At 33.4% G+C, this 72,089-nt stretch overlaps 1 protein-coding gene across 2 annotated transcripts; it reads left to right on the forward strand.

Moving 5' to 3' along the window:
• The first annotated feature begins 18,224 nt into the window (after positions 1 to 18,224).
• On the forward strand, positions 18,225 to 54,578 carry SNX16 (sorting nexin 16). Of its 2 annotated transcripts, none has more exons than XM_051969979.1 (8): positions 18,225 to 20,573; positions 21,826 to 22,291; positions 27,504 to 27,590; positions 29,972 to 30,120; positions 37,919 to 37,988; positions 45,601 to 45,737; positions 47,021 to 47,137; positions 53,091 to 54,578. In XM_051969979.1, exons 2-8 carry the CDS (start codon positions 21,917 to 21,919, stop codon positions 53,191 to 53,193), a joined length of 1,038 nt encoding a protein of 345 aa, XP_051825939.1. In that variant the 5' UTR covers positions 18,225 to 20,573; positions 21,826 to 21,916; the 3' UTR covers positions 53,194 to 54,578. The 2 variants fall into 2 exon arrangements, with proteins under 2 accessions (XP_051825939.1, XP_051825938.1); XM_051969978.1 differs by having other exon boundaries at positions 18,225 to 20,248.
• Positions 54,579 to 72,089: the final 17,511 nt, after the last annotated feature.

The following is a 72,089-nucleotide window of genomic DNA, read 5'->3' on the forward strand; positions in this document are numbered from 1 at the left end:
TAAATTTATATTACCTCTGTTTTAAGTCATTTTTTTAAAAATCAAAATATTGATATTGAAATACCTACAATTAAAATAACTACATTTTCATATATCAATAGATTTTTTACCAAAGTTGGTATTTACTTTAACCCTAAATACGGATTGCAATCTGCATGCTTTCACATACTGGTGAAGTAGATTAGTGGGGCATTAAAAAAAATGGCACTAAATAGTAAAAACTATGTAATAGACAACTGTGCAATGACAGCCAGTTCCTATGAGCAAATAACTCCTGCCCTACCTGGTGCCAATCCACTTAGGACTCTTGTATCGAGAAGTATATGATGCCATGGAATAGAAGTTTTAGCTTTCCACTCAGAGCATGGGCAGATTTTATGTTTCTTGTCCACTTACTGTGTAGTAAAGGGTGTGCACTCATGTGCAAGTATGCATGTGTCTCAATGTACCAAATATACTGCTTCCTAATGGTGACTTGTGGCAAGAACTACTAAGTTTTCAAGTAGGGGAAAATATAGCCCTATCAACTTAAGACAACATGAAGCATCGAGTGTATGACATGGCTGTTTTTCTATTCCTGTTTTTCATTTTGTCCTACTCTAAGGTGACTGAATATTGGAAATGGAACAAACAAGGCAATAAACCTGAGAATTTTAGTCCAAGGAATAGAGCCCAGCCAAGTCCAGTGGGAAATGAACTTCAACCTTTGAAATCCAGCCTAGCAATGATTACCTGGGAGCTGACTTTATTAGTCATTAATGCCACATTTGAAAATGAATGTGATGTACTGGTCAACCTGCCATCTGGGGGAGGGAGTGGGAGGGAAAGGGGAGAAAAACTGTAACAAAAGGTTTTGCAATTGTCAATGCTGAAAAATTATCCATGCATATATCTTGTAAATAAAAAGCTATAATAATAAAAAAAAAAAAAAGAAAATGAATGTGAAAAAAAAAGTGACAGTATAACAACCAGAGTTTGTGTTTTCCAAAGGGACTGAGATGATATAGGAGATAATGTATCCTGGTTTAATTTTTTTTTTAATTTTAGTTCTTGCCATGTCTTTTCAGTAAATGTCTCTTTGTAAAAGCTAATTAATGTTAATTCTTATTAGAAATGAGATATTAACACTGGCAAATTTTGAGGTAATAATCACTGACAAGTAATATTGGAGAGAACCTAAGGCATTAGAGGTTCAAAATAGCATTAAAATCATATGACCTCTAAGTTACCCTAGAACCCCAAGAAGAGATATATAGATAGCCAAGTTCTAGATCAGACAGTAAATACAGATTGTTGTTCAGTCATTTCAGTTGTGTGCAAATTTTCATAGTACCATTTGGAGTTTTCTTTACAAAGATATTGGAGTAGTTTTTCACTGCCTTCTCCAGGTCATTTTACAGATGAAGAAACTGAAGAAAATAGCGTTAACTGTTTACTAGCACACTGCAAGTAAGTGTGTAAGGCCAGATTTAAATTCAAAGTCTTCCTCATTCTAGGGCTCTATCCACTGCACCTCATAGCTACTAAGTATGCAACTTTTTCACAACTACAAAATTCTTCATATTTTTGATAACACACTATTAGGACTATGTTACTGACATAGGAATGTCTATAAAGAATATGAATATAAAGGAAATTTGATGAACACACACAAAAAATGGAGAAAACATTAAATGTTAAGCAAAGAAATCCAAAGAAAAATATAAAACCATTTCAAGTATTTAAATTATAATGGTAATAGCAATAACACTCAGGGAAAATATATAAAGGGATAAAAATATGTTCAGACAGGAACATGGAAACAAAAGTTATTACATTACTTACTTGTTAAAAATATACAACAAAAAATTCTAAAGAAACTATAATGAAAATTTATGGTTTCATTTAGTTAGGTTTTTTTTCATTTCTTACTTGTGTATTTGAATATTTTTGTTAGTTGATAGTTTCCAAGTTTATAATAAAATATAAATTTTTTAAAAGTAAGCAGGATTTAAATAGGTAGGCAGGATTTAAGAAGGGGAATGGAAAATATAGGATGAGAAATTAAATTAGTAAAAAATTATTGAGATAGAAAATATTGTGTCTAAGGAAGAGAATTATAGTTAAGGTTAGACATGATTTTTAAGAGTAGGGCAAGATAAGGTTTTATCAGTGGCAGAAGTATTATGGTCCCTAAAGATAGGGTACTTAAAATCAAAATCATTATACTGGAGTCTATTTGAAAAGTATTTCTTTTGAATTCAAATTCATTAGTTTATCTATTTCTTTTAATACTTGCTTACAAATGCTAAGCCAAAATGACAGATTTGAATCAAATAGACCACCAAGCTTCTCAAAACAAATCTAGAAAACTCACCAGATCAAATCTAGATGGGGAAATCTAAGACAAAAATCACAAATTTTTGTCCAGCCCAGGTCAGTCATGGAAGATGAGAAGTCTTTTAACACCACAAGGTGGGGCCAGCACAATAGAGCAGTCCAGTACCCAGGAAATGAATATTCATTGCCCAGAATAAGAAAAGGTCCCAAAAGCAGTCATCCCAAGATACATAAAAGGCAATTCAATAGGGATAAGGACCAACTTGAAGCTTTAATAATCACTATCCTCTTCCAGGTCACAGATTGAGAGTATATTGAGGTAATTTGCACTCAGGGATGGTCTGACTAGGTAAAAAAGTCCTGAATAGGTTCAGAAGGAAGCAGAAGTTGAGGATTCTAAGACTAAAGAAAAATAATCAGGACAAAAATTATACTAAATATCAGTCTGCAGTTCTATTACTCTGAACTAGTAGAGCTACCCAGATCAGTCATAAGGGCTACCTCCAGCAAAAATTTTTAAAACATTTTTAAAATGTTATTTTATATTTTTCTCCAATTACATGTAAAAACTTTTGTTAACATTTGTTTGGGTTTTGTTTTTTTAAAGTTTTGAGTTCCAAATACTATCTTTTTTCCCCTCCTGCCTCACTGCAACAGTAAGCAATCTGAGATAGGTTATATGTGTGTAATAGGCATAATCATGTAAAACATTTCCATCTTAAGTGATTTTGTACAAAAGCTCAAATTTTAAAAGCCTGAAAAAATAGTATACTTCAGTTTATATTCAGACAATATCAGTTGTTGCTCTGGAGCTGAATAGCATTTTTCATCATTGGTTCTTTGGGATTGTCTTGGATTATTGTATTTCTGAGAATAGTCAAGTCATTCATAGTTGATTATCATACAATATTGCTGTTACTGTGTACAATGTTCTAGTTCTGTTCACTTTATATTAGTTCATGTCTTCCCAAAAATGCTGCTAATAGTTTGTCATAGAGTTACAGTCATATATACTAACTTGTTCAGCCATTCCCCAATCCCAACTAATGAGCATTCCTTAAATTTCTAATTGTTGGCAACCACAGAAAGATTTGCTATATTTTTGTATGGAGAGGTTATTTCCCCCTTTATTAAGATGTTGAATTGCAGATTTGACTGTGATATTGCTGGATCAAAGGACACAAAGTTTTATCGCCCTTTGATCAATCATAGTTCCAAATTGCTCTCCAGAATAGTGAGATCTGATCACAACTCTACACAGTCCCACATCCTCCTTCTGGTATTTGTCATTCCCCTTTACTGTATTTAACTTGAATTTCTCTTATCAGTAGTGATTTAGAGCATTTTTTCATATGACAATAGCTTTGATTTTTTGAGGAGTCTGGATACTGCCTTTTCACATTCTTTGATCATTTATTAATTGAGGAATTTTTATGGTCTTATAAATTTGACAGTTCTCTACATAGTTGAAAAATGAAACTTTTATCAAAGATATAAAAAAAATTATTTCCCATTATCCTGCTTTCTAATTTTTGTTGTATTGGTTTTGTGCAAATATTTTATGTAACTGAAATTATCCATTTTATATTTCATAATGCTCTCTACATCTTGCTTGGTACTAAAATCTTGCCTTATTCATAGAACTGACAGGCAAACTATTTCATTTATGTTTGTACCCATTTTGACTTTACCTTGGTACTTGGTGTGAGGTGTTGGTCTATACCCAATTTTTGCCATGCCATTTTCTAATTTTCCCAACAGTTTTTGCCAGATAATGAGTTTTCATCTCAAAAATTTTGATCTTTAAATTCATCAAACCCTAGATTACTGCAGTCATTTGCTACAATGTATTATATATCTATGTAAAGAGTCAGTTTCAAGAAAAGTGATCCCCAGTAGTAAAAATAAGATTTGGACCATGGAAGAGAGTACAGGCATACCTTATCTTATTGCATTTTGCTTTATTGCACTTTGAATATTTAGTTTTTTTGTTTTTTTTTTTTTACATATTAAAGGTTTATGATACCCATGGGTCAAGCAAGCCCAATGACATCATTTTTCCAATAGTGTTGTTCACATCATGTCACATTTTGTAACACATTCACACAATATTTCAAACTTTTTCATTATTATTTTATCTGTTAAGATGATCTGTGATTAGTAATCTTTGACGTCACTGTTGTAATTGTTTTGGGGCATCATGAACTGTGCTCATATAAGACATCAAATCTAATAAATCTGTTTGCTCCGCCTACCAACTGTTCCTCCTTTCTTCTTCTCTTCAGATCTCCCTATTTTCTTTCAGATCTTTCCTATATTGAAGAACATTACATAAGCAGACTTGATAAAGCAACAGCAGGATTTAAGATGAATTAATTTCAATTTTGAAAGAAGTTCTACTGTGAGTAAAATACAATCAAACAGTATCGCAAGCTAGAGAAATCTTTTGTAAAGAAAAGAGACAATCAGTAAATTTTATTGTTGTCTTATTTTAAGAAATTGCACACCACAATTGAAGGAGTCCTACCAAACTCCTTTTATGACACAGACATGGTACTGATACCTAAACCAGGTAGGCTGAAAACAGAGAAAGAAAATTATAGACCAATCTCCCTAATGAATATTGATGCTAAAATTTTAAATAAAATATTAGCAAAAAGATTACAGAAAATCATCCCCAGGATAATACACTATGCCAAGTAGGATTTATACCAGGAATGCAGGGCTGGTTCAATATTAGGAAAACTATTTGCATAATTGACTATATCAATAACCAACCAAACAAAAACCATATGATCATCTCAATAGATGCAGAAAAAGCATTTGATAAAACCCAACATCTATTCCTAATAAAAATACTTGAGAGCATAGGAATAAATGGACTTTTCCTTAAAATAGTCAGGAGCATATATTTAAAACCATCAGTAAGCATTATATGCAATGGGGAAAAACTGGAACTTTTCCCAGTAAGATCTGGAGTGAAGCAAGGTTGCCCACTATCACCATTATTATTCAATATCATATTAGAAACACTAGCCTCTGCAATAAGAGTCGAGAAAGAGATTAAAGGAATTAGAGTAGGCAAAGAGGAAACCAAACTATCACTCTTTGCAGATGATATGATGGCATACCCAGAGATTCTACTAAAAAGCTATTAGAAATAATTCATAACTTTAGCAAAGCAGCAGGATACAAAATAAATCCCCATAAATCCTCAGCATTTTTACACATCACCAACAAAATCCAACAGCAAGAGATACAAAGAGAAATTTCATTCAAAATAACTGTTGACAGCATAAAATATTTGGGAATCTATCTACCAAAGGAAAGTCAGGAATTATATGAGCAAAATTACAAGAAAGTTTCCACACAAATAAAGTCAGACTTAAATATTTGGAAAAATATTAAGTGCTCTTGGATAGGCTGAGTGAATATAATAAAGATGACAATACTCCCTAAACTAATCTATTTATTTAGTGCTATACCAATCAGACTTCCAAGAAAATATTTTAATGATCTAGAAAAAATAACAACAAAATTCATATGGAACAATAAAAAGTCGAAAATCTCAAGGGAATTAATGAAAAAAAAAAATCAAATGAAGGTGGCCTAACTGTACCTGATATAAAATTATATTATAAAGCAGCAGTCACCAAAACCATTTGGTATTGGCTAAGAAATAGATTAGTTGATCAGTGAAATAGGTTAGGTTCACAAGACAGAATAGTCAACTATAGCAATCTAGTGTTTGACAAACTCAAAGATCCTAACTTTTGGGATAAGAATTCATTATTTGATAAAAAAAAAAAAAACTGCTGGGATAACTGGAAATTAGTATGGCAGAAATAAGGCATGGACCCACACTTAACACCGTATACCAAGATAAGATCAAAATGGGTCCATGATCAAGGCATAAAGAATGAGATTATAAATAAATTAGAGGAACATAGGATAGTTTATCTCTCAGACTTGTGGAAGAGAAAGAAATTTGTGACCAAAGATGAACTAGAGACCATTACTGATCACAAAATAGAAATTTTTGATTATATCAAATTAAAAAGCCTTTGTACAAACAAAACTAATGCAAACAAGATTAGAAGGGAAACAACAAACTGGGAAAACATCTTCATAGTTAAAGGTTCTGCTAAAGGCCTCATTTCCAAAATATATAGAGAATTGACTCAAATTTATAAGAAATCAAGCCATTCTCCAATTGATAAATGGTCAAAGGATAGGGACAATTTTCAGATGATGAAATTGAAACTATTACCACTCATATGAAAGAGTGTTCCAAATCACTATTGAACAGAGAAATGCAAATTAAGACAACTCTGAGATACCACTACACACCTGTCAGATTGGCTAAGATGACAGGAAAAAATAATGATGAATGTTGGAGGGGATGTGGGAAAACTGGGACACTGATGCATTGTTGGTGGAGTTGTGAACGAATCCAACCATTCTGGAGAGCAATCTGGAATTATGCCCAAAAAGTGATCAAACTGCATACCCTTTGATCCAGCAGTGTTACTTCTGGGCTTATATCCCAAAGAAATACTAAAGAAGGAAAAGGAACCTGTATGTGCCAAAATGTTTGTGGCAGCCCTGTTTATAGTGGCTAGAAACTGGAGATTGAATGGATGCCCATCAATTGGAGAATGGCTGGGTAAATTGTGGTATATGAATGTTATGGAATATTATTGTTCTGTAAGAAATGACCACAGGATGAATACAGAGAGGCTTGGAGAGACTTACATGAACTGATGCTAAGTGAAATGAGCAGAACCAGGAGATCATTATACACTTCAACAATGATACTGTATGAGGATGTATTCTGATGGAAGTGGATTTCTTTGACAAAGAGACCTAACTAAGTTTCAATTGATAAATGATGGACAGAAGCAGCTACACCCAAAGAAAGAACATTGGGAAATGAATGTAAACTATTTGCATTTTTTTGTTTTTCTTTCCGGGTTATTTTTACCTTCTGAATCCAATTCTCCCTGTGCAACAAGAGAACTGTTCAGTTCTGCAAACATATATTGTATCTAAGATATACTGCAACATATTTAACATATATAGGACTGCTTGCCATCTAGGGGAGGAGGTGGAGGGAGGGAGGGTAAAAATCGGAACAGAAGTGAGTGCAAGGGATAATGTTGTAAAAAAATTTACCCTGGCATGGGTTCTGTCAATAAAAAGTTATTATAAAAGAAAAGAAAAGAAAAGAAATTGCACACCAGAGCCAGCCTTCAGCAATCATCCCCCTGATCATTCAAATTAATATGACTAGCTTTATTGCAATATTTACTTTATTGTGGTAATATAGGACCAAACTCACAATATCTCCAAAGTATACCTATAAATACCAGGAGCCTAGCTAGCCAACCCAGCTAGCAAAGATGCTGCACAAAAATGAGGAAATGAAGACTTTAAAAAGATTTCTAAAGTCTGAAGTACCAGAAGCTATATTTTTGCCATATACATATCCTTCATGTGTGACTTTCTACTATTGTACTATACATTTGAATCCACACACATATATTGTATTTGTGGAAAGGTATCCTCCAGTTTATGGAATAAATGTTTTATAACTACTTATTACTATATCATCTTTGTTATCTTTGCTAAGTTTTTTGTTGTCTTTGCTAGCTTTGTTATCTTTGTTCTGTGTCTACTGACTAATGGGAAGAAGACCAGTGGTTGATTCTAAGCTATAATTAAAAAACATCCACAAGATTAACCCTAGAATCTGAAGATTATAGCCCCCCTCTGGGGACCCAGCCTTCCAGTTCTAGTGCTAATTTGAATGAGTAGCCCAGAGAGGAACTGGAATTTAAGACCTTCCACAATCAGATCTTAATCTGCTTTTTCAGCTTTATTTTGTTCTATTATATGTATTCCATATTTCAGTCAAACTAGACTACTAACATTATTCTAGTCTCATTTTGCCCTTTCCACTGTCATATATTTTTTCATATAAGTCTTCTATACCTGAAGTGCTTATTGAAATCCTTCTCATCCTTCAACACATTTTTTAGATGTCATCTCTTCCCTATAACCAATCCTTATCTCCTGACCTGAAAGTGAAATTTTCCTCTTTAGATTTTCCTAAAAAACATTTCTCCTATGCACTCTATCACAGCCAACTATATGTTATACTTATTTGAGTTTGTCATATCCCTTTTAATACATGATAAACTCTTTGCAGATATGCTTTGTTTTAGCTGGACATGAGATGAGAAAGAACCAGTTTCAAATCCTGCCTTTGACAATAGCTGTGTGACCATGGAAAAGCAATTAATCTCTCTGACCCCCACAATATCTATACAATCCATCTCACCAGTGTTGTGAAGTTCAAATGAGATAGCACATACAGAATTATTTGAAAACTTTAAATTATTATGTGTCAGCTATTATCTTTATCTTCCATTACTGATACATTGAGACTTAGAAGCAATCTCAGAGATCATGTAGTCACCCTCCCCCTTTTTTTATAAACCAAGATATTATATAGAAGAAATGGGATTTGAACCTAAATCCTTGATTCCAAATCTAGCACTCTTTTATATCTCAAACATCTGGCAGAGAAGTTAGTATTTAATAAATGTTTCCTGAACTACATGAAATTGAATCTACATAATACAACAATCTTATCAATAAGTCTTCAGCAATTCAAGAGGGATCATGTAATTGTCTCCCACTATAGGCATCAAATTAAAAAAAAAAAAAAACCTCCACACAATTCCATTGTTTTCATGAAAGTATCTTACCAAGAACCAATTTTTTTGTAATTAATTGAATTTTTCATGATTATACGAAGTTTTGTCCAACTGCTCTTGCAGAATATTTTTAAGTTTCTGGAGCAAGAATATTTGTTTCACAATTGCTTTATACTTCATGCTGATGAATTAAGACTTAAACAGTGTATAAATTAGCTTAGATTTCTAATCTAAAGGTTTACAACTGTGAAAGTGTTTTACATTATATGCAGTTACCACCAATTTTATCATAAAATCTTACTAGAATTATCTTTGTGATAAATTTCTTCATTGAAACACTGCAAAATGTTACCAATTTCTTGCTATAGGAAACAATTCTCACTTTTACATTGGCTACAAAATGCTGTGGATCGATTACTATGTTGCTTTCACAAGGGATACTCCTTTTACAAAGCCTTGTAAAAAATATCTCTTCTTGCCCTTTATATTTAATTTTGACACTAAAGTTAAATACCTAGCAGTATTTATAACTCAGACTAGGTAAGATATTCCTTTAAAAAATTATGATTGTCTAATAACTTTAAACTTATCCAATCATATCTATCTCAGAAAACTGAAGAATGATAAAATTCCCAAATTCTTACATAAATATCCAATGATATTTTTAACACTTTTCTTAAACTCCATGTTCATCATACCACTCCCTGAGAAATCATCAATGATTTCCAAGTTCTACCACATCAATCAATAGAATTAATAATAATAAAAGTTAACATTCATATAGCACTTTAAGGTTTGCAAAATGCTTAACAAATATTAGCTAATCTTATCTTCATAATAACCCTGGAGAGTTAAGTGCTACATTATGTCCATTTTACAGGTGAGGAAACTGAAGCTGATAAGAGATTAAGTGACTTGCTAAGGATCACACACAGTAAGTGTCTGAAGATGAATTTGAACTCACCATTTAGCCACCTACTACTAAGAGCCTACTATGTGCCAGACAGGCTCTGTACAGTAGATAAAACATCTCTGCTTTCACAAGTATACATTCTATATCATGGCAGGTAGAGAAAATATATACATCAATTCAGCTATTCTGCTTAGTTTTCAAAATCTTGTGTAAAGTGAGCCCCCTTTACCAAACCAACTTTGTCATTACTTTTCACCTTTGTCTTTCCACTTTAGTCAGGTTGGTCACATACTGGCCCACAATCTTTCTATATTTATATTCCTATTTCATTATTCTCCTTCCTTGTCTGGCATGCCCTACAAATACTTTAACCTAGATCAATTCTTAACTCTTTCGTAAAAGCTTTCATTCAACATATTTAGTGTCTGCTTTGAGCATCTAGGTAGCTTAGTAAATAAAAGCACTGGGCCTAGAATCAGGAAGACCCAAATTCAAATCCAGGTTCTGATACTGTGTTACCCTGGGTAAATTACTTAATCTCTATTTGTCTCAGTCTCCTCATCTGTAAAATGGGGATAATAATAGTACCTATCTCTCACACTTATAATAAGGTGCAAATGAGATAACTATAGAACCCTAGCGCAGAGTAAGTACCATATATAACAATTATTACTGTTGCACTATGCTAACAGTACTACAAATATGTATATAAAACTTGGTGTTGCCTAAATGGATTATTGCATAGAACTGTCATGTCAGATTGACTGGAGTGATGACCAATGGACTGATGAAAACTTAAAGGAAAATATCATAAAGTCCTATGTTTGTCCTTGCTCTGCTAGATATTTTTAGCCATGACTTAAGTGGCATCCTTATGAAATATATGGACAAAATAAAGTGAAAGGTAATCAATACAGAAACTAGATCCAAAAGGATCTCAACAGACTAGAACAGTGAACTAAAGCTAACCAGATGTAATATAATAGGAATATAATAGAGATAAATAATAGAGATGAAATATAATAAAGAAGTAATAGATAAAAGAGAGAGTTTTACACTTTCATTCAAAAAAAAATAAATCATACAAAAAGAAGGAAAGAAACATGGCAGGGGACAGACAATTCAGTATATTACAGAATCAAAGAATCTCCACAGTGAAAAGGATGTCAGAAATCTAGGGCTTCTTGGAATTTTTTCTACTCATGACCCATTTTAGCTCAAGAAATTTTTACTTAACCCTGGATATATAAAATAAGTCTATAAATAAAACATTTACTGCTAATAAATCATACATTTATTTTAAAATAATTCTTTACCATTTATTAAAAATGAAAGCAAATTTCATACTGAGAGGGATTTTTACATAAAGAATTAAATCTTGGCAAATATTTGATATCATTTACTGTTGCCAAAATTTTCACAATCCCCACATTCAATTTACACAACTCAATAGTAGGCTGTGAACCACAGCTTTGATCTAGTTCAACTATTCCTAAAAATGTACCATCCTCTAAAACATGCTCAATGATCTTCCATCATTATTAATATGAAGATTTTTAGTGAAGTTTCTCTTACTATAGATAATTCTAATTTTTAGGGGATTGTGGTTTTGTTTTTGTTTTTGTTTTTAGATCTGAAATCTGCTTCTATATAACTTTTACCCAGCACCCCTAGGTTTGTGCTGTAGAATCAAACAGAAAAAGTCTGATTCTGTTAAATAATTTGCCTTCCATGTGATAGTCCTTCAAATAATTGAAGACAGCTATATTTAAAACTTCTCTATGCAATTTATAATTCAGTTTTTTTAACACTCCTTTTTTATATAACATGGATGCTGCATACTATATGCTGAGACACATGACTAATTGACATCCATCAGACAGAATACAACAGTACAGTCACTTTCTGGACACTATGCCTCAAAGCATTCTAAGATAGTTTTTTTTTTTTTTTTGACATTTTGGTTTTTTGTTTTGGGGAAGGGCTATTTTTTGGTATATTATATAATTGATCAGAATAAGGTTACAATCTATCAAAAAACACCCAGATCTTGATAAGATCAGCTATTGTTTAGCCGCACCTCTTCCACCTTATGATTTGACTTTTGAAATACAAATACATGACATATATCCTTAATGCATCTCAGTAGATTTGGTCCAACACTTTGGCTTTTCATATTACTTCTTTTGAACATTTTTTTTTTTCACACAAACCTATCTGAAATCTTTCTTATGTGTAAGACATTCCATCTCCTACTTCTGGACCTTAGTGAAGGGAACTTTCTGAGTCTATCTCCTCTGCCTCTTCTTATAATTCCTAACTTTCTTCAAAAACCAACAAAGACACTATATTGCCTCCTCAATTAGACTTTTTCTTTTCCCTAGTGTTCCTTATTACTTTGTATACACTTTGTCAATCAGGATTCAAACAATGACCAAGTGGGGCTTGGCCTGGGACCTATTGGGAACAATCAATGAGAATCAGAGTGGTTTTGGTTCTTAAGGCATGGTTCTTAAGAAATCTAGTCATTATACCCCAAGATATCATTTGTGCTTTGGACAGAAACCCTGAGGGTCTTCCCCTCCCAGATTTAGTTAGTTTGGGGTTTATTTTTTTGACTAGATGAAAGAAGAATTGCCTCAATTGCTACCTAGCCTTAATCACTGAATAAGTGAGGCTTCAGTCAAACTGAGACTTGTTCAAGGCCTTGGCTTTAAAAGGCCAAGGTCTCCCATTGCATCCAGGGGCATCTCCAGTCGTCCTGAGCTATAACTTGCCATTAGACCTAGATGACTCTAGAGGGGAAAGTGAGGCAAGTGACCTTGTACAACCTTCCCTCACTTAAATCTAATTCATTTGCATATCATGGCATCACTTTTCTGTTGTCATGATTTTCTTTGAGAAAGAAGTACAAACAGCATACTTAGTACTTGCTAAGATTATTTGTACTATCCCAGAATAATGAAATACCTTCAAGGCAGGGATTATCTTATTTTTCTATCTCTTATATTAACATTGCAGAATAATTAGAGATCTACATGGATAGAGATTTACTCCCCAGAAATTATACCATTATAATCATATAAGAACAAAACAAAACAAAACAAAAAGCCCAGTATATAGTACAGTTCTTTATACATAGTAGGCACTTAATGTTTATTGAATTGAATTTATTTGTATTTGGATCATGTCTCTTGTCAGTGTTTTCACTATACATACCAATTTTGAGTTATCCACAAATCTTATATGCTATATTTTTTCCAGATTATTGTTTTTAAAATATTAAATAGAACAAGACCAAAGATATATCACTGGGATACTTCCCTAGAGATTCCTTACTGACAAAAATCTGCTTTCTCATCTTCCCACATTACCTCCTTAAATGAGAAATTAAAAAAAAATACCTCTATTACAAGCATATAAGGTAAAGGAAAACATTTCAGCACTGGCAATTACAGAAATAATAGTAAATTTTCTTTGGGTCTGAGTATGTGACCAGTTCCAAACCTATTTTAATTGTCACCTAGTCCACTCTTTTCATCATTACTATAAAAAATACTTATATTTTTCCTAATATCTCAATAAAAATTATTGCATTCCCTTTAATTTGCCAGTCTAATAACCTTATTTAAAAATTGATATTCTGGTACAATCTATTTTTCACAGAGTCATGCTGGGTCTTTGTGATCACGATTGCCTTTTCCACATATTCACAAATTGTCCCTTAAAGAATTATTTTCTACAATGAAATTGAAATCAATCTTCTTCATTAAAGACAGCTAGATGGTACAGGGAATAGAGTGCTGAGTCTAGCGTCAATAAAACTATAAGTTGAAATCTGACTTCAGACATTACCTGTGTGACCCTAGTCTGCTTCAGTTTCCTCAACTGTAAAATGGGGATAATAGCATTTATTTCATAGGATCATTGTGAGGATCAGATAACACTTGTAAAACATTTAACAGAGTGCCTGTCAAATAGTAGGTGTTTAATAAATGCTTGTTCCTCTCTTCTAAATGGCCTATGTTATATCTCTTCAATTTTTTGAAATTGAGTTACATGTTTTTCAAATCTTTCTGTATCTTCCTAATTCATCATATTTCAAGGATAACTAAAAATAGTTCAAGAATCCTATATGACACTTCCTTTTGAATCTAAGGATGTTTTTACTTGACATCAAAGTACTACTTAAAGTGCTCTCTTATTGTGATCTTACTTAAATATCAACTTCTTTTTAGGCACTTGAATTGAGCAATCTGATTTCTCTCTCTGGTGATTTATCATTTTCCCCTTATTTATCATTTTAACTTATATCTTTGATTCTATCCTTTCCCCATAATATGTTGTTGTGATTGGTTCTTCATGATACCATGGACCATTGTATTCCAGGCCCTTTTAACAGTCCACTATCTACCAAAATCTGTCCAACCACATGTTCATTGCATACATGACACTAACCATTTCATTCCCTTCTTTTACCTTCAACCTTTGCCAACATTTTCAAGATCTTTCCCAATAAGTCCTGTCTTCTCATTATATTATCAAAGTAAACCAGCTTTTATATTTATCTTTCCAAGGAACAGTCTGAATTTTTTTAAAATATTAAGCTCAATGTCCAAGGGACTCTCAAAAGTCTTCTCTAGCTGCAGTGCTCAGCTTTTCTTATAGTCCAACTCTCACATACTACATTGCTACTGCAAAAACCATCACTTTGACCATCTAGACTTTTGTTGGCAAGATGATGTCTCTGCTTTTTAGTATTCTGCATACATTTCCTTCTAAGGAGAAAGCACCTTTTAATTTCATGGCTATAGTCTCAGTCTGTAGTGACCTTTGAGAAATATAAAATCTAGCACTGCTTCCATTTCTTCTCCCTCTACTTTCAAAGAAGTAATGAGACCAGTTGCATCATCTTGGTTTTTTTTTTTTTATTATTCTTTAGCTTCAAGCCAGCTTTTTCATTCTCCTATTTCATCCTCATCAAAAAGATTCTTAATTTTTCTTTACTTTCTACTATCAGAATATGTATCAGCATATCTGAGATTATTGCTTTTGATTCAGCCAGCCTTGCATTGTACATGATATACTCTGCATATAGTTTTTATACAAGGTGACAATATATAGGGCTTGTCACATTCCTTTCCAAATCTTAAATCCATCAGTTGTTCCATGTTTAGTTCTATTGTCTCTTGACCCACATACAGGTTTCTCAGGAGACAAGGTGATCTATGCCTCTCTCTTTGAGAAGCTGCCACCTTTTGTTGAGATGCACAAAGTCAAAGACTTTAGTGTAGTCAATGAAGCAAATGTTTGTGGATTTTTTTTTCCCCCTGGAACTTTCCTGCTTTCTCTATAATACAACCAAATGTCAGCAATTTGGTCTCTTGTTCCTCTGCCTCTTTGAAAATTAGGCTGCATTTTGGGCAAGGGATAATGTTGTAAAAAATTACCCTGGCATGAGTTCTATCAATAAAAAGTTATTTAAAAAAATAAAAATAAAAATTTTCAGCACAGTAAAAAAGAAAAAAAAGAAAGAAAATTAGGCTGCACTTTGGGGAATTCTTAGTTTACACACCGCTTAAATTTAGCTTGCAAAATCTTAAGCAAAACCTTGCTGGTGTGCGAAATAAGTACAATTATTTGGTATTTTGAATATTCTTTGGCTTTGCCCATTATTTTTGGACAGATCTTTTCTAATCCAATAGCCAATATTAAGTTTTCCAAATTTGCTAGCACATTGAGTGCAATATTTTAACATCAGCTTTTAGAATTTCAAAAAGCTCAACTGGAATTCTGTCACCTCTGTTGGCTTTATTTCCATAACATAGGCTTTTTTTTTTTTCAAGTTTGGAAACGCATATTCATAACATAGGCTTTTTAAAAAATCTTTTGTCTTTTGTTTTCTTGCTAGTTTTATGTCATGTAGAGCTTTAAGACTTTTGATACCATTGTTAAAGGATTGTCATTTTTGTATTTATCTATAATTTGCTCGTCTATCTTCTGTAGATGCCTTTTGAGAAATTAAATTGATTTATAAGTTCCATGCATACTCACATCATTCTCTTTTTAACAGATAACCCCTTTCCTTATCAGAATTAGTATCCTAGCATTGGTGTGAGAGATAGCGTTGACATAGGCTATCAATTTCCTTTTTCTGACTTCTAACTCTATGAACATCTATATTCTTTCCCTTTTCTGAATCATTCCTTATCTCAATAACTTAGGCAAACACATCTCTCCCAAAAGAACCTGGTTTTTCACACAGAAAAAGAACAAAGGAAAGTGACTGAGTTGCAACCTTTCGGCTGTCTTACTTAGCTCACAACTCCTGTACCCAAAAAAACACATTCCTATTCATTAGCTAAAATATTCAGATCCATTTTTTCCTTGCGTTGGGAATGAAATATTGATATTTTCCTTTTCTTTAGCCTGAGTTTTCAACATGTATTTTCTCTTTCTCCTTTGCCCCAATATTGCTTATCCCAACACCCAGTCTCTCACCAGCCCTCTCTCTTTTGGAGGTCCTTCCCCTATTATATTATGATTTGAGTAATGAAACAATTAAATCTGCAATGCAATGGTTATTCACATTTATCTTTTAAAACAAAAGTTCAACAGAAGCAAAACTTTAAAAATGGGAAGTAAACATCTACCTTTAGAAGAAACATTGGGAAGGAAGAAGGACAGAAAAGTGAGAAATCACTAGGCTTATTCTCAGTGATCTATATAAAGTTTCTAGAAATATGTAGCTATTCCATTTGGTTCCAAAATAGCCAAATTATCTAGTTCATATCTTAGTGTCTAAGCATTCATTCTTCAGGGCTCCCAGTATCAGTAGTCATGTCTCTACTCCCAAATAGGTACCTTTAACTTTAATATTATTTGGCAGACTTCTTTATTTCACACTTGATGTCTAGGGCAAAGAATCTCCTTTTGGGGATAAATAACTATTAGCCAAGTTCTGAGAACTGAAATTCTTCTCAGTTGGGTAGAAAAGCTACTAAAGTCTTTTTCTTATCTTTTGGTTTTGGCTAATCCTGAATCTGAGGACACAGCCTTTAAAAAAAAAAAAAAAAAAGCTGTAATTTAAGCTTCTGGTTTTACACTCAAAGAGGTCCAGAAACTCACTCATTCTCTTACAGAGAAGTTCCCGCTTAGCTAAGGACACCAACTGAAACCAAAGGGTAAAAAACAAAATGAATTTTGTGCCCAGCAAAACCATACCTGGAAGCAGTGGCCAATAATCACTGGACCAACAAAGCATACTCCAACAGCAATCTTGAAAGTCCACTGAGTAATTAACATATGACTGTAATATGCAGAGAATACACTCCACAAAGGAGCAAGGAGAGAAGAATCAGGAGCAGAATGACATCAGAAGATAACCCTATTCCATTGTTAAAATTCAAGTCCGTGGTGTAACCTAGCCACATGTTTACAGATGCATCCCTCCACATATATGACCCTTCACCTGTGTTTCTCAGGCAGGGCCACTCTCTTTACTATTGATATTTGTGGGAGAGTCATGCCCCAAGTTTATGGTAGGGATATGTTTTTATCACTCTTGTGCTATTTCAGTGAATCAGGAAAAAAGCATTACATGCTTTTGTGGCTGGCTCTATGCCACATACTAGAGATATACAAAAGCAAATGCAATCTCTGCCTCATGGAGCTTACATTCTAATTGGAATATACAACTTTTGTGGATGGCTCTGTTAGGACACTGTCCAGAAGTTATTGGGATAGTAAATGTGAAGCTGTAAAGGAGGGGATTAACACACCCCTTCCAGAAGTAATGGCAGAGTTTTATTTGATTTTGATTTTTTATATCTTGGTCCTGGAAAAAGGAAAAAGCTGGAGCGGGGGAGAGAAATGAGAGATAATATTAAGTGACAAAGCATCTATCAAAAAGATGATCAGGAAGAAAAACATGGAGCTTGCCTGAAATAACCAGTCAGTTAAGACACCCATATATTAGGCAGCAGACACTCAAGCTAGAAGTTCTGGGGCAGAACTCTAAGGCATGGTCTCTGTTTTGATGTAGGCATGATGCAGAAAAATGCTTCAATTTTGTCCTCTAGATGACAAGTAAATTAAACATTGTTGGGAACTTATAAACTAAGGTTTTGAGTAGATAAGACTCACAGAGGGTCTTGATAATAAGATCCATGTACAATTTAGGGTTAGTCCTACATGCTATCTGGGATCCACATCCAAGTTGGAGAGAGTTACACCAAATACTTTATTAGGCCAATGTAAAAAGTGAGAGACCTCCCCCCCACCCTACCCCATTCCATCCCTGGCCCCCACTGCATTTAAGATTTTTGCCTCAGCAGTAAACTGTTCCTTCTTGATGAGGATCAGATTCAGAACAGAAATTCCCCTAATTGACTTTGCTACATTTTTAAAGATGAAATGATTCATGCAAGTTAAATGCTTTTTGGCAGAGTGCTTATTGTTATCAAAAGTTTTCCTATCTTTCTGCATCAGACCCATAAACTGTTTTTTGAATTTGTTTCCCGTTTCTGTTCAGGTGATCAGTAATATACTTCAATGTTACTTATGCTTCTCCTTCTGATGATTTTCACCTGTTCATCACCATACTTCCACTCTCACTCAATCCCTTTTCGACTTCCAGTTATAACTTTTTATCTTTTTTACAGTGGAACTTTGCCCTCTCTACTCTGTCCAATCTTTTCTTTTGACCCCTCCAGAACTATCCAGTTCTTTCATGTATCTCATTGCACCAAGTCTCAGCAAGATCCATGCAATCAAAATTTGTCTTCAAATGCAAGTTCACTTTGTCTCTTGGTCCTTATTTGGTGAAGGTGTGGATTTTATAAATGCCTTCTTTCTTGGATTTCTGTCTCCTGTGAATTTGTGAGCATTTCTAACTGTTCTTTCTACACTACTAACTCTGTGCCATCCAGCTTTGTTTGTGGTTAAAGGTAGGTGATTTTCTCCATACACCTTTCTCAAAATCCTTGCTGAAAGGATTTTCAGGACTACAGTAAAATACATTCTTATCGGCATTTTTAACATCACCCTTTTAGGAGCTTGTCATTCCTGTCAATTGGGTCTTGATCCAGAAATGCACCTTCTTCAGACACACCTTCTTAATAGGTACCTCCCATTTAAAGTCTGCAAAGCACTTTATACACACTAATCCCATTTGATACTCACAACAGCCGGATGAGTAGGTACTACAGATATTACTCCCATTTTATAGATGAGGAAATAGGCTTAGGGACATTTAGTGGATTACCTATAGTCAGATGGCTAGTCAATATTGGTCATGGGATTCTTAGCTTGAAGTGTTCTAAATGTACAGATTTCAACAAAATGCAAACAGAAAAACAAAAAATAACTAATATATTGAAATGACTATAACTATCCTTTTTTCTTTCCACTTCTGCCATGGACTTAAAAGTGAATGAACATAGGGCATCACCATCTAGATGTCTCGTATTTAGCCCGTTTAAAATAAGAGTCCAAAATAGAGAATTAAATTTCTCCAAAATCTGCTCCCTTTGACTTATTTTTATTAAGAGCACTATCATAGTTGCCCACGTGAAAAACCTTGGTATTGTCTTGAACACTTCTGACTCAGCTCTGATATCCCCATCAATCATTTAAGGCTCATTGATTCTCCCTCCACAATATTTCTCATGGCCTCTTCCCCGCTCACATCTTGATTTCCACTAGAAGTTTCTTGCCTATGAGCTTCATATTGCTTCCAAACTAGCTGAATGCCATCCGCCAGGGTAGACTTGTGAGTGGGAAGGGTAGCCCTGGCTAACATCCTCGGTCCTAAGTCGTTTATATCATATACACCCACCCACTCCCAGCCAAAAAGAAAGTCATTAAAGCAGACTAGGTCGGACAGAAATACGACTCCCGCGATGTTACATGGCATCTTGGGAACTGTAGTCTTCCGGTCGCCTACAACGGCGATTTGGGACTTGCAGTCTTCGCCTCCTTGAGACTCTAGGTCATAAAAACAAACGTTGAGTCGAGAGACGTTAGGCTCCTCCCACGACAGACCCAGCTCCAGCTGTTTTCCTCTCAGGCCACGACCCGCCCCTCGAACGTAGCGTCACTACAGCGAGTGGCGGCTCCAGCTCCTGGGGGCTCCCTCTGCTGTCCTATCCCCGCCAGCCCGGGGCTGCGGCTGCTGGAAAGAGGGAGAAAGCGGCGCGGGGGCCGGGCTGAGGGTCACGTGAAGCCGCTCGGGCAGAGAGCCGCTCGGAACTCGTTTAACGGTAGTGGAGAAGAAACAGCGCGGCCCTCTGAGGTACGGAGCGGGGAAGGAAGAGAAAAGCGGGAGCGCCGCACCTGTTCTCCCCCCTTCAGCCGTTGGCCACGGGCTAGGCCGTTACTGCAATAGCCCATCGCTCTTGGCACCACGTGGGAGAGAGGGGAAGCCGTGTGTGAGGCCGGGGCGGCCCGAGCTCGCGCCACTGTTCGGAATCCTGCCCCGGACTAGCCGTGCTCGCGACTTGCGTGGTCTCGGAAGGGCGGGTTCTTTTGCCTCACTCTGCCGCCTCCCAAGTGTGGACCCATTGCCCCCGCCTGCCTCCATCCGGGTGTGCCCTCAGCCCGGGTTCACCTGCCCCGAGGTGCGACCAGAGAAGATCCCCGGGTTTACTGTTTATTCCGACGTTTGCTGACCTGGCATTTGTCCCTCCCCCGCATACACACACCCCTGGTCATGTCCACTCCCTGACCCCGCCTGCCTCAGTTTTCTTAGGTGGGCAGGTGGTGTTACGATCTCCTGCTATGGCTCGTTTGATTTGAGTTTTTATTTTCTTAGTTGCCTAGTATGTGATTCAGCAGCTCCTGTGGGCGGGTTTTAGAAGATTGAGAAGGTAGCCTAGGAGCTGGAGAGAGGAAGAAAATGGAGGGGGAGGGGGGGCCGTAATTCTAGTCTTGATTGTGGTAGGGTTGGAGATCAGATATCTAATAACTTGACGTATTTAAAGTGTTTTGCAATCTTTTTAAAAGCCTATGTAAATGCCAATTATTGTTACGTCCCTCTTCTTTCCTCCCTGCCCCCCGCCCCTCGCTCCGGACTGTAAGCTACTTGGAAATAGGACCTGTATTTTTGCCTTTTTTTTTTTTTTAAATTTCCCGAACCCTTCGGACTACACCTGGTTCACTGTAGGCACTTAATAAATGCTAGCAAGTTCTGCTGGTTTGGGGTTGTTACCTTGAATAGTTTCAGACTGCAAGCATCTATATAGTTTTAAGATGTATTACCTAATCTATGGTATTCTATTATTCATATGATTACTTAATTACTTTATTATTCCACAAATTGAAAGGTAAACATTTGGGCTTCTCATTTTCCCCATTTGAGAGTCTGCTGGTACCTGTGAAAACAGCACTAAAAAAAGTAAAAATAATATTGATAGTATTCATGAACGTGTATTGAGTCCCAGCAGTTTGGTACAAAGCTATCAATAGGGAAAATAAAAACTTGATGGAAAGAATTTATAATATTTAGTATAAAGAAATTTACATATTGTTTCTGTTTCTTAAGTTAAATAAGGTAAAAATGTCAGTAGCCTAAAATGAACAGTGAAGTCTCAAAAGGACAATATACACCCATAGGGGAGTGGAAAAGGGAGAAATTATTTGTATTTGCTTTGCCTTTTGAAATAATTTTGGCCTTACGTATATGAGTAAGATCTTACATTTATATAATATTATGAACCTAGTCTTACATAGAAGCAGAACGTAATTTTAGAAGATATAATCCCCTAGCAGATCGACTGTAATAATCAATGTGTTGTTTTTATGAAAGTAACAGACCTTTACAAATTATTGTTTACCTGTTAATTTTTCCATATATATTTCTGTCATTTCTAGACATTGAATTCTTGAGAAGAAAACAATGGCACCTATATTACTTTAACTGGTTACAAAAATTGTTAGATTTGCTTCAGTGTTTCTGAAGAGGATGGCAACTCCTTATGTCCCTGTGCCTATTCCAGTAGCAAATTCTTCTTCAAATTTTACCACAAACAGAAGCCAAAGAAGTTCTTCTTTTGGGAGTATTTCAACAAGTTCAAATTCTTCTAAAGGCCAACCAGAAGACTCTAATGTGAATAGTTACAAAAAGACAACAATGCCAGATCAAATGGACAGCAATTCATCCATCTGTAGCAGCCCCCTTATTAGGACTAAATTTACAGGTATAGAATCTTCCATTGAATATTCTACTAGGCCAGTGGAAAATGAAGAACAAAGTTCAGAATCTGTGAATTGGGAAGAAAGACCCTCTACACCTACTATACTGGGTTATGAGGTGATGGAAGAAAGGGCTAAATTTACTGTAAGTATTGAGAATACTTGAGAAAAAAGAGGGGGAAGTGAATTGGAACATAAAAATCCCCAAAATATTTTCATTTGGCTACCTATTTTATTTTCCCAATATTATAAAGTTTATTTATAGGTATAGATTCAAAAGGACAATTATCCCAGTACTTTAAATGAATTATTACAAAGTCGTGTTATAATCAGCTGTCTACTTTTAGAAATTAATTTTCACCAAATATAGTATGTATTCTTCTAGATGGGTATATGAACTAGATTTGTTGATTTTCTGTTTGTCCTTGGTTTCATTGAATGTCTTAGATGCATAATTTTACTAATATGAGTACTTTGTCTATTTGGTACAAATCACATCCTCTCCTTGATTTCCCATAATGCACTTTTCCATAAATCTTTTACAAAGTAATCACCCAACATACTAGAAGTTTTCTTCTGGTTTTTGTAATATTTCATGATTACCAAGGCTGCTATCAAGCTATTATCCTTCACTTTTACTATGGAATCAACCCAATTATTTTTTGGTCTTATGTGTGAGGATAATTTTGATGCCCCTATTCAATTTGATCAATATCTACTAATTCATTGTCGTTTAATGAGCATCAGTCATCATACTAGTGAATGAAGTAGAATTGGATTAAATTTGAATAGGTTCTGATAGTTCATAAGGGATTGTTAAATGCCATTTTTTTCCTCATTCAAGTTCATGGATCCCTTGAACTTAATACCAGGTTAAGAATTCCTAGTATCGAGGTCAAAAATCTTTTAATTCTTACCTCAAATATAATCATAAGCTAATTCAGAAACATTAATGTTCTTAATCTTTAAAAAGTATTATTCTGACTACTTCTCTTAACACTTGACTGCCATCACCATAGAGCTTAAAGAGAGCTTCTTGGATCGAATCTACTACCAAGTGATTTCTGATTAGGACTTTGGTTTGATTTATATTTGTAAAAAAAAATGAAATCCTTCCATATGCTGTTTGTAAAAGTGAAATGAAAGGATGAGATAAGGAAAAAATGGCTAATGCATCTAGATTTGACAGTGAAAAGAGTGCTGGCTTTGAAATCTGGAGAACATGAGTTCAAAACAGAGGTTGGACACTTATTAACTAAGTGACCCTGGGAAAGTCATTTGATCTAGTTTGCCTCAGTTCCTTACCTGTAAAATGAGCTGGAGAAGGAAATGGCAGATCCAGTATCTTTGCCAAAAAAAACCTCTCAAATGAGGTCATAAAGAGTGGGACACAACTAAACACAAACACACTTCAGAAAACACTGGACTTTCTAGTTCCATCTCTTTAACTGTATTTGATATGGCCAAATAGTTTATAGTTATTTTCCATTTGTGCAATGAAATATTACCCTACCTTTTTAAGGTGTTGTGAAATCAAGTAAGAGCACCATTGAAAGGGAATGAGGTAAAGAAAAAGACTGCAAAAGTATCTTAGGCATTACAGAAGAAATTTTCAACTTTTGTACTGTTGAGTTGTATCACCAAAAGTTAATTTAAACCAACTGGCCGAGATTTCTTTTTGGTGAGAAAGACTTGCATCATTAGCAGTCTACACTGGCCTGTCCCATATGATTGTTGTGAGGACAAATGAAATAATTAAGATGACAACAGTTTGAGAAAATTAAATATGATTAAAAATTATATGATCAAATCAATTTATGAATTTCCTCTGATGAAAATCACAACTCATCTATGTCTATGCTCTACTTCTGTCACTTTTAAATCTGCATTTCTCTGGGCATTTTGCCCAGAGCACTGGAGACTTTCCTCTGTTTTATGTCAACTGATTCATCATGTAGAAAAGTGTCCCATTTTCATTTGTGTAACATTCGTGTTCATGGTCTAAAGTGTTTTGTTACCATCTCTCTCACGTTCAGCCATAGGATAAAGTAGCTCTCTTTATCCTATGGCTGAACGTGAGAGAGATGATAATAAAACACTTAGAAGGCTACTTAGAACTAGGGTCTTCTCTACACTATCAGGTATTTTCTAATTAGGACTTTTGTTAGATTTATATTTATATAAAAATGAAATCATTATATAGGTAAAAATGAAATGAAAGAATTAGATAAGGAAATAGAAATGGTTAGTAAAATAATGTCTCAATATTATTTTTACACATGTAAAGACTCTGACTAGGAAAATACGAAGTTCAAAGCTTCATTGTTTAACTCTTTTTTCTCCTGTTTCTAGCATTTGGTTCTCTCCCATACCTCTTTTTCTAATTTTGGCAGTAGAAATTGGACGTCTGTCCTAGATCTCACCTTGCTGGTGGTATCATGTTATTTTTTTAACCTGATGTCTATGGACTTTTTTTTTTAATGTTTTGCTAGCTATTTCAGAATAATTTTTTAAAGTTATGTGTGTTTTATCTTATTCACTTCAAAACATTCTAAAAAGGGGTTCAAAGGCTTTAACCTATCAAAGGTATCCACAACACAATAAAAGATTAAGAATTCTTGCTCTAACCCATTGTGTTAAAAATGCTGCATGTAACTTTTGTTGACCTTTTCCTCAAACTTATGCTTGTAGTCCTTGACAAAAACGCAGAATTCATGAAAAGCATTTTAAAGAGAATATATATCAACCAAACATTTTCACTACCCATTCATTAGAGCCTGATACTGCAATAAAGCTCTCCAGTTAGATATGAGCTAAGTATTTGAAAAGAACACTGTCAAGGAAGAGAGTAAAGCAGTAGGGGGAAAACCAAAACTAAAAATTTGTTGACACAATATTACAAAGAATTAATATTAAATTGTGGTAAATGATTTAAAAGCTTGAAGCAGCTTTGAGAAGCATAAATAATATTTACTTGGTAAGGAATAAAAGTTCAACTCTTGGCTCTTTTGCTGCTCAAAAACATTTGAGTGCTTGAAATCTGAAGATCTCATAGTGCTACATTAGAAGATGCAAAAGAAATGAAAATTATAAATCTCTACAGGCAAACTCTTGCCTTCTGTTTGAGAGTGCTTTCAATTTTAATTCTTTGATGAATATATTTTGAATATCCCTAATATATTGCTCTGCTGTGGAAGTAACCCTAGGAGTTGAAAAGTTTTAATATCTGGTTACTGCCCCTAACAAGCTCATAATTTAGTTGACCGGATAGTAACACAGATTAAGAAAGGCACTGTGGAATAATAGTAAGAGCCACTGACTCACAGTCTAGAGAAACCTGCTAGATTTGTTGGTAGATTTTTGATTCATCACAACTATTCCAGAAACAATTTAAAATTACACAAAATAACAAAACTAATCTATACAAATGGTGTCAAATGCAAAATGTATCTGCACATAAGGAACCCTGCAGGGCACATTGATTTATTTAAAATATTGTGTATCTTTTATTGTATTTTTGTTTGTTTTATTAAATGTTTCTCAGTTATATTTTAATCTTATTTGGACAGTACTTAGGGGTGTTGCTAGCCCTTTGGTTCAGGGATTCCACTGCTAAAATATGCTACAAAGAGACAGTTTAAAAAAAAAAAAAAAAGACTTCATATTGAACATATATATGGAGAGAGAGAGAGAGAGAGAGAGAGAGAACGCAGCATTTTTGGTGGAAGTAATGAAAATAAAGTAGATCCCCATTGATTAGAGAATGGCTAAGCAAAATATAGAAACAGAAGCAAAAAGACCTATATGAACTGATGCAAAATGAAGCAGAACCAAGATAATATATAGAAACCAATATGCTTTCCATTTACGTTGATAGAAATAATGTAAACAGAGACTGCCACAGTAAACAAAACAAATGTTGCAAAATTATAAGGAACTAGTATTACCTCAAAGGAAATATAAGAAAACACTTCCTTCCATTCCGCTGCAGAGGCAGGTGGTCCACAAGTGTTAAACATTGCTTATGATGTCAAATTTTTTTGAGGTATTGATAAGTTTTGCTCTCTCTTTTTTTTTTTTATCTAATTCATTTTTTTAAAATACATAGGGGAGAAGAAGATACGGGGGATAGCTTACGTGAAAAGGATACAAGGGGAAACCTAGGTGATCCATAAAAACTAAAACTATCAATAAAAATGTATTTTTTTAAAATTTATCTTTCAAAAGAAAGGAACTTCATAATGGAAGGGAAGAGACAGAATTAACTTTTTGTATCTGTAAGATGACTGGATTACTAGTGCAAAATAAAGGATTCTGTATTTGACAACAGATTTAGGGAACAGAATTTTTTTCTATATTCATGTAATAGAAAAGCTGTGCTTTTTTGTTTAAAAAAAGATTTATCTTAAATACTAATTCTTCACATTCTGCTTGTAAATTTGATTTTTACTTTACTTGATGAAATATGTTGCCTTCCATTAGTCAGGTTTTAATACTTAACATAAATTGCTATTTTGAACATTCAAAATAATAATTTAATAAATATACTTTGTTTCCCAGGTTTATTTCTTTAATAGTATTTTTCCCCAAAATATATATTTATAGATAGTTTTCAACATACATTTTTGTAAAACTTTATGTTCCAAATTTTTCTCCTTCCCTCTCTTACCCACACCTCTCTCCCCAAGACAGCAAGCAATCTAATACAGTTAAACATGCAGTTCTTTTAAACATATTTCCACATTTGTTGTGTTGTACAAGAAAAATCAGATCAAAAGAGGAAAAAAACATGAGAAAGAACACAACAAAAGGGTGAAAATACTGTGCTTTTATCCACATTTAGTCTCCATAGTTCTCTCTCTGGATCAGATGGTATTTCCCATTTCAAGGTTTATTTTAAATATTAAAATGTATTTTTGAAAACTTTGGTGTTCAGAAAATTGAAAGAATATTTCAGAGCTGCTCCAACTATCATTAGTTTTTTTAATCATTAATTTTAAATGTTATTGATCTAAAATAATATTCACATAGCTAGAGAGTTCACTATTAATAGTTTTGAGCTAAATTGATCTTAAGTTTTCCTTTTTATTTTTGTCTCTTTATTAACTTATAGGAAATATTGAAACAGTTAATTGATGGCAGTTAATATTATGATATATAGAAGCTAGATGGTTTCAGAACCAGGACTAATACACAGTTTTCTCCTCACATTGCATACCAAAATTTTCTATTAATTTTGAAAACAAACTAAACCTTAGCTTTAATATTTTATACTTTGAAATATATCTTTTCTAGTATGCTTCTTTTAATCTTTCTACTTAAAATTTTCATATTTTTTCATGTGCTTTTATGTACAGGTATATAAAGTTCTAATTAGAAGAAGTCCTGAGGAAAGCTGGGTAGTTTTCAGAAGATATACAGATTTCTCTAGACTGAATGACAAAGTAAGTAATTTGAATTGCTGTCTCCTGAAACTAACTTTTAAGTTGTTAATTGTATTGTCATTTCTTTAGTTTATTTTTATATTTCTTTTTAATGCTAATAAGCAAATTCTAGTTAGTCCTTTGCTCTGGAAAACAAATTTTGGCTGCAATCATATTATGCAAAAGCTCCTTTTTGTCTTTGATAAATAATGATACTACATATTTTATATATTTTGTTCCCACTGATTGTTGGTTTATTACTTCACTTTCACCAAAATTTTATGGCACTAGAGGCATACTAGAATTGTCCAAAATGATACAATTTTAAGAACAACTGGCTTTTTTTTTCACCCACTCTTATATTCAAACAATGGACAAGTATAGATTACTTAATGCTGAGCACTAATGGAGACTGTACTCCTGAAAAAAAATTTCCTCACAATTGAAATCTTATAGGAGCCTTAATAGCTGAGAGCAGCCTTTATTTCCTGATTTCATATATACTACCATATGTAGTCGGAACCATTTTTTCCCAATCCAATTTTTCACTTACTCCCTAAAACACTTAAAGTTACTTGGAAGTTAGCTTTTAAGGACGAAGAAAAATATTTATCAGAATTTCTGGATCATTTAAAAAATTGACAATTAGATTTTAGCTGCAAGAAAAAATTTTATTACTGACTTTATTTCATATGACTACTTCTATATTCTTCAAAATATAAGAGAAAAGATGTTTTGAATACCAGATTATTTTAGAATACCAGAAGCACTTGGACTAAGTCTTTTGTTAACATTCCTCTCTGAATGTATTTTAACAATGGTATTAAAATAAATCAGGTGTGTCCTAAAGGAAATATTTAGTGTTTTTGAAATAACATCTGTTCTTTGTGAAATTTCATTATGTTTCTGAGTTTCAATAGCATTTAAAAAGACTGTTGAGTTATGAAGATTGAGGAGTGACAAAGTAATTTTTTCATAACTAGAATTAATAATATGGAATTGAAATTTTAATCCTGAGCTTTCTTACATAGTTGTAATAATTTTATTTAATCATAACTTGATTTTTTTTAAAAAGGCCCATTTGAAAGCCATTTGCTCTTTTCATATATATTGCCCATTTCCTTTCCATGGCTTACCCATTATTAAATGTTTACCCTTTTATCTCTATCCAAATAATTTAATCTTCATTGTTAGAATACTTTTAATCCTGAGCAAATTCAGGTTTCCAAAGAATTTTAAAGCCATTTGAATAAAGATTTTATAACTTAAAGCAGCAAAAACCACTTTTTTCCTACCAACTAGATAATGATTCAGCTGCCCATCTTTTTTCTTATATAGCATCATTTTGACTGCTAGTGATTTTAAAGAGCTCCATATAACTCCTAAAGAGATAGGGGATTTCTATTTTGGTTCAATTGGCCACACGTCAAAAAAAAGTCCTGCTTTTCCTCTAATTTGTATACCTAGCACTGTGCTAGCCTCTTTAAAAGATAATGAACTTATGTCAGACTTGACTCTTACCTCCAGGAAACAATGTTGCATAAACAATATGTTAACATGATAAGAAACCTCAAATAAGATGAAAAAAACAAAACTGTGTGGGGTAGAGTAATTCAGACTTAAGTAGGAATTGGAGATCAGAATAGAGAAGTTTAGAGGAGAGGAAGTTAGAAATTCTATATTTGAAGTATCTACATATTTAAATTTTTTAACACTGAGATAATAAAACTAATCCTAATTTCCTTTTGTTACTTTGTGACTATAGTTTTCTAATTCATTGTAGGAACTTATATGAATGGGTGCATTCCTCACACATTTGCTCAGCATATGTGATTAAATAAAAATCTATTTAGTAAGAAAATTTGCATATGTGCTATGTGTCAGAATTTGACACATAGCACATATTTGACAGAAAATATGATAAAGCACAAACTGTCTAATATACAAAATCTAGCCTTTTCATAGATTTAGAACTGGAAGGGACCATCCTCTCATTGTCCAGATAAAGAAATCAAGGTATGGGGAGCGTTAGTGATTTTTCCAATTTTGTACAAAATTGGGATGAGATTTGAATTCCCATATTCTCTGATTTGAGAACCAGTACTCCTTTTCATTATATCATGCTGCTTATAAAATTTTCTTAACATTATATATTCAGATCTTTATGTCCTGTCACTTTTCTTCATTTTGGTTCCAAGAATTTTTGCTATGAAGTCCTTACTAATATAAACTATTAATATTAAATACATTGTGACTATCACGAGTAACAAAAGACTTTGTATTTTTAATTTTATAATTGAGTGTATTCAGTGATCTGTCAAGGATTAGTCCATATTTATTGAAACTTTAAGGTCATATTAAATTTTAGCTTTTTTGGGGGCTGACTTTTATTCTTTTTTCAGTTAAAAGAAATGTTTCCAGGCTTTCGACTAGCTCTTCCACCAAAACGCTGGTTCAAGGATAATTACAATGCCGATTTCTTAGAAGATAGGCAATTGGGACTTCAAGCATTCCTACAGAATTTAGTTGCTCACAAAGACATTGCTAACTGGTAAGTAACTTCTTAAAAAGACAAAGTTTATTAAAAGCATTCTAATATCCAGAAATACCTGAAAGGCTAAATCAAGGAATTTTCTTTTTTTAATTAATTGTTTTTGTTGTTGTTGTTGTTTTTAATTAAATCTTTTTATTTATAAAACATATGCATGGGTAATTTTTCCAACATTGACCCTCACAGAACCTTTTGTTCCAAATTTTTCTCTCCTTCTCTCACCCCCTTTCCTAGCTGGCAGGTAATCCAATATATGTTAAATATGTTAAAATATATGTTAAATTCAATATATGTATACATATTTATACAATTATCATGCTGCACACGAAAAATCAGATCAAGAAGGAAGAAAAAGAAAAACTGAGAAAGAAAACAAAATGCAAGCAAATAACAGAGAGAGTAAGCATGCTATGTTGTGTTCCACACTCTGTTCCCATTCTTTCTCTGGGTATAGATGGCTCTCTTTATCACTGGACAAGTGGAACTGGTTTGAATTATCTCATTGTTGAAGAGAACCACATCCATCAGAATTAATCATTGTATAGTTTTTGCCATTTATAATGATCTCCTGGTTCTGCTCATTTCACTTAGCATCAATTCATGTAAGTCTCTCCAGGCCTCTCTGAAATCATCCTGCTTATTGTTTCTTATAGAACAATAATATTCCATAACATTCATGTACCATAATTTATTCAGCCATTCTGCAGTTGATGGGTACCACTCAGTTTCTTGCCACTAAAAAGAGGGCTGCCACAAACATTTTTGCATGTGTGGATCCCTTTCTCTCCTTTAAGATCTCTTTAGGATATATTCTCAGTAGAAACACTACTGGATCAAAGGGATGCACAGTTTGATAACTTTTTGAGCATAGTTCCAAATTGCTCTCAGGAATGTCTGGATGTATTCACAATCCCAGCAACAATGTATCAGTGTCCCTGTTTTCCCACATCCCCTCCAACATTCTGCATTATCTTTCCCTGTTATTCTAACCAATCTGACAGGTATGTAGTGGTATCTCATAGTTGTTAGTGGGCAACTTTGTTTCACCCCCTGATCTTATTGGGAATGTTTCCAGTTTATCCTCATTATACATGATGCTTGTTGATGGGTTTAAATAGATGCTACTGACTTTTAAGGAAAAATCCATTTATTCCTATACTCTCTAGTATTTTTAATAGGAATGGGTATTGGGTTTTATCAAATGCTTTTTCTGCATCTATTGAGATAATCATATGGTTTTTGTTAATTTGGTTATTGATATAGTCAATTATGCTAATAGTTCTCCTAATATTGAACCAGCCCTGCATTCCTGGTATAAATTCTATTTAGTCGTAATGTATTATCCTGGCAATGATTTTCTATAATCTTTTTGCTAATTTTTATTTAAGATTTTAACATCAATATTCATTAAGGAGATTGGTCTATAATTTTCTTTCTCTGTTTTCAACCTACCTGGTTTAGGTATCAGTACCATGTCTGTGTCATAAAAGGAATTTGGTAGGAGTCTTTCATTCCCTATTTTTTCAAATAGTTTATATAACATTGAAGTTAATTGTTCTGTAAATGTTTGGTAGAATTCACATGTAAATCCATCTGGTCCTGGGGATTTTTTCCTAGGGAGTTGATTAATAGCTTAGTCTATTTCATTTTCTAAAATAGGACTACTTAAGTAATTTATTTCCTCTTCTGGTAATCTGGGCAATCTGTATTTTTGTAGATATTCCTCCATTTCACTTAGATTATCAAATTTATTGGCACAAAATTGGGCAAACTAACTGCTGATAATTGCTCTAGTTTCCTCTTCATTGGTGGATAGTTCTCCCTTTTCATTTTTGAGACTAACAATTTGATTTTCCTCTTTCCTTTTTTTAATCAAATTTAGTAAATGTTTATCTATTTTGTTGTCTTTTTTTTCATAAAATCAATTCTTAGTTTTATTTATTAATTCAATAGTTTTTTTAGTTTCAATTTTATTGATCTTTCTTTTTATTTTTAGAATTTCAAGTTTGGTATTGGATTGGGGATTTTTAATTTGTTCTTTTTCTAACTTTTTTAGTTGCAAGCCCAATTTATTGATCTTCTCTTTCTCTGTTTTATGCAAGTAAGCATCTAGAAATATAAAATTTCCCCTTATTACCACTTTGGCTGCATCCCACAAATTTTGGTATGTTATCTCATTATTGTCATTCTCTTGGATGAAATTATTGATTGTGTCTATATTTGCTGTTTCACTCATTCATTCTTTAGAATAAGATTATTTAGTTTCCAATTACTTTTTGGTCTATTTACCCCTAGCTTTGTGTTGAATGTAGTTTTTATTGCATCATGATCTGAAAAGAATGCATTTACTATTTCTGCCTTTCTGCCTTTAATTTTGAGGTCTTTATGTCCTAATATATGGTCAATTTTTGTATAGGTTCCATGAACAGCTGAGGAAAAAAGTGTACTCAATTTTCTCCAAAAATCTATCATGTCTATTTTTTCTAATATTCTATTTAATTCTTTCCTTCTTTCTTATTTATTTTGTGGTTTGATTTATCTAGTTCTGAGAGAGCAAGGTTGAGATCTCACACTATTATAGTTTTGCTGTCTATTTCTTCTTGCAATTCTCTTAACTTCTGCTTTAGGAATTTAAATGCTATACCACTTGGTGCATATATATTTAATATTGATATTGCTTCATTATCTATGGTACCCTTTAGCAAGATATAATTTCCTTCTTTATCTCTTTTAATTAGACCAGTTTTTTTTTTTTTTTTTTTTTTTGCTTGATCTGAAATCAGGATGGTTATCCTTGCTTTTTTTTATTGCACCTGAAGCATAATAGATTCTACTCCACCCTTTTACTTTTACTCCATATTTTAATGGCTTTTAATCCAGTCTGCTATCTGCTTAGGCTTTATGGGAGAGTTCACCTCATTCACAGTAGGGAGGAAGACCATTTGAGGCATAGAAACAGATGGAGGGCTAGTATAATATTACAGAAGAGTTTTATAGAGAAATTCTTTACATCAGTAAAATCACTAGTGAGAAATCTACCCTCTCAAAAAATCCAGTTCTGGGAGTTTAGGCTAGATTAACGTTTGAATATCAAAAAGAAACTTCAAGGAAAGAAATGAACAGAATCTGGTTATTATAGGAATTAAAGGAAATGAGGTGTTTTAAACCTGAATAATCAGAATAGTGGTAGTAAGTATCCTAAAAGAAGAGGAGGAAAATATTGATGGTAGTCATAAATTGTTGCTTTTGACAATAGTTGTCACTTGAAACTAAGCAACTGAGCTTAGGTAAATGTTACAAAGTTAATTTTTTTTTTTTTTGCTAACAACAAACCTTATTTGCCCCCATCAATTAAGAGCTCAAGTTACACCACAGATGGATCCCAATCTTTTGAGTAGAGGAAACACTACTGTTGTTAGGGAACAGGAATTTTTTCCCTAATAGTTCTCTAGACGAGAACCAGAAAGTACTTGAATTAGCAAATAATATCATCAATTCCTTATTTCCCCTTTGGTGCACTATTATTGATACAAGTAGATTGTGAATCTCCTTTCATTGAGACAAAGTCCTGAAAATCTGAAGTTCATTGAATGTCTTTTTTTTCCTTAAATATTATGAATAATTTTTCTGGATTTGATATTTTTAGCTACAGGCCTAGTTCTTTTGATTGCTGGTATATATTATTCCAAGACCTGCAGTGTTTTATTGTGTGTAGCAGCTCATTAATCTTGTACAATTCTAGTTGCAGTTCCAGGATGTTTAATTTTTTTTGTTGTTGTTTTTCTCTTTGTTTCTTGCAAATTTTTCTCTTTGCTCTGGGGGTTTCAAAATTTAGCAGTAATATATCTATTTGTTAACAGTCAATAACTTTAGTAATCTAGTGTTTGACAAACCCAAAGACCCCAGCTTTTGGGATAAGAACTCACTTTTGACAAAAATTGCTGGGAAAATTGGAAACTAGTATGGCAGAAACTAGGCATTGACTGACACTTAACACCATATACCAAGATAAGGTCAAAATGGGTTCATGACCTAGACAGAAAGAATGAGATTATAAATAAATTAGAGGAATATAGGATAGTTTACCTCTTAGACCTATGGAAGAGGAAGGAATTTATGACCAAAGAAGAACTAGAGGTCATTATTGATCACAAAATAGAAAATTTTGATTATATCAAATTGAAAAGATTTTGTACAAACAAAACTAATGCAGACAAGATTAGAAGGGAAGCAATAAACTGGGAAAATATTTTTACAGTCAAAGGTTCTGATAAAGACCTCATCTCCAAAATATATAGAGAATTGACTCTAAGAAATCAAGCCATTCTCCAATTGATAAATTGATAAATATGAACAGACAATTCTCAGATGAAGAAATTGAAACTATTTCTAGCTATATGAAAAATTGCTCCAAGTCATTATTAATCAGAGAATTTAAGACAACTCTGAGATACCACTATACACCTGTCAGATTGGCTAGAATGACAGGGAAAGATAATGCGGAGTGTTGGAGAGGATGTGGCAAAATGGACACTGATACATTGTTGGTGAAATTGTGAATATATTCAGCCATTCTGGAGAGCAATTTGGAACTATGCTCAAAAAGTTATCAAACTGTGCATACCTTTTGATCCAGCAGTGTTACCACTGGGCTTACATCCCAAAGAGATTTTAAAGAAAGGAAAAAGACCTGTATGCGCAAGAATGTTTGTGGCAGCCCTCTTTGAAGTGGCCAGAAACTGGAAACTGAGTGGATGCCCATCAAATGGAGAATGGCTAAATAAATTGTGGTATATGAATATTATGGAATATTATTGTTCTGTAAAAAATGACCAACAGGATGATTTCAGAAAGGCCTGGAGAGACTTACATGAACTGATGTTGAGTGAAATGAGCAGGACCAAGAGATCATTATATACTTCAACAACAATACTAGATGATGATCAATTCTGATGGACATGGCCATCTTCAGCAATGAGACGAACCAAATCAGTTCCAATAGAGCAGTAATGAATTGAGCCAGCTACACCCAGCAAAAGAACTCTGGGAGATGACTGAGAACCATTACATTGAATTCCCAATCTTTATAATTTTGCCCCCTGGTACCAACACCGTGTATATAATAGGTCCTTATCAAATAATTGATCCTCCATAAGGGGTCATTCAGTCTCTGCTAGAAGATCTCCAATGAGTGGAATTAACACTGTTTTCTACATTATCCCATTCTACCTCAGAATAGCACTACTAAACTAAGCAAAGAAGAAAAACAATAGAACAACCAACATTATCTAGGTTTTCACCACTGCTACTTCTGTGGCATTAATTAGTGAAAATAATAAATCTAAAGAGAAGCCTTCAGCATATTGAATAAATCTTTTGTTTGAGGGTCTATGTGAAAATAATGATCAGAGTCACAGTCTATCAATGAGCGTTTATAAATAGCTATTCTTCCCTAGGCACTGTGCTAGCTGCTGTGAAGTCCTTGCCTTCAAAAACTACTAATAGACAGGGAAGAACATACATCAATAAAGTGACGGAGGATCTGTTTAAGTTTTGAAGTAATAATGCTTATTAGCATCTATGGCTTAGTCTTGTATTTTTTGTATTACCATTGAAGCCTCAACAAGTATGTGGTAGGCATCTTACAAATTAGACATCAATAAAGTGATGGAGGATCTGTTTAAGTTTTGAAGTAATAATGCTTATTAGCATCTATGGCTTAGTCTTGTATTTTTTGTATTATACCATTGAAGCCTCAACAAGTATGTGGTAGGCATCTTACAAATTAGGAAACTGAAGCAAATAATAATAAATGACTCGCCAAAGGTAGTTCCTGATTATTAATAAAATATCATTCGCAGAATTCTTTTTAAAATAACAGTTCTGATAGATTTAAACTTCATCATAATTAATCATTAACTATTCTAGAATCTGAACAAAAACTTAGTTTTTGTTGAGACTCATTTTCCAATTAGATATTGGTCAAAAATTAAAATAAGACAATTCTAAATAATTTAATAAAAGATAAGATTATTTGATTTCACATACTTCTTTAGGATCCTATTTGAACCTTTAAAATTGGAGCTGTGTCGGCTGAGTCCATTTTAGGTTAGTCTTCCATGATTTTCTGCTTTTTAATGTGTTTCCCCTTAACCCCTTTTCTATGGCTCATGATGTCTTTTTCCTGCTAAAGCTAAGTCTTTTAGAGTGCTAAATTCTTGTATGGTTTTAGCCTGCTGCTTCTTTGGCGTACTTCCATCTCATGGTGTATTTTCTTTCTCTTAGTTAATTGTGAATTCCACTAGGGAACTTGTTTTTTTTCTGATTTTGGGGAGATTAAAATTTTCTGATTAAAAGCCCTTTCCTGTTAACTATATGCTTTTCCAAATCTATTTCATATTTACCATTCCTGGTGCCTATTTTACCTCTTCATTTTGTCTGCAACTTTTTCTCATAAATCAAAATATCTTTTGGTAACAAAAAATAAATAAAATTGGAGCTGTAATATCATTGATGCAGGAGACTTTTCTTCCAATGCTGATCAGCTTATTCTGTAATTTAGGATATTTGACAGTTGTCTAGGGCAGTGGTTGCCAAATAGTTTGATCATACTCAAAGCATGTATTCACATTAAGTATATACTTATAAATTATATAACTGTACTATATGCTGATAATTATAAAATATGCACAAAAATAAATATTCAAAAAGGAAAACAGAAAAAGGAAATGTTTTAATTCTAGAATTAGTAAGAACAGTTGGGATTCATTGAATATCTGAATAATACATTCTATGTAGGGGATGGGTTGGAATAAAGAGATAATTGAAGCATGGAGACCAATTAGAAGTCCATTATGGTTGTACAGACAAGAGCTAACTAGGTCCTAAACTAGGTGGCTGATTGTGTAAGTAAAGATAAGTAGACAGAGGCAACAGATATGTAGAGAATGAATTTTAAGATTTTGCAACTATTTTGATTAAATTTGGAATAAGCAAGATAGAGCTATCAAAAGTAACACTAAGATTTGGAATCTGAGTGAACATTATGATTCTCTCATCAGAAATAGAGAATTCAGAATAGGGGTGAGTTTAGGAGAAAGATATTAGGCCTCCTAGACAAATTGAAGTCTATCCATGTTTGTTTAAATTAAAAGAAGGTAGCTTCCCAGGAGCTAGAACACACCTAGAAGAAATCTACCATAGGCAAAGATGAGGGGGAGAAATTTTTCAAATGGCACTTAAACAGCTGCTACTGTGAGGGCCTCAGTAATGTTTAGTTTCTAAGTGGGCAATACCAGATGCAAAAGGGGAAAGATCCTGTACCAATAAATCCTCAGATCTAAATCAATCTTGTATAGTTCTTGACTTAACAAACATCTCTGTATATGTAATTGTACTGTGCACTAGGAACAATACCAAGTTTAAATTAGAAAAGTGGTCCCTGCAGATATGGGGTTTACAGAGGGATAAGACACAAATACTCTCAAATATATTTATCAGATAATGTGTATGGTGATTATTAAGGTGTTCTAGATGTAGTTTAAGGTGGAAGATTTTCCTATTTCCGTTTAGATATAATTATTTGAAAATATTAAATTAGACTATGTATAAGGCTGCCTGCATTTTTAGGGATACATAATACAGAGTTAATGACCTGAAATAAACAAATGACATTATGCCATAATACACTAAGTGTGTATATATGCATTATGATATATTTACTACAAAATCCATTGTTATATTTTGTGTGAATTTTAGAATGCTGCATATGATAGATTTTTCTTTTTCTTTTGAAAAGCCTTGCAGTAAGGGAATTTCTTTGTCTGGACGATCCACCAGGTCCTTTTGATAGCCTGGAAGAAAGCAGGGTAAGTGCTGTATTATGTCATATCAAAAACATATATATATATATATATATATATATACATATATATATGTATATCTATATAAGTACAATAAGCATATTGTTCTTAGACTAGCTTGAAAGATTTGTGCCAAAAAACAGAATATTATTAATTTTCATATTTTATTGTGGTAGTAATTCTCTATGGGAACTATATACTGTTCGTGTAATAGGGCTATTTCATTATTAAAATTATCATATTAATGACATCTTTTGAAGTAAGTAAAAGTGTACTTCAATTGAGTGTAAGATGAGAAGAGACATGGCTAAAATGAACTACATGTGAAAAAATGTAGAGGTTTACAAGTTTAATGAGATAGCTGTATAACACAAAACATCATTTGTTCTCCAAATAACTAATTGGATCTTAAATTGTGTTAATAAAAGTTTAAATGTCAAGAGCACAGGAACTTAGTTCCTCTATCTTGATCACACAGCATGTTGGGTACTACATCCAGTTGAGTATGCCAGTTAATTCCCTATCACTCAATTTTTTTCATGGACAGGCTAGATGACCATATGTTGGGTATATTATGGATATGATTTTTCTTTGGGTAGAATAGGTAAGATCCCTTCCATCTTTTAAAATTATATGATTCTAAGTAGAAAATATTAATGTTATAATAGATTAGATTTAAAAAAAAAAAAAACACATAGAATGTGCTGAATTCTACCCTAGCTTTTGAGGATACAGGTCCCAAGAATAAAACAATCCTTGCTCTCCAGGAACTTACATTTTACTAGGAAAGACAAATACAACTATAAATATATTCAACATTATACAAAATGGATAAATATAAAAAGTTAAATGCATAATTTGGGGATGTAGACACTAGCAATTGGGGTGGGTGGAAGAATCCAGAAAAACTTGCAAAAGATGGTGCTTGATCTACTTAAAAGAAAAAAAAGGCTTTCTTTGAGGAAATGTTTCAAATATGGGAAGAAATGGCTCGTGCAAAGGCATGAAGCCTCATAAGTAAAGAACTGGGAAGGCCTATATATTTGAATCATAGAGTACAGGACTAAGAGTCATAGGAAAGATAGATTAGGTTCAGATTGTAAAAGGCTTTAAAAGAAAGCAGTAGCTTATATGTTATTCTAGAAGCTTCACATTTTATTGAATCAACTACAGTTGATTGTAGGTTAGTCACATGATCAGCTCTGCATTGAAGGGAAATTAATTTCACAGCAGTATGTAGGATCATTTGGAATTGTGAAAGACTTAAGTTAAGGAAACAATTAGGGCACAGTTGAAATAATGGTGACGTGAAGAGAGCCTAAATCAAGATGACTGCTGTGTAAGTGAAGAAAGGTTAGACATAGACACATTTAAGATTTAGCATCTGATTGAATTTGGCACTAAAGCACAGTGAGGAATCAAGATAGCAAGATTACAGACTTGGGAGAGTGGAAAGATGATAATGCCTATGACAGAAATAAGGAGGCTTAGAACAAGCAAGAGTTTAGCAAAGGAGGAAGATGATTGGTTTAATTTGGTATGCATGGAGTTAAGATATCTTCCAAACATTGAAGTTTGAAATGTCCAGTAAACAATGGTGATGTGAGATTGAAGCTCAAGAATATTTAGATCCATATACTGAATGTATAATAGAGAAAAGAGTGGAGGGCACAGGACAAAACTTTGGAGAATTGCCCACACTTAATGGGTGTGATGAATCGACTAAGGAAAGGCTGAACAAGTAATAGGAAAACCAGGAGAGAATAGTATTATAAAAACCAAGAAAGGGAGAGTATCCAGGAGCAATTGGGGTAGGTGGTCAAGAGTATCAGATGCAACAGAAAGGTCAAGGATGAGGACTGAGAAAAAATCATTAGATTTGGTTATGGGAAGAGAGTAGTTTCAGTGGAATTATGAGGATAGAAACAAGGCTTAAGAAGTGAATAAAAGAGAACTGAGCATAGTTAGATTTTTCTAGAAGCTTGGCTTAAAAGGAAAGGGGAAATACAAGGTTGATAGGGAAGAATAAATCCAGTGGAAATTTGAGAGGGTTTTTTGGTTTGTTTTTAAAGTGAAGGTAGACCTAAATGTATTTTAAAGTAGTTGATAGGGAGATGTTGAAGTTAAGCAAGAAGAATGACTTTTGAGGATGTGGTCTATTGGAAAAGATAAAAGGGCATGGAGTCCAAAGGCACATGTAGAGGGGGTTGATCTTGGCATGGAGATTGTCAAAGACTAAGGGGAAAGAATAAGGAATGATGTCAAAGGCTACTGAGATGAAGAGAATGGGAAGAGAGGGATTCCCATCTAGTGTCTCAGTTTTTGTTTTGTTTTTTTTCTATAAGATAGGAGATAGTCCTCAGCTGAGGGACTGACGGATAGGGAAGTTTTGGTAGGTTTGGAGATAAGAGAAGGCTTGAGATAGTTTCTGTGAGATAGGATACCAATTAAGTATCAGTAAAAGGACTGCCTTGTGCAGTGAGGGTAAAGTTGAAGTTAGAGAATATAATTTTGTAAAGAACGTAATCAGCACAGTCATGAAACTTCTTCCAGTTGCGTTCAAGAACAGAAGAATTAGATGATTAGAATAATTAGGAGCTCAGTTTTTGGTTAAGAGATATGCAGTAATAGGACATGAGGACAAACATGGGGTAGCATCAAATTGGGTTGGGGTTGGAAAAGTAAAAAATGAATTCAGAATGGGGATAATGGTTTGGAAAAAGTACTGGGGAGAAAAGGGAGGAATTTGATCTTTCAGTGAGAGCAAAGAATAAAAGTGACAGAAAGAAGTAAGATGATTTGAAATTATGTTTTGGAAAAATGGTGAAATCAAAAGTTCAATCATGTTTGTGACTGAAGTGGAGTGGTTATAGGTTATTATATTTAAAGAGGCAAAGAATTTGGGAGTTTAAAGGATTGTCTAGTTAATAGTCTCCTAGTTTAAGATGAGGAATAAAGAGAAAAGGAAGAGATGATAAATGAAGGGCTGAACTGGAGAAAGAGAGACTGCCTTGAATGTTGGTATTCTTTAGCCAAAATAATTCATATTGGTTCATACAAAAGGGGAAAATGAATACCACATTTAAAAAATGTCAGAATTATACTTAAATCTTCTTTTACATATTGAACTTTTCTTCACTTATATAGTCAAAATAATGAATATAGATCACAGCAGTAAGCTCTGATTTTAGGGGAGTTGATGATGATATATCTTATAAATTCAACTTTTTCCTAGTGTGACTCAAGTTACTTTAAATGACGTCTGTTTCAGTGACACATATCTTTAAACAATAGCTAGATTCTCAGAGCAGATTTAGTTAATAATAGAGTATCTGGATAGGTGGCACATCTAAATGGTCACTCACCTAATTATAAATGCAACTCTTTTCTTAGGGCTTTACATGTTTGAAATGGACTATGCTTAATTGATGAAAAGTCCCAGGTTGCTATTCCACATCAGTTGCAGTAGATCACTTGGAGCCTCAAGGTCTAACAAACAACCCTTTTACTAAAAGCTGTTCAAGTGCCCACAGATAGAGACAACTCTCCAAATAGCTACAAAGAAGCTCAGAAAGAAACAGATAAAAGTGCTGGCAAGGAGATCCCTGAGCTTCAGACTCCCTGCTAAGTGTCAAGAACTGACTGCCTTTATATTCTTCCTGTTCAAACTCAGTCTAATTGCATCCAGAAACAAAGTTAACTTCAATTGCCTCAGGCTTATGATCAAAACTTCCTAGTGTCCAGCATTATTCTCCTTGCGGGTTATGGGAATATGGAGAGTCTTCACTCAGCCCTCCTGATACCAGTTTTCTTGGTCCACAGCAGGTTTAGAGGAAAATTTTTTGTTTGTTTTCTGTTTTATTTTATACTTTTTGGTTCCCATTAAATTATAAGTTTTCTTTTGTTATAGTAGAACTCTTAACTGAAGTTCATAAATCTAAACACATCCTTTCCTTAATGAGTAACAACTATAAAGGATTGAGCTAATATTGTAAATTATCTATTTGATATATTTTGTATAATTATAAATTATAAAATTCTATAAAGATTAGAAAGGGTAAATGCTCTGTCCACTTCAGCATCATATGGTTGTCCTTAAAAACCTCTTGATTCAACTATCCCCACCAGCTATGATCCTATATATTTCTGCAATCAAATTATCAAGATATTTATAAGGAAATTTTGAACTCCTTGCATATCATCTTCCATTGAGAAAAACATCCCTAGTCATATATAGCTTTTCTGAAAATCCCAAAATTGAGTTAAACTTTAACTATAAAATTATTGAAACTAATTTTTGGTAAACTCCAAGTAGTTTGAATCAGTCTTTTATTATGAAAAATAGCTTTATATAAAAATAATTATTGTTGAAGGCTTCTGTTTCTTCTGAAGTTGTTTATTAAGTTTGTTCTTTATAAAAATAGAAAGATTAACATCAGGCCAGGGCAGATCAAATTTATCTCAAATTTCAAATTAGCAGAATACAGATTACAGAGGTTTTTCTGTGCCAGTTTATTTCATTTTATGAAAAGACATTAAATTTAAAAAGTTGTTTTTTTCAAGTTTTTATAATTCATATTGTATTTAAAAAGTGATTGAAAAGCCAAAAAAGTCTTGGTTTCATTAACAATTTTCTATCTATTTTCAATAAAGTATTAAAGGTATTAATATAGCTAAAGGATACTTTGTAGATTTTTGATTATATTAATTTGTGTGTTGGGATTAATAAAAATCTTTAATGCCAAAAAAATTAGTTCATACCTAACAAACATTAGGTTTAGGACATCCTCCTTTCAGAGAAGTCAGGAAATTTGGTGTATATGTAGCACTAACATCATTTTCTCTGAAAATGTGTAAATAACTGATTTTTGTAGTGCTTTAAAGTTTGAGACAAAAGTCAGAAAAATGTTATTTATACGATACCTTCCAAAATACTTTTTAACATACCATCAGAAGATATGTGTATATAATAGGTAGCATTTATATAGTGTTGTATATTTTACCTCTTTGAGCACTGTGAGATAATTGCTATTTTGCTATTCTTCCTGTTTTACATGTGAGGAAATTGAGGCGCAGAGAGATTAAGTGACTTGCCCAGGGTCATTCAACTATTAAGTGTCTAAGGCAGGGTTTGAATTCATGTCTTTTTCACATATGTACACACACACACATCTTTTTTCTACATTTTCATTTAATCCAGTCCCGTAACAAAATGCAAAATAAATTGTCAGAATTATAATGATGGTAATATCAGAGCCAAGAGTAAATTTCTTTTCTTTTAAGTGACTACTTGTCATTTCAAATCACATTTCATTTTTCTCTACATTCAATTAAATTGCAGTAACCAACAGCCTGTAATACACGTCAGCCATGTCTAGTATTTTAATATATAATTATTTATATTTTATGTTATGGTCAGTCCTGCTTCTATTCCTGGGTAAAGATGTCAGCTTCCAAGAAACTATGTTGGATTTTTTATAACACAGACTATTCAATAGTTTCAGCATTGTTGTTTCTAAAGCCTAGTGATTCACCTTCCATGAATAAAAGCCCTAAATATGGTAACCTATATGGGAAGCCATAAAGTTGGTTTCCCATAGCAAACTAAGTTGTAAAAGTTGATTAGTAACCTCTACCGTTTGGAGAAAAAAAAGATTTATAATCTAGTTTCTCTTCATTAGGATAGTCAAATATATAATAAATCCTGAATAGAGAAATCATTTCCATATACCTAAATTCGTTAGGATATGATCACTGAAAAAAAAATTTGCCTGAGGTATATATTTTTCGATTTCCATAGGTTTCCCCCAAGATTCTCTTACCATCTAAAGCCATCATAACGAAACTGCTATTTTTAAAAGTTGTACTATATCATAATGATAGTGTATGCCTCTAGAAATCAACAAGCATTTATTAAACTACTCTATGCCAGATGCTGTGTTAATTGCTGGATATACAACAGTTCTTACCCTCAGAAAATTATTCTGTAGGGGAAAAGGGTGTAAGGTTGTAGGGCAAAGGAAAGGCTATAACAAATACTAAGTAACAGGATTGAGAGAAAAGTTACATTAAAAGCTGTAAGGATCAAAAAATACCCCCTGTAAAAGGCAACCCTTGAGGGAAAGCTTTGAAGGAAATTCAGGATTCTGAGAAATAAAATCTTTGTGGGTTGGAAGGAGTGACTAAAAGGAGGGCAACCTAATGCAAAGGCATAGAAAAAGGAGATGGAATGATATGTATGAAAGATAGTGAAGTAATAGCTTAAATAAACTATAAAATATGTGAAGGGAAATAATAAATATATCCAAATTGAAGGGTAATTGTAAGTTGGACCTAGGTTGTGAATGATCTCGATAGACAAACAAAGGAGTTTATATTTTTGGTGTTTAAGGTAACCTGAAGCCCCTGGAGTTTGAAAAGTGATAGATCTGTGATTTAAGAAAATCTCTTTGGTAGGTGTATGGAGAATGAATTAGAGAAAGAAAACAAATTAGCAGAGAAATAAAATAGCAAACTTTTACAAGATGATAAAACCTAAACTATGATGGTAAACTTGAGGAGTGACAGATTTAATAATCTACTATGACTTTAGTTTCAGACCTGCATGATTAGAAAAATGGTGGCAATCTTGAAAAAGAAAATAAGGAAGTTTGGAAGAGAAATGGGTTTTACTGGAACAATAAAATCTATAAGCAGTCCAGTAATGTAAATCAAGTCAGTTTTATTCCCAACACTAAAGAATACATGGATGTAAACAATTTCTGTTATTGATACTTTCTGCAAAACTAAACACACTGTTCAAGTGAACTTCAGGATAGAAAACTTTGTGTTACCAATATAGCAAACTGTATGTATAGTGTATAAGCTTAAAGAGCAAGGTACTACTTTTGTCTTGGGTTTATATTGTCAGTACCTAATATGTGACATAGATAGCAATCATTCAAAAGTTTGTTGGATTGGATCAGCCATAGTTTAAAAGAAAAAGCTTAATCTGCTGATGGATTTGTGAATTTATTTGGACTGTTTAAGTACAGTTTTTTTTTTTTATTTGAACCTTTTGAATAGTCAAAACAAATTAATTAACAGTAAGGATGACTGAAATAAAAGGAAATGGTTTACATAAGTTCTTCAGTATGGTTTTTTAATGGAAAATGATACATTTTTAGAAATATTTTATAGCTATTATTTGAAAGATTAAAGTATGACATTTGGTTAAATCTTTGTAGTGGGTATGTTGCTATTTAAAAACTAAGTTACAAGATTAGTTTACAAATTGCAAATTGAATGTAGGAAAAATATAATACAATCCTTATTTCAAGGAAAGATCTTAATCTTATTTTGGAGATGCTATAAACTATGATATTTCAGATATAGCCAATATCTAGATTATGCCATATAATGTACTTGTATTAAATCCCATTTAACATAAAAAAGAGGATACCCTGTTGATCTTCACCTATATATGTCCCTTGATTTTTTTTGGTCAGGCCAGAAACTGATGAGTCTGGATTGTCTACTGTTTTTAAATTATTACTGATACTTTTCATTTTTGTATCTGTTTAAACAAGTATTTCATTTAAAAAAAAATGATCTCCCTTCTGAACCTTTTTTGTTCAAGGCTTTCTGTGAAACTTTAGAAGAAACAAATTATAGATTACAAAAAGAACTACTTGAACGACAAAAAGAGGTGGAATCGCTGAAGAAATTGTTAAATGAGAAACAACTTCACATAGACACTATAGAGAACAGAATTAGGTATGTTATAATGTCATGCATTATTGAATAGCCTTTCTATTGTGCTTGTTTTCTCTCATTGTAAAGAATAATTGTTTGTGTGTAACTTGGAAGAAAAACTTTAAAAACATATTTTTAATTCTGCATGTTATACTTGGAATAAATTTGCCATAGTTCATATCTTCATTATTATTTATTGGAACATGCTGTGGAGTTTTTACAATGTTAATTTTTTTTAGAATAGTAAAAAAGATTCTTGGAATGTGTTTTTGGGAGAAAGGATTGCTGTGGGGGAGTACAGTGGAATTTTGAATGTTATTTCTCCTTTCCCTAGCCCCACATTAACTCCTTTTATTATGAACTTGACAAAAATCAACACACATGAATTTATATGAAACTAACATCGTATTTGTTTTGGTTTAAATGTATATTAAATTTTACAAGCTAATAATTAAACTACCTAGTTTATCATTGGCTACCTCTTTCTGTTTTATTCAGTGTATCTTATAAAGTATCATTGATACTCTTTTTTTCTTTTTTTTTTAATTGGCATCATTATCACTACCTACTTTTTTCAAAAGCCCTCAGAAAAAGGGGAATAGTGGAATCCTCAAGTTCACAGTTTCTTTTGATATGCCAATCATGTCCTAATAATCCATAAATTTCTGTAAACATGTAATATCTATTCAAGGAGTATCTCCCTTAATTTTAAAACCAATATAAAATAGTTAAAGAGAAAAAAAAATCTTCCCCCAGGCTAATTGCCCCATTATAATTTCTAGAAAGATATATACACATTCACCACCCCCACACAAAGCTACACTTTTAAAATTATCATTTAGCTTTATGTATGTATCTGTGCCCCGTGATAGTTTTCATTCATTCTACATATAGTTCTGGGAAAAACACAACCTTGATATTTATGGAAGCCCTAAGAGGAAAAGATAAGAGTCATTTACTAATACTGTGCAATTCTCTTTTGAAAAATTAGAATTAAAAAAAAATGGGTAAATGGCATAATTTATTTTAAAAAGTTTCAATTTCAAATTAAGTTTTTCAAATATACACACTCAGGAAATGGCTCCTTTATTCTTAACAGAAACGGGGATAAAAAGCTTGAGTGTGTAAAATATAGAATATTATTTTAAACATAAAAGGGGCTATTCACTCTAATGTTCCTGTTTTGGAAATCTTTAGACAGCTATTGCTGAGGACTGCTAATTTGTGTTTTGCAAATAAAACTATCATGCATTTTAAATATTGATAGAAATAAACTGGTTTTTATTGCCAACTTATTTCATTAGGTTATTGTCTTTAGAACATGAAGAAACACTTAGAATTTCAAGAGAAGGTGAATGTACCAGAAAGATAGAGTCTTCTGCAATTGAAGCAGATCAAGATACGTTGGGTGAAAAAAACAGGTATGTTACATAATATAATCTTACTATAACATAACTTGACCTTACTAAATTGAAATTATTAAGGGAAGGTGATTTCAATTTGTAGAACATTTTAGAAGAATTGTCTTGTAAAAGTTTTCCAGCAAAATAACAGAGGCTAAGTTGCAAACTGGAAATTGAAATGATCTGCGTAATGTATGTGATATATGCCTTTATGCCATGGCCGTATAAAAACTATGGTCAAAGTACCTCCTGATAGAAAAGGTAAAAGAGTCCTCTCCAAATTGACAAGGGAGAATGAGCCTTGAGGGGAAGAGAATAGTCAGTTACATGGTTACTAAGCATTTATTAAGTGCTTACTATTCACCAGGCAGCATGGTAAGCTCTGGGGATATTAAAAAAAAAAAAAAAAAGTGAGGCAAAAGGCAGTTCTTGCCCTCAAGGAGTTCACAATTCAATGGGGGAGACAAATATATACAGATAAGCTCTATGTATGATAGATAGGAAAGAACTGGTAAAAGAAGTTTGGGAAATGCTTCTATAAAGGACAGTTTTATTGAGGACTTAAAGGAAGCTTGCAGCGTCAGTAGTCAGTGATGCAGAGGGACAGTATTCCAAGTATGAAAGACAGCCAGAAAATATAGTCTGAACCAAGAAACAAATTGACTTGTTTGTAGAATAATCCATTATTACTAGATCAAATAGTTGTTGATCTAGTTGTTGTGGGAAATAAGTTGTAAGAAGACTGAAAGGATAGGAAGGGACTGAGTTATGAAGAGGTTTGCATGCCAAACTGAAGATTTTATATTTAATCGTGGAGGTGCTAGGGAGCTACTTCAGTTTATTGAGTTAGAGGAATCAGACATGTACTTCAGGAGACTAAATTTTGGCTGCTGAATGGAATATGGATTGAAGTGGACAAAGCCTTGAAGTAGGCAGATTTACCAGAACGTTATTGCAAGTGTGATGTGATGATGGTGTTAAGAGAGAAGATATATTTAAGAGATATTGCAAAGACAAAATCAGTAGGCCTTGGCAACAAATTGGATGTAAGGGTTGAAAAGATAGTAGTGAGGAATCTAAGGTAATAAAACTTGGTTATAATCCTTGGTGTCTAGGAGGATGGAGTTGTTCTCAAGAATAATAGGGAAGTTTAGAGAGAAAATTTTGAGAGAGAAAAAAGATGAGTTTTCTTTTGGAACTATTGAATTTAGGCTGTCTTCTGGGCATCCAGTTCAAGATTTCTAAAATGCAGGTAAAAATTTGAAACTAAACAACAGAAAGGTTGGAGGAGAATAATTTAGATATGAGAATCATCAGCATAGAGATGATAATTAAATCCATGGGAGCTGATGAGATCACCAAGTGAAATGATATAGAGAAGAGAAGAGAATCTATGACAGAGCACTGTGGGAAACTTACAGTTAAAAGACATAACCTGAATGAGGAAACAACAGACTGTAGAAAAGTTGAGAATTTGAACTGAGAAAAGATCATTGGATTTGACAGTTAAGAGATCATTATTAACTTTTGAACAGAGCAGTTTTAGTACAATGATGAAATCAGAAATAATTTTGTAAGAGGTTAAAAAAAGAGAAGAGAAGTAAAGCTACATAGTAGATGCCTTCTCAAGAATTTAGCCACAAAATTCAGAAGAGTGAAGATTTTTTGAGAATAGGAGGCATGGGCATGTTTATAAGTAGTAGGGAAGGAGCTAGTTGGGAGAGATTCAAATGATAGAATGGAGATGAGATTGCAGTCTTGGAGAAAATAGGATGGAATTGAATCACTTCTGCAGGAATAAAGTCGTCATCTCTTTATATAATACAGGGATGAAGAAAGAAATAATAGTAAGACACCCAAGTGAAAAGAAATGAAGAAAAGAGAAGGGGGAGCTCATAGTGAATGGTCTCAATTCAATTTTTTCTGCAAAATATGAGACCAGGTGAAATTTAGAGAGAGAAAGCCATAAGAGATTTGAGGAGGAATGAAAAGCTTTGTAAGAACTGCTTTGTAAGAGAGTGAATTAATGAGTTGATAAGAGTGTTGTAGAGAACTGCTTTGGGGCAGTGAGGAAATAGTTGGAATTGTATAACAAATTTGTAGTGGACTACGTCACATGTCATATTCAATAGTAGAGTACATGTGTAGGAGCAAAGGGAACAAACTGGTCATGAGAATAACCCAAGGCCTAAACTTGGCCAAGTTCAATTAATGACACAATAAAAAGGCCAAGAACTCAAAAGAAGAGGACAGTACAGAATTGAACTGGTTCACTATGGAGAAAAGAAAAGTATGGCTAGTATAGGATCAGTGGCCTGATAGATACCTGAGAATTAAAGGTCATGGGTGTAAAGATTAGATTTTAGTAAGGAAAGGCAAAAAGAGAAATGGAAAGCCACTAGATTATGGTCAGGTAAGGGAATTTTAAAATTCTTAAACATGGAATTTGGAGTCTTGTTGGTGATGGTGATCAATATCCTTATGTGACCATTTTGGGGAAAGGGGTAGGTAGAGGAGTAAGTCATAAGAGTGAATGGATGGCATAACTGAGTGGTAATAGTGTTGGAGGGAGAATTAATATGTATTTTGAAGTCCCCTAGTATGAGAGCGAGAGTTAAGAGAAAAAAATTGTGAACCAAGTACAGAACTCAGTGGGTAAAAAGGGGAGTAACTTATTTTGAATAGGTAATAGATATGTTGTATGAACCTCAAAGAAAAAATTGAGTGGTATAGAAGAACCTGGAAGTGGCAATAGGGAAATATTCCAAAATGAACCTGAAGAGTCAGAATGATGTCTTGATCTACGTTAAGAGATTGGAGAGCACCATAGAGGAAAAACAATTTGACGCTAAGTAATAAAATAAGTTTCTTCCCAAAAAAATATGGAGCTGGATCTGCAGAAGCTGTAGTTAGTTGTTTATTCTCCAGGGAATGATCATTTAAATCTACAGATATCTAGCAGATGAGTCCTCCAGTAAGAGTTAGGGAAAGAAGAAATAAAAGTTAGTGATAGCCTGCTGAGGAATATACAGGGGTAGCTATTTATTGACCTGATAATAGCCAGATTGCTCTTTTCCTGTAGCATGAATATAAGACATGGCTGAAAACCTAATAGATTTGTCAAGCTAGAAGACTACTACTTATACTTAGTGCAAAGCTTCTTAAATTGTGGGTCGTGACCCCATATGGGGTTGCATAACTGAATGTGGGAATCAGAAAAATTTGACAGCAATAAAAGGTATCAGATATTCTGCAAACAACTTAATTCTTTATGTAAAAATAAACAAGCATGTCCATCTCCATAGTATGCAACTTTCTTTCATCTTTGATAAATGGTACAATTATATGTATACCAAAGAAGTGTTTTAAAATAAATTTCTTTTATGATTTACTATCAGTAAATGTTTACTTTATATACCTATATACCTGAAGTTACATAAAAAATTTTCAGGTGAAAAGGAGTTTTGAATGGGAAACTTCTAGTAATAAATAGAAAGTGTTTCTAAAAAGAAGAGTGAATATTCAGGAACAGTAATAACTGACTGATAAAATTGGTAAAGCATTTTACATACATGTCAGTTGATCTTCAAGTCTGCACTGGAGTATTAAGATTCTGTTCTGACAATCCCTTTGTGTAACTTAGTCATAGAATGGACATAAAGGGTCATTTTTCTATGCCTCTAAGATTATGGAAAGAATTTAAAAGGAAAAGATGAAGGATGCTGGGGATGGGGGCAGAAGGGGTAGATGTTATGTGTTATCTGTAGAGTTAATGTAAAATGGAAGGTGAAAACAGAAGAGAAGTAGGAACTGAAAGATATTAGGGCTAATTTAGATAAGAATGAAAGTACGGGGATTGGTGGAAGTGAAAGAGGTTTTTGCTTCAATTTTTGGCAACTCTGAATTAAATTTTCCCAGGAGCAAGATCTGGAAATTTATTAGTCCTAAGGTAGGAGAAACTATCCATTGTTATCAGGGGGAAAGAGAATAAATGAATAATAGCATTAGAAAGGTCTTATTGTAGTAGGTGTTAATTCCAATCATTATGCAATTCAGCTAGCCAATTCAATCTTGTATTTTCTCTCACTGGTTATACCATTATAAACAAGTTGCTTTCCTTGAATCATTTTTTTTTTTTTTTTTTTGAAATGAAGGGATCAGGCTAGATGTTTTCTACAGAGTAGAAAAGAGTAGATGTACCTGAAGGTATCAATCAACATGGGTTAACAATTACTGGAAAAAAATGGGTATTACATTGTAAAGGTGGACTTTATTACAGTAGCGACTTGGGTCATTCAAATCTTGGTCAAAGACACATCAATATTTTCATTTTACCTGTCCGACAAAAGGAAGAATCAACATTTTTCCGGACTTGTATGAGTAAAATGCAGTGAACAGGAATCCATTCAGTAGCTTAAACTTACTGTTTCTTTTATAATATCTTGGCCATGGAAATCTAAGAGAAAGATTTCCCAAACTGGTTGATTTCTGAATGAGGAAATAAAAAAGGAGGGAAATTCTTGGCTTCGATGCAATAATAAGTTACTAATACAAGAGAGAAATAATTATTTTTTACAGTCTATATATACTTATTAGCCAAATTATTAGCTGATTTTCTTTCTCTTTGGATTAGTAAATAAAAATTTTTCTGCATTAAAGAACAACATTTTTCAGAAGTGTATGCAAATTACATAGCAATTTTTTTTTCAGAAATAGAGTAACTACCAACTCAGCTCAGTCTATTCAAATTGTTGTAAATATAACATAATTTTACTGTATTTTTTCAAGCTACAAAGAGCATAATATAGTTCAGAATGAGCTACAGGTCATTTTGTATTAGAATACTATAATAATGTTTTTAATGTTAATATTCATTAATTTTTTCTTGGAAAAATAACTTGTCCAAAATACTGAATAAAGGTCAGATATCAGAAATAATGCTGCTTTGGCTAATATAGTGAGGTGTTTTGATTTTTTTTTCATGTTTGTAAATACTGCTGGATGACACAATGAATTTTTCAGCAGACATATATTCCGGAAGAATCATCTTCCTGAATTCAAATTTGCTTCAAACACTTAATAGCTAGGTAATAGCCCTAAGCATGTCACTTGGCCCAAATTGCCTCCATTTCCTCATCTGTAAATTAAGCAGTAGAAATAAATGGCAAACAGTATCTTTGCTAAGAAAACCCCAGATGGAGTCGAGAAGAATCTGATACAACTAAACCGATACAACCAAATGCTGAAGTTGTAAACAAAAAAAAAGGGGGTAGATTTGATCATTTTAGTAGTCTTCTCTTTTAATTAAAGTGATCCTTTGTAAGAAAAAAAAAATGTGAAGAAAATTGATAAGATTGAAGAGAATGGGTTGGAGCCAGTATAGCCTGTAGAAGCTTTAGGAGTCAGACTTGTACTACAGAATACCACCCTCCACATGTTGAGCACTAACCAGCCCCACAAGCCCTCTGCTTTCTGTCACTGATGCCACTTATATAATTCTAGATTAGAGTTTAAGGTTTGGGTTTTTATTCTGGCTGTGCCTTTGTTGATTTTGTAAATCTGGACAACTCATCTGTACCATATCTGAATTTTGTAATAGCAGTCACTTAATGTGCTTCAAAAGAATTCTGGAGAAATTAAAATGTAATGTATGTGGGATATATAGTGAAGTCTTATAGTAGCCAAGATAATCTTATTAATATTTTGGTGACAATAAAGTCACTCCAACAAAGTGTTCTGTGGTAAATCAAATGTGACAAATTTTACAATGAGTTATTTTAACAGATTCTTTATAAAATGAGGGTTAGTGTGCTTACAAGATTTCTTTCACAGCAGTAAATATATATTGTAGCTTTGTATTGTCTCTTAAATGTGGTAGATATATTTCATTTGGCAGTTAAAATAAGACTTTTAAAGGTAATAAGAACATATATTGAGTTCATTCATTAGATAAGTTTTGTTATTGTTCTAGGTCTGATAAGATTCCCAAGGTTGGCTGGAGTGATTGTGAACCTGAAAATTCAGTAACTGAAGTGGAGGTAGCTGAAGTGGCCTATGCTGCTGAAGAAGAGTAAAAGATCAGCATCAGCTACCATAATCTTTGGAAATTTAGCAGTTTGGACTGGATTATATTTTAGCAAAAACTGTTTAAAAAAAAAAAAAGAAAAGTAGCTGCAAAGCATTTATGGGGGGAGGAAGGGTGCACATGTGAGATGTTTACATAAACAAAATTATAACTTATTGGCATAGGAAATATTCAGTGCTGCTTTTAAATCGCTTTATCTAGCCTTCATATTTAATATATTTTAAAAGGTCTAGTTAGGTTTATTTTAACCTAGACCTGTATTCTTAAATATTGTAAATAAATGATTATGAAATTTTGCAATATGCTTTAAGATGTATGTACATATATATGACACATAAACATCACCATTAATATTAGTCATGTGAAAATTTATTACATGTGTGAAGCACACTTATTTGTCTCATACATATTTTTAATTGGTTAAAATAAGTTAATAGCATTTTTTAGTAAAGATATAAGAGCCGTTTAAATTAAGACATTGATTTTTAAGTACCTTAAATTTTTTTAAAGAAATTTTCATTTTGATGCATTAAAAAAAGAAAAACTTGTTATTACCAAATGAAAAGTACCTGAAATAACAACAATCGGCTTTCTCCTTAGGTTTCCTGGAAGGAAAGTAGTAAAATAGTAATTGATAAAATAACTAATTGATATACAGATATTGTATTATTTACATTACTCTGTAATTATTATTACTCTGTATTACATGTTTATTTTTCTCTCATTCTTGAACTATAGAGATAATGAGTTTGCCTTTTTCCCCCAAATACTACCTCTTACTAAATAAGATATGCTCTTTTGAAAATGTATTCTAGATTATCTAAAGATAATTCATTTATAACCAAAAGAGAAAGCCATAGTTTTGCCAAGTTAATATCTAGGTTGTTCCCAATTGCAGTGCATTTTTTATTTCAGTGTAGCTGAGATGTTTCAGCATATTATAACCAATTTTTTTTCCAGAATGTATTTATTTAGCCAAGTGATGCACTTTACAATGATTAAAACTCCTTTGTGCCAAGTTTAATTGGTTAATAGCTTCATTACAGAGAGGAGTTAGGAAAAATGATTATGTAGTGCCTTTAATATTTAACTGTTACAGAAGTCTTAGAATCTAGAAGATCAACTTCGTGAAACTTTTTTAATGTTTATTTTGGTCCTGCCATTAGTTATTGGAAGTGCCTTTGTTTTTCCCCCAGTGAGAAGTTGTTTCATGTTTTTTGCCCGTATGGTTTTGCTTAATGCTAGCATGACTAAGGTGCATAATTTAAAACTAAGTTAATGTATTGGCTGTGTACATATATATGTGTGTGTGTGTGTGTTTTTCCTAGAAATGGAAAGAAAGTGATAAATAAAGTTGTGGCTCCATTTTTGTAACTGTTTATGTTTTTTCTCTCTGTTCCATTACTACCAACAGATACCTATTTCAAATTCTAATAACACTTTCAAGGAATAAAATGTTGTTCACCTTTATTATTAAATTAGAATACTCTGGGTTGAGAGTACTAAAAATCTAATTTAGGTTTTTGTGGAAAACAACAGGTATTTATTAAGCACCTGTGTTATATTCAAGGAATAAGAAAAAATGAAGACTAGTATCTGCACTAAAGGAGTTTACATTCCTATCAGAAGGACAAAACAAATATGTCTAATATTTTAAAGAATATAACTTTATTTAGGTATGCCTTTTTCTAATGAAAACTGAAAACACTCCACAACTTAATGAACATCCTATGAATTATTGTGATTAAAAGAAATTCATTAGAAATATTCAAAATATTTAATGTTTTTTTTTCTTAACTGCATTTGATCTTTGCCCAATTACTGAAGTAATATAATTTACTTATTTTAAAATGAGCCAGAGTTGTAGCTCCTAAAATATTTATCTCTAAAAAATTTCTATCTAGCTTGTATGTATTCCTCTCCTCCATCCCATACTTCCTTAGTGTAAATTTGAATGAAATTTAAATGTCCAAATTACAAAATTTTCTCCCATAAATCTACATTCCATATTATTGATTTTGAGTCTTCATGCATAGGTATAATAATTTCAAATGTAACCACCAACTTGAATATAATTCATGTGAAAAGAGTAACTTTAAAGCCAATTTGTTAGCATAACAGATAGAAGTTCCAATAGATACTGTACTATGAAAATAACTTTTATTTTTTAATTATAAGTTTTGTTATGATTCAAAGCAATAAAAAACAAGTATTTATTCTTATGGGGGAAGAAAAGTGTGACTCATTAAATATCACTCAAGTCTCTTCCTTTCACAATTATAGCCAGAGGAGATCAAAATTAAAATAAATAATTCTGATTCTCTAAATTAAAATAAATTTATTCATTATTGTACCAAACTCCCAAAGAGGATTTCTGTAGTAAAAAGAAAATAATGAAATTCATATGAGAGGAACAGAAAGTCAAGAATTTCATTAATGAAAAAAGCAGGAAGGGAAAAGGAATCTATCAGTATCAGAACTCAGAATACCACAAAGCAGTAATTTTCAAAATTATTTGGCACCGATTTCAAAAATGGATGGTTAAGTGGAATAGTACACAACAAAAAAGAGCAAACACAGTATGCTACTTGATAAACTCAGTAGCCCCCATTACTGAATGGGGAAGAACTTGACAAAATTACTGTCAAACCAAGTTAGTAGTTTGACAGAAATTACATTTCTATCACCACCTCAGACTACATATCCAGAAAAGATACATACATACCTATAAGATTCATAAACTACAGTTATCACTTGGATTATTCAACAGACCTTTTTGTAAGTGATTTTTTTTTTTTTTACTTAATGTGAATTTGCCCATAGGGAAGGGAGAGAGGGAGGGAACCAGGAAAGGGGGGATACCTGTGGGCTAAGGAGCATAGAAAAGGATTCTATAGTGTTATAGCCTGGAACAGAGAAAAACAAGAAGAAAAACTTGGGGGCAGAAATACATGGTACATGGGTGCTAGTAGGCTGAACGTGGTAAAGTTCTCAGCACTGTAAGTTTTAAGTAGTGCTTGGAAACCCATCCCAGTAGAGAAGATAGCTGTCTGCTTTTATTTGGAGGTTTTTTGTTTTTTATGTTTAGTTGTTTTTTTTTGTTTTGTTTTGGGGTTTTTAGGTGGGGGGCATAGAAAGGAGGAGATAGAATGGGGGAGAAGTGTCAGATTTTTGAGGATTGTGATATAAAAACAAGATATCAATAGAACTTTGCTTAAATTATCTGCAAGTATAAAAGGGTTTTCATGAATTCATTTAAAATCGTGTAATCCTTTATCATTGAGGTTAGCAATTTAAAGGAACTAATGCATTTTTGGAAGAACTATGAACTTACTAGTCCAACCATTATGGAAAGTGTTTTGGAACTATGCCCAAAACTCTGTTAAAAGTGCAATATATATTCTTTGATCTAGCTATACTGCTCTAGACTTATATCCCAAAGAAATTTTAAAAGATAATAAGAAAGGTGTAATTAAAAACTTTTTTTTTCTTTTTCTTGCTTTTTGTTGTTGTTGTTGTTGGGGAGGCTAATAGTAACATGGTTTATGTGAAATTTTGTTTTGCATGACTAGATATATTTCTAATATGTTTTGTTTCTCTTCCTCCTTTGGCTGGGGAGGAGAAAGAGGGAGAGAAGAGGAAAGGAGGAAAAATTAACATTAGATTAGGAGAAAACTAATCTTCTCAGGTAAATGGGCAAGAACCTGAATAGAATCCAAGCAAAAGTAAAACAAAAAGTCAGATTGGGTCAATAACAGGTTTCTTCAGATTGCCAAAATTCTTTTTTTTTTTTCCCTTTTATTTTTTTTTTTATTTAATGATTACTTTATAATGACAACATTATTCCTTGCACTCGTTTCTTTTCCGATTTTTTTTTCCCCCTCCCTCCCTCCAGATTGCCAAAATTCAAAGTAATTTTCCAGAAGTGGGGAAATTGGTACAGCATTAGATCATCAGGCAAGGAGTTTGTTGCTATGTCAGAAGAAGTGACAAACAGACTTGTTTTATTCAATTTATATCATCATATCATTCATTTCTTTGGATTACATGCTTTCACTGTGATCACTGGCTCAGTCCACTATACCCAATTGAAATTCAGCTCTACCACTTAGACCTATGGGGTAAGACTCAAGAGCTAAACAAAATCGAACCAGCAAATCATCCTGATCAAACGTATTTAAAGCAATTTAAGTTTTGTTTTAAAGAATTAGAATCTCATATGATGATGGGATTTGATATGCAGCCTGAATAAGTAAATGAAGGTAGAGGGGGCATCAGCTATCCTTAAGACATCCTCTATATGAAGTTTTAGGGTAATAGAGGAACTAGGACTTCTTTAAAGATCTGATGAGAAGATAATACCTATGACTGTAGCAAACAATAGTCTTTTACTCTACAAGTAGTATAACTGTGAATCCTTTAAAACCATTCCAAAACATTGTCCTTTTTCAATTTGCTTTAGTTAGAGTTTTAAGTATTTTTTTCCCCTAGCAAATCTATGTAGTCTTTTATGTGACTAAAGGGAATTTCAAAAACAGATACCTTGAAGCAGAATTACATCTATATTATTCAAGTTATTTTTGCCGAATGGGCATATAAATGATGCAGTCCATAAAGTGCTGGGCCTAAGGTCAGGAAGATTCATCTTCCAGAGTTCAAGCCTGGCCTCTAGACACTAGCTGTGTAACCCTGGGCAAGTCACTTAACTCTGTTGTTTCAAGGGCTTATCTGGACTCTATTTAATCTGAACTTGGTGAGACCCAAACCTGCATTGTCTGAGCCCACTCTTCCCATAGACCAAGGAAGTATAGGGGAGAATGTGTTCTATAATTATTAGAAGAGAGAAGAAATGTTTGTTCTTCAAATCTTGCTATATTTTAAGCAAGTATCCCTTTGTAAAAGCTAATTGATATTAATTGCTTAAGTTAGGCATTAGTCACTGAGAGCTAACAGTGAAAGGAACCTATACCTATGCCTATGCCTATAATGAGGGCTTGAGCCAATGGCATTAGAGAAAGACATTCTAACATCTTATGGGTATTCCTAGAACCATGAAAGGGAGGGGAAACCCATTAGTCTACTGTGAGAGGAGGACAAAAAATCCTACTCACACCATTAAACTATCACAAGCAAAATCAGATACATCTGGTAAAAATCTATGGGGAAAAAAATAACAGTGTAGTGCTTTAAGTTGTTAGAAACATGATCAGAACAAAGATACTTCACTCCAGATTCATACAAAGAATCCTAAATCAAAAATGCTCTCAACACAAATTAGTAGTTGAAGGTTATTACAGAAAGGATCCCAGTGATTCACAAAGTAATTTTTTTTATCTGATTGACTTTACAATTATGCTCATTTACAAAATCACTCACTCTGTACTTTTCTACACTTATAACTAAAGGCAATTTAAAAAAAAAAACTTTAAGCCTACATTGGGAACAGTAGAAAAATCAAAGAAAGTAAAGGGCTACTGCTCAGAGTGGATAAGATAATGATAATGGACAACTGAGAAAAAAGGAAAAATGTTTTCATTTTGTTTCTACCAAAAAGAATGACCTTTGAACTTAGAACAGGAAGAAGGAACAGGAAAAGAATAGTCATTTATTTTCATTAATCCCAGGCACACTGCTAAGCACTTTAAAATTTCACCTGCTTTTATCCTCAAAACAACCAAGTGAAATAGGTGTTATTATTTACCCCCATTTTAGAGCTGAGAAAACAGAGGCAGACAGAAGAGATTTTCCTAAGATCACACACCTAGTAAGTATTTGAAGTTGGAGTTGAATTTAGGTCTTCCTGACTCTGGATTTTAGTGCTCCATCCATAAATAAATGATTAACAAAAGTGAAACTCAAATGATGAAGAGGTAAGAGAGCACTTATTTTCAAAAATGTATAATTTGTAAAACTAATGCAAACAAGATTAGAAGGGAAGCAACAAACAGGGAAAACATTTTCACAGTTAAAGGTTCTGATAAAGGCCTCATTTCCAAAATATATAGAGAACTGACTCAAATTTATAAGAAATCAAGCCATTCTCCAATTGATAAATGGTCAAAGGATATGAACAGACAATTTTCAGAGGATGAAATTGAAACTATTACCACTCATATGAAAGAGTGTTCCAAATCATTATTGATCAGAGAAATGCAAATTAAGACAACTCTGAGATACCACTACACACCTGTCAGATTGGCTAAGATGACAGGAAAAAATAATGATGAATGTTGGAGGGGATGCGGGAAAACTGGGACACTATTGCATTGTTGGTGGAGTTGTGAACGAATCCAACCATTCTGGAGAGCAATCTGGAATTATGCCCAAAAAATTATCAAATTGTGCATACCCTTTGATCCAGCAGTGTTTCTATTGGGCTTATATCCCAAAGAAATACTAAAGAAGGGAAAGGGACCTGTATGTGCCAAAATGTTTGTAGCAGCCCTATTTGTAGTGGCTAGAAACTGGAAAATGAATGGATGCCCATCAATTGGAGAATGGCTGGGTAAATTGTGGTATATGAATGTTATGGAATATTATTGTTCTGTAAGAAACGACCAGCAGGATGAATACAGAGAGGACTGGCGAGACTTACATGAACTGATGCTAAGTGAAATGAGCAGAACCAGGAGATCATTATACACTTCGACAACGATATTGTATGAGGACATATTTTGATGGAAGGGGATTTCTTTGACAAAGAGACCTGAGTTTCAATTGATAAATGACGGACAAAAGCAGCTACACCCAAAGAAAGAACACTGGGAAACGAATGTGAACTATCTGCATTTTTGTTTTTCTTCCCGGGTTATTTATACCTTCTGAATCCAATTCTCCCTATGCAACAAGAGAACTGTTCGGTTCTGCAAACATATATTGTATCTAGGATATACTGCAACATATCCAACATATAAAGGACTGCTTGCCATCTAGGGGAGGGGGTGGAGAGAGGGAGGGAAAAAAAATTGGAACAGAAACGAGTGTCAATATAAAGTAATTATTAAATAAAAATTTAAAAAAAATGTATAATTTGTGATTTTCAAATCACTGTAAGAAGTCTCAAAAAAAACTTCACAGAGAGTGGAAAAGATGATACAGTGGGCAAATGTCCAAAAAAAAGGGGGGGGGAGAGAACAATAAGCTTGATTTCAATTCCTGGCAAAATTCTAGAATATATTATTAAAGGAATAGTTTCTGAGTACTTAAAAAAGAAGCAGTAAACACAAAGAAGCCAGCACAAGTTCATCAAGAACAAATTGGTTAAAACATTTGACAAAGTCTTGTGCTATCTTTGTAGATCAGATAGGGAGAGAGAATAAATGATAACATAATTAACTCAAGGAGAGGATAAGGGAGAGGAAGAAGGAAAGGGAAAAAGGATAGGGGGAAGAGGGGAGGAGAGAGGAAAGGGCAAAAATTGGGAGATGTGAGAAAGGGGGAAAACAACTTAATGTTCTATATGGGGAGAAGACTTGGAATACAATTAAAGTAATAGAGACCTGATTTATGGAAAAATAGCTTTAACCATAATGTTCATTGATATTTACATGGTATAGTCAGAATCTCAGCATTATACTGGAGTGCCTTTTAAAGAAAGAGTCCTTTGGAGTGTGATGGTCTTTTTTCAAGGATATAAACTATTTTCCCATTTCAGGAAAATAATACACAACTCCAGTGGAAAAATGGCCTGGCAATCTGTGTCTTTGAATACTTGAGAAAGAGGTGAATATAAGGACATCAAAAGTCTCTAATAGTTGAAGCCCCTAAGATTTTCTCATGAAAGATATATATCGTTTCAAGTCTTCTTTCTCCCTCAGAAACAAGGTAAAAGTTGGAGAAATATGACATCCTGACAATATAATGATTTGCTCACCTTTTCATTTAGCATGATCATGTCAGATGCCTATGATAAATTGTCATATTTATCTATATCCAAGTAGACAATTGTTTTAGAAAAATCCAACCTCTCAAGATGTCATACAGATACTCAACAATGAACATAAATGTTGGATTTTCTTCTTGCTTATGTTGTGTTATGTTGTATCCTTTAATAGAATGACTCTGAAAGGCCTGTGCCCTCATTCTGGATAATGAATCTCTATATTCCTTTATGAAGCTGGAATATATGTCTTTAGTTCCTTGCATCATTTATGTATAATTTAGCAGACATTTCATGTAACCTAGAAATCTTTACCCATAGCAGGTAATCCTTTCATTTAAAAAGGAGGAAAGTACTTCTTAAACATATTGCTTACATTTCTCTTTTAATTTTTTTTTAAATGACAGAAGCTATGGATTCTTTGTCTTGTCAACCTTTTTTTCTTCTGGATTACATTATAATCAATACAAAACACAGGGAAGCCTATTAGCAAGTAGACAAAATAATCTGCCCATGGATATAGGGCCATTCCGTGTGGTGGCATTTCTTTTTCCCTTCCTGAACACTTTCTGATTTCGATGTCTGTCAGAATGGAGAGCATTTTATTCTTTTTTCCTCTCCTTTGATGTGAATCAGTAGACATCTTTCAGGGTACACTGGCAAAGTACCTTAAAAGACTTTGTGCTGATAACAGCACAGAGTGCTGGAACTCAAATCAAACAGTTTAGTGAGCTTCTTTAAAAAATAAAAAATTTCAAGGAAGACAAAAGAATATTACAGGTTTGGATCTATGAGAATACTAAGGTGTTTTCACAGAACTTTGGGAAGACAAATGATTTCTCCCAGATGCTAATACATGCCCACACATTTTGGGAATGAGATAACCTCACTATTCTACAAGAGATTCTAAAGTTAGATATAGAGAGAATGCTAATGAAACAAAAGTTATGCAACAAAAAAAGCATAATTTTCAATGCTTTTCCACCGAAAGTTTAGTCAGTTATCTCACCTCGTTCTTTTCCTTTACTTGCTATCTCTTTTTTAGGGTTTCACTATCTCTAAATTCTCCAAAAATAAGGTAGCAGAAAATAATCCCTCTCTGTCTTCCAGCTTTCACCACATCAGATTTGCCTTTTGGCAAATTATTGATACTGCATTGCTCATTGATCTGACAGACTCACTTTACATAAAACGCAAAGAAGATATTTGTGCTTATGTCTCCAAAGACGATATCCTAAAGAACTGAAAGCAAGACCCAGAGATGCATGACAGAATTTCTGCAGTATTGTTACAGATGCCTCGGAAATATGTGGATGAACCCAGGTGTTTCCATAATTGACTCTTAATTCTACAGCAATTAAATGCCTCTGAAATTTGATGTTGTTTATTCTTTCCCTCTTCAGGAAGCAACAAAAAGTTAAACGATTATTTTTCATTTCAGCTTAACAATGCATATTTAATATTCTAAACACTACATTGGTGTTATCACATTAGCAACTAGCCAGGAATGGATAGGATAGAGGAAGGGTAAAGCCAGAGGTTAGGAAAGAGGAGTTTTTTATTAACTCTGATCTAGTCATTGAATATTATTTTCCTGGCTCTCCTTACTTACTTTGCATCAGTTCAAAGATGTCTTTCCAAGGATTTGCATTCATCACAAATACTCTAAAACAAGAATTAAGTGGGAAGTGGACTTAGCTCCAATTCAATTATGGGGATAACTTCCACATAGAGTATTCTTATATCTTGAGTTCAAATACCTGGACTATTCCTTCGCACTAGTGATATGTGTAAGCCAAGAGAAGCCGGGATGGAATTCAAATCTACTGCTAGTATCTTCATAATAACTGATTTTCACCAGATATTAAAAGAATCAGAAAAAAACTTATGTTCATCATAGAGAATGCTAACCAAAAAAATTATACCACAGAAAGGCTTGTCAGCGAAGAAAGCATATTCCCTGTACTGCCTAGCTTGATGATTTTACCAGATTCAAAATAAAGATGCAGAGAAAATGTTTTCAGTGATATCTCCAAAGGCACAGGTGTCAATGATTTTCAGTTCCTGAAGAATTGAAAGCAAGATTCAGAAGTACATGCCAGAATCACCGTACCATGGTGACAGGTGCCATGGAAATATATACATGGGCCCAGGTGTCTTATTCAGGTAATTGGTTCTTAATTGTATAAATTGCCAGGATATTGCGTGGCAACTCTATGGAAGCTCTATACAAATGTACATATAAATGAGGAAATCACAGAATCTCAAGAGTTGGAAGAGGACTAAAAAGCCATATCATCTAAAGCTACTTGAACGAGAATCTCCTATGATACATAGTAGGGTAGAAAACAGGAACCTTGAAAAAGTGATCGCTCCATTTTAGAATTCATAATCAAGATAAAAAAGAAATCATAGATTAACTTGACATGTGCCCTAAATTACGGGAGAAGCAGATTTCAAAGGGTACAGAAAAGCAATAAGTAGAATCCCACAATCTAAATTTTGACAGGGGATGTTGGCCCTAAAGGAAGGGAAAATTGTTGAGATTGAAATTCTGAAGATGAAAAAACAGTGGTTATTCTGATGCAAAAGAGAAAAGGGAGTTGCCAGATGTGAACTATATGGATACACAAGAACTTAAAATTTTTAAAGATTTATGCAGAGAATGGAAGCAGACAGGAAACTGAAGATGAATGCAAAAGCATGACACATCTTGTTAGAATAGTTTCAGGATTATAAAAACTCAAGCTGATTTGAAACTAGTAAAGCCAACTAAAAACAACCTCAAAAATATTTTTAAGTAATATCTGGGAAAATAGGAATATGAAAAAAGGAGAAAAATGGCTCTGGGTAAGTGGAATAGTGATAATGCATAACAGAGACAGGGAAAAACTGTTCAAATCTAATTTTGCTTCTGTTTTCTCCTCCAAGCAAAGTCATCTTCACAATCAAAAGGACAGAATAATGAATAGCTAATGAAAGGAGTTGATGCCCAAGATAAATAAGAAGATAATAGAAATTTTGAAATGCTTCCTGAAGAGTTACTCACTATGCCCAAATGAACTCCATTATTAGGTCCTGATGAAAGAGCTAGCTGTTATGAGTACTGAACCACTGTCTATGGTCTTTGAAAGATTATGGAGAATTTAAGAACCTAGCTTAAGGTCTTCAAGTAGAGGTTGTAAGATCAATTAGAAGGTATGCAATAGACAGAATTCTTGCTCCAGTATAGTTTGGACCTTAAAGTTATTTAGACTTCAGATGATGAGCTTTCATAAAGGACACACTACCTCATGAGACACTCTACATAGTTCTACTTATTAGGAAGTTTCCTTCCATCAAATCTAAATCCATGGTGGAAGAGAAGAAAAAAGGGGAAGAACCAAAAAATAAAGGGAAAACAATTTACATGAGAACCTTATATATTTAAAAGGAATAGCAAATTGTACATAAAAGATTTGAAATTCTATGTGCAATCATCTTTTTTATTATACTGTTATTGAAATACTTGTTTTATTCCATAAATTGAAAATAAAATAAATTTTTTTAAAAATCTAAATTTAGCTTAGCTTTTAATCCATAGTGCCAAAAATAATAAATCTAATACCTCTTCATTAAACATGGAACTATAACTAGAATAAGACTCTGGATAGTTTGAATAGTTTTCTTTTATTCAAAAGAAACAGAATAGATAAATGGGGTATATTTGGAATGTAAGATGATGAAAAGATAGCCTTGTATAATAAGAAGGTGGGAGAAAGTCCAAGGAACTAGAAGACGCTTTGGTAGAGAACATTAGGATAAAGATCAGTGAAAGAAAAAACAAAATATTTTTGTCTTTAGAGTATGCTATAAATCACCTAAAACCTAGGTCCTTGACAAAAAGGAAATAAGAGGAATATGGGGAAAAGATCAGAAACATGATCAAATAGTCTTGAGAGACTTTATCTAGACAGCTACTAGAATTCTTTATGCCAAAAACAAAAAAGCTAATAATTTTTTAATTTGCCTTAATAATTTCATCATTTGGGTGCAGCTAGGTGGTGCAATAGATAGAGCACCAGCCCTGAAGTCAAGAGGACCTGAGTTCAAATGTGATCTCAGACACTTAACATTTCCTACCTGTGTGACCTTGGGCAAGTCACTTTAGCAAAAAAATAATAATTTCATAATTTGAAAGAAGAGGAGAAATCAGTAAGGAAAATTTCTGTTTTGGGTCTAATTTTTTAAAAGACATGAGCTGATTGCAGGGGAGCAAATGATGGGAACTCTGAGGAGGAATTATGACTCTCCCTAAGAGTATGAATAGATGATGGCCGCAAAGTCAGGCAGCAGATGATGAGTATAAAAAAATGTCATGGTCCTTTAGGAATAGTGTCAGAGAAGAACTGAGGCTGACTTGGAAAACTAAAGACAAAAAAAGAAGAGGGTTTTTTGTTTTGTTTTAGGCTATGTTGGAAGAAAAAGAAGAATCAAAGAAGGAACAGGGCCTTTCCTTGGAATGAATGGACCAATGATAACTGACAAAAGAAGGAAGGCAAAACTGTTTATTTCAATTTGTTTCTCTTTTCTCTGTCAAAGAAAATGATCTTTTTCTGGAAATGACAGAACAAAAATGGTTACATGTAGATGATTTCAAAAATAAATAAGAATATATAAAGTACCTAATTGTCCATAGTGAATTTCAGTCACCTAGCCCAGATGAATGACATCCTTGGGTTCTTTTTCATTCTCTCTCAGATGAGGATCTCAACTGTTACTTTTCCATGAAAATAAAAGCTAAATTGCATATAGCTAGAGGAAATTTCACAACTGTGTTGACTAGATACATTGTAAATTCATGTTACCCAACCTCAACTCAAGCAATATAATTTTTTCCACAAGAGTTGTTCCACATTTTTGCTCCCCTACTCAAGTCCTCCCCATTTCAAATTAGAACCTGATATCCATACAGACGTTTCCTCAAATTCCTTAACCTCTCAGTTCCTCTGATTCCTTAAATCCCATTACCTCTTTCTTTCTCCATTTCAGACAAACATACAGGTGATTACATACTACATCTTGCCACTTCCCATAAATGTTCCATTTCCCTTTTAGATATTCTGGTATTTCCCATCTGAATATTACCTTTCATCATTTCATCTCTCCCTATAATGCATCTCTGCTAAATCTGTTCCTCATCCTCATAAAGGACTCAAATCTCTTCATTTCATTTTTTCTTAAAATATGCCAGCTCTAACTTGACTTCCTACCCTCTCCAATCTCAATCCAGTAGTTAGCCATTTGAAATCTATACTTACATGAGATGATGAAAAGATTTATCAACTCTCTGTTCTCAAATCTTTGCCCCCTTGTCCTATCAGTATTTTTCATTCCTATATTACTCATACTATTCATAGTTGTACTTCTACTTAGGAGCTGCTAAACATAGCTGGAAGAAGCTTACTAGATATATTATAGATTCATGTGATCCAGTCCTAATTGGGTTCTCATTGCAAAGGAGGCAAAACAAAAGGACTTTTTTTTCCTTTTTTGATTGATTTTCTCTATACACATAAGCTGTTTCACACCTGTACTTCCCTACTCAGTCCTCAGAAGCCTCCCTCCTTTTTCCCATCTCAGCTTAAGACCTTGACTCTTACTTCACTGAAAAGATTTTTAATTTTCTGTGTACCCTCTTTTGCCCTTCTCTTCATCTCAAAACCCCACAATATTGTCTCTTAGTATTTCCTCTTTTTTCCCAGTCTCTAATAAATATATTGTTGTTTTCTTTGCCAAAGTCAATCCTTCTACATGTCCTATCCCTTGCCATTTTATCAAGTACATTGCCCCCTACAATCATCACCTTTACTTTCAAATCTTCAGTCTCTCCCTAATAATTTGTTCCTTTCCTATCATAAATGTCCAAGTCTCCCCATCCTTAAAAAATTCATTATGCCCCACAATCCCCTCAAGTTACAATCATAACTATTCTCTCAGCCAAATTCCATAAAAGTTATTTACAGTCATCATTTCTTTTTCATCCTTGCTCACTCCTCAGCCCTTTGCAGTCTTTCAAACTCATTCCTCAACTGAAATTGCTCTATCCAAAGTTACCAGTGATTTAATTGCTAAATATAATGGTCTCATTTTAGTCCTCAGCCTTCTCAATCTACCTATTCCCTTTGACACTGTTCACAGTTCTTTCCTCCTGCAAGCCCTCTTCTCCCTCCTAGTTCTCCTTCTCACTATGACTGTTCCTTTGAAGTGTGTTTTGTTGGTTCATCATCCATATCGGGCCCTGTAACTATAGGTAGTCTTCAAAGTACTCTTGTAGGCCCTTTTCTCCAACCCATATTCTCTTTTGGTGTACTCTTTAACTCCCAACTTCAAACTCCCAAACTCATTTTTGTGTATATGACATCCAGATCTAAATATCCAACTCCAATCTCCCCCTGAGCTTTATAAAAGCGCATCACAAATTATCTATTTAACATTTCAAACTGGATGTCCCAAAGACATCTCACATTCAGTATGTCTAAAATTGAACTCATACTCTTTCCCCAAAATCCACTTCTCTTCCCAACTTTTCTATTTATGTCAAAGCTACTCATCAAATTTGTTATTTCTACCTTCACAACATCTCTTGCACTGACCCTTTCTTTCTCCTCACACAGCTAACACTTTAGTTCAGGGTTTCATTACCCCTTTCCTTAATGAGTGCAACAGCCTCTTAATTGATCTCCTTCCCTCAAGTCTTTCTCCACTTCATTTGATCTTCCACAGAGGGGCCAAAATGATTTTCCTTAACTACAGATCTTATCATGTTGCTCACCTATTTAATTCAGGTAGCTTTCTGTTGCCTCTAGAATTAAATATAAATTCTTCAGTTCAGCTTTTAAAGCCATTCACAATCTTGTTTAAACCTATCTTTCTGGTTTCAGTGGACATTACTCTCTTTCCTGCACTCTGCAATCAGGCAAATTGGCCACCTCTCTGTCACTAAAACATGAAATCCCACTGTTCCTCTCCATGCCTTTGTACTAGCTGATAGCCATACCTAAAATCAGCTCCCTCTTCACTTCTATCTCATAAATCCCTTTCTTCCTTTAAAATGCATCTCAAGAACATCTCATATATGAAGTTTTTCAAAGTTATTGCCCTGCATTCCAAAAACCTTATCTTTTGGACTTGTTCCTTATTTGTATTTATTCTTTTTGTTCTACATATGCTTACTTGTCTTTCTAGTTAGGATTATAAGCTCTTTGTAAATAGTGATCAATTTATTCTTTATATTTGTTTTCCAAGACTGTGCCTGATACATAGTGGAAGCTAAATAAATACTTGATTGATTAGTAAAATGTGCAGTGGATGATAATAAAATGTGAGGTGGGGGAGGAGGAGATAGTTTTCAAAATTGGATGGATGGCCAAATTCAAAAAATAGTTATTAATGATTCAATGTCAATATGTTAGGAAATATCTATTGAAATACCATAGGATCTATGCTTGGATAGTATGTTTATCAAATTTGCAAATGAAATAAACTTGAGAATGACTAATAGTGACACTCAAGATGATAGTCAAGATCCAAAAGGACTTTTGACAGACCTAGATCATTGGATTGACTCTAACAAAATGAAATTCAAAAGGGATTAATGAGATTAAGTTTTACACTTAGGTACAAAAAAAAAAAAATCAACTTCAGAAGTATAAGATGGGGGAAGCATAATTAAACAACACTTGTTTTGAAAACAATCTGAAGGTTTTAGAAGCCTTTAAGCTCATCATGATGTAGTAACCAAAAAAGCAAATACTATCTTGAGCTCCATTAAGAGAGATATATTGTCCAATAATAAAGAATATTTGACTCTCATCAAACCTCATATGCAACATTGCATTTAATTTCGGTTACCACAAATTAATTTCCAAATTCTGGAATTTGTCCAGAGCAGGAAATCAGGAACATGAAAGATCTTGAGTTCATATCATATGAGGATCAATTGATAAAACTGAGTATGTTTATCTTGGTGCTGAGTAAACTAATGATACCGGTCTTTGAGTTTTTGAAGGGCTGCTATCTGACCATTCTGCATATTCTATTGCAAATAAACACATTTAAGTTTAATGTCAAAAAGACCTTTCTAATAGTTAGAATTTTATCTAAATATACAAAGGGCAACTTTGAGAAGTGGTGGATTTCCCCTCCTGCAAGATCTTTAGGCAAAAATTAGATTACCATTAGTTGGGTTTATAGCAAGGATACTTATTTATGTGAGTTAGATTATGTGGATATTGAGGTCCCTTCCACTCTCAAATTCCGTGATTTTTTGATCCATGCCAGGCTTTCAGATCCTCAAAGACACATCTTACATACCTTCCCAGTAAGTCATATATTAACAGACCCAAATATCCAAGGTTCCTTTAAACAGTCTTCCTATGGTATGATTTTGAGACTGTTTTTCATCTTCCTGCTTTTCAATGTCTTTCCTGAAATACAGTACCAAGAACTGACCACAAAATTCTATATGTCATCTAACCAAGAACAGGATGATCATTTTCTTAATCCTGGACATTATACCTATCTTAATACAGCCTTCGATTTTACATTAGCTTTTTTGTATGTCAACTCACAACAATTGATCTCACTGAATTTCAATCTACTAACACTTCTAGTTCTTTTTCTTTTCTTTTTTTTTTTTTGATACACCTTGTACTTGTGAAGTTGATTTCTTAATTCTAATCTTAGTATAATAGTAATAATCTTAATCCTTAATAAAACTTTATATTTGTCCCCATTAAATTTCATCTCATTAGGACCTCCAAGTATTCCAGGCTACAGCAATCTTTTTGCATCCTAAAGTCATCTAATTCAATTTAATGAACATCTATGAAGTACTTATGATGTACAAGGCACTAGCCTAGACAAAGGTGAAAAAAATTAAACAGTCCTTACTCTTAAAAAAAAAAAAATGTTCTTTCAGGGAAAAAATACTAAATACATAGACACAGAATATTTGATAAATAAATATGCGTTAAGTTCAAGATAAAAGTGAACATTAGCGATTGGCGCATCAGGAAAAAGCTTGTGTAGGAGTTAATATTTGCACTGATTTTAAAGGAAGCTATGATACTACAAGGTTAAAGTGAGGATCAGGAATATATTCCAGGCCTCAGGAGGCAGCTTGTACTAAGGCATGAAGGCAGGAGGTATAATGACATGTATAAAAAATAAATAAGTAAATCAGTTTTGTTGTAATATAAAATTCATGGCAGAGAGTAATGTATGATAGACTTGAAGTCAGACCATAAAGGCCTTTCTATGCCAAATAGAGGAATATTTTTTTGTCCATATAAATAGCACGAAAATGCTTGTTAAAAATCTAGGAAAACTTTATCTTTTGAATTCCCTTGATCTATGAGTACAGTTAATTGAAAAAAGAAGTTATAGGGGATGGAGGAAGAGGGGAGGGAGGGAGAGAGGGAAAGAAAGAGGAAAGAAAAAAAGAAAAGAGAGAACAAATAATGTTAACCTGATGTGACCTGTTTTGAAGAATATGTTATGAAGAACATATTGGTCTTTGTGATCATTATTTCATTAGCTATCCCTTTAATAACATGTAGCTTATACATATATAGGCTTTGCTCCTCCTAAGATTCTAGGAGTGCCTCTGAGGAACAACAAGTTTCTTCAATATGTTTTCAGCACAAGTTCCCATCCAAGTGTGTTTCTTCTAATTGCATACATTGCATACATTATAAATTAGTATTACTCCCACATTACTGAAAAGTAATTCAGGTCCCAATATCATTTAAAGTAGAGAAAATTTGGTTTTGAGACCCTTTGTCACCTTCCTATAGAAGCCTTCCTGCCTTTGGTTGACTGCCATGCCAGAACCTGGCACCCATACCAAAGTACCCAACAGAAATATTTGCCCTGTTTCCTTCCTTTAGCCATATGATAGAAGGATGTCTCTGAATTTTAGAAGGATAGGAAAAAGAAAGGGGAAGATCACTCTTCCCCCTGACTCCCAAGCCCCCAATAGGCTTGCTCAGGAGTATATATTCTCCTAGACAATCCTTTGTGGAAGATAAGGCAACCTCCTATTTGTATCTTTTTTCCTTTGGTACTTGACTTTATGAGACTTTAAAAGTCTATTGAAGCAATCCATACTAGAGTTTGCCAGAATCAGAACCTGATACACAAGTGTAAGCCCAGGGAACAATTTAATTATTAGTGGATCAACCTGGTGTCTAAGATGCAGTGTCTTACAGAAAGTAAGACTATACCCAATCAGAAGTGAACTTGGTGAGTTAAATGCTTTGTAATAACCAATTTAAGTTTGAACCCAATCTTTTTAAGGTACAAAATGTAAAGAACAGAATATATCTTCTTCTGAGAGATGTTTCTGGATTTTTTTTTCTTCTTCTGTAAGGAAATCTGTCTTAGTTTCCTATATTTAAAGAATTGTATCCCTTAAAGAAAGTGGTAAAAATATCTGGGCATAAAAATTCTGTGTTAAAACAAATAGTTCTAAGACAATATAGTAATTATATAGTTAGGAGTATTGACCTGCTGGCATTTAAAGTTTGTATTCTATGAGAGGGGAACAAAACCAGGTGGGGAAATTCCAACTACCTCTTTCTATCTTTTCTTTGTTTTGGTGAGGCAGTAGGGATGAACTGACTTGTCCAAATCACAACATAAGCATTGTGTCTGAGTTTAAATTTGAACCCATGTCCTTCTGACTCCAGAGCCAGTATGCTATCTATTGTGCCAATTAGCTACCACTTAGACTGTCTTTTCAACAAAACTTTTAGCCTTAGTTACATTAAAAAAAATTTTTTTTAAACAAGTGGTTACAATTGAGCTTCCAAAAATGCAAGATTAAGCAACAAAGAGGAGGGAGGAAGTTATTTTAGGAAGTTTAAATGTTTGCAGCTGAAAGTTTAATTCCTTTGAATTTTTCCTGGGGATTTTCTTCCCTTGGCTTTTTCTCACTTTCAACTGTCACTATTGATTTAATG

This window comes from Antechinus flavipes, chromosome 1 (assembly GCF_016432865.1).
Source record: "Antechinus flavipes isolate AdamAnt ecotype Samford, QLD, Australia chromosome 1, AdamAnt_v2, whole genome shotgun sequence".
Taxonomy (NCBI): domain Eukaryota; kingdom Metazoa; phylum Chordata; class Mammalia; order Dasyuromorphia; family Dasyuridae; genus Antechinus; species Antechinus flavipes.

What these genes read in the sequence shown, in the direction of transcription:
- SNX16 (XM_051969979.1), top strand. Translation starts at nt 21,917, where the DNA reads ATGGCAACTCCTTATGTCCCTGTGCCTATTCCAGTAGCAAATTCTTCT. An exon ending in TCTCTAGACTGAATGACAAA is followed by an intron (nt 27,591 to 29,971) that starts GTAAGTAATTTG and finishes TTCTTTTTTCAG; the next exon opens with TTAAAAGAAATGTTTCCAGG. An exon ending in ACGTTGGGTGAAAAAAACAG is followed by an intron (nt 47,138 to 53,090) that starts GTATGTTACATA and finishes TTATTGTTCTAG; the next exon opens with GTCTGATAAGATTCCCAAGG.